Source organism: Lactuca sativa, chromosome 2, assembly GCF_002870075.4.
Source record: "Lactuca sativa cultivar Salinas chromosome 2, Lsat_Salinas_v11, whole genome shotgun sequence".
Taxonomy (NCBI): Eukaryota; Viridiplantae; Streptophyta; class Magnoliopsida; order Asterales; family Asteraceae; genus Lactuca; species Lactuca sativa.
Window position 1 is genome coordinate 10,164,977 of NC_056624.2, and position 72,089 is coordinate 10,237,065.

Sequence of the window (72,089 nt, forward strand, 5' to 3'; positions counted from 1 at the left end):
CGATGAGTATACAACGTTGTTTTATCGGTTTGGTTCGTTACTTACCATAGTTTTAGGTTAATGAAATCTAGATATACGAACTTTTAAATTAATGATTTCTCATTAGAATAGCGAGTTGTATAGTAATTACCTAACGTAAGCCCTAATACACAAGGGTTAATTGAGTCGACCGGTTTGACTTGTTGACTTTTGTTGACTTTGACTTGACTGGAAATTGACGGTTGTCACAATAATCATATGGAGGATGATAATGCTTAACAAAAGTAGAAGAAAAGCTTGGAAGAAGGCCCTTGAATCTCGAATTTTTGTGAGAGAATTGAGAGAGAAAATGTGTTTGATCTTTGGTGGAACAATGAGAAAATGAGAGTGTTGGGAGAGAGGATAGATTTCAGCCTTAGACAAAGAATGGGGGTGGGAAACGATGGGAAAAGGACGATGAATGACCAGGTATGGTAGGTGGTGTGGGCTGGTCATGGAGTGGGTGTGGATGGTTGCTTGTGTCATAAACTAAAGTGAAGTCAACACTCCACCTCAAGTACTTCACCCACTCTTCTTGGATAAGATTTACACCCAAAAACGTGATTAATTATGAAATAAGGGGTTTTATATGTTAAAATATGATTTTGGGTGAAAATCCCGTGTTAAAATAATTAAAAACGGACTTAAAATGCAAAACTAGTCGAAAACTGGGTGAATTTGGCCTACCTGCGAGACCTCTCGGTTCTGGGCCGAGGTTCGGTCCCTAATGTTGCTGGGCCCGAAGGCGAAATGGAGCGAAAAGGGTTAGAAGCGAAGGCGAAGGTAGGGTTCGGTCCGAGAGGACCTTCGGGTTCGGTCTATGCGAGGTTCGGTTCTCCTCCTTAATTCGGTCCTAGTGGTCTCGGCTTCGATCCTCAGCAGAGTTCGGTCCCTATAGGGGACCTTCGGTCCTAAGAGGCTTTGCTTCTAATAAGAGGGTTTCGGTTCCTTAAGGTTATTTTACCCGTTTTTACCCCGTTTCAAGTGGTTTTTGACCCGGTTAAGGGTCAGGATGACCTGAAAGACTATAAAAAGTTAAAGGAACTTTTGAGAGAGATTTGGGAGAGATTTCATATACTTGGAGAGATTTCTCATACTTAGAGAGATTTGGGAGAGATTTCACATACTTGGAGAGATTTGGGAGAGATTTCACATACTTGGAGAGATTTCTCATACTTAGAGAAATTTGGGAGAGATTTTACATACTTGGAGAGATTTGGGAGAGATTAGAGAGAGATTTTAAATAAAGAGAGATATAGTGAAAGAGATTGGGAGAGGCTTCTTTTGTGAACTTTTTGAGTGTTTGGCTTCGCAACGCAAGGTCCGTAAACCCCGTTAAGCTATATTTAAGGATCTTACACACTCCCGATGAGTATGCAACATTGTTTTATCGGTTTAGTTCATTACTTACCATAATTTTAGGTTAAGGAAATCTAGATATACGAACTTTTCAATTGATGATTTCTCATTAGAATAGCGAGTTATATAGTAATTACCTAACGTAATCCCTAGTACACAAGGGTTAATTGAGTCGACCGGTTTGACTTGTTGACTTTAATTGACTTTGGCTTGACCGGAAATTGACGGTTGTCACAATAAGGAAACAAGAACATTGATTATCTTCGACCTTGGTGATGGTGGAAAACAATATACTTCACTAGGGTGAACTAATAAATGATAATGGAAGAAAGAAAACAAGGATGATAAAACACTAATGGAGGGAAGAAATGTTATTAGGGACGATATATTTACTAAGTGAAAACCAAATCGAGTATAATTACTAAGTTAAAATGTTACAATTAGCAATCTAGCTAGGAAATTTTGTACTCTTGTAAACATCATCCGTTTTGATACATGTAATTTTTATTGATATCAAACACTGTGCTCAATCAATGACAACAAATTCAATCAAGGTTCTTCAAGTAAAGTTCAAAACTCTATACTAAACATTTCAGAAAGTCAATTGGGAGTTGAAAATTCTAAGAATCCCGGTTCAAGTTCATATGAACTAGGATTTTCTTATTGGGCCTAATGAACAATAAGCACTCAACTTGACTATTTTGGGCTTAGAACCCTTAAATGGGCTCTAAATGGACCTATATTCATAAAATGGTTTATCTTACCTCTAATGGGCCTTGTTGGACCGTAAATGAATTAATTAGACCTAATGGGCCATAAACCCATTCCTTTATACCATATTGGGCCGTGAACACTTACAAGGGCCCAATGGGCCAAAAATCGTTATTGGGCTCCATAAATTCGAACTAAACCAAGAAAGGGCCCAAATCATTTCATCCCTACTTCTTTAGCTCAAATTCTCGGCCCAAGATAATATATATATATATATATATATATATATATATATATATATATATATATATATAATGAATGGAAGGAGGTTTATTTAAACATTGCTAACACATGATTATCTAGCATGTATCTATATAATCACATACATCTAGACTCTTATTACCCTTCATGCAAAGCTCCTTATCTATTCTCTCTCTTTTCTTCTACCTCTCGGCCGAAACACACCCTCCCACCACCTCTCATTTTCTTTCAAACACTTTCAATATTCTCTCAAGAACTCCTCTCTACTTCTCATAAATTTCGTGACCTTTGGTGGGTGTTTTTATGAAGTTGCATTAAGTCCTCATCCATAATTGGTAATCTACTCTTACTCTAACAAGTTTAACTTCACAATTTTGTTAAAACTTGTTACTAATTTGCTCCAAACCGTGAATCATACTTCACTAGGACCATCTAAATTCAAAAATCATTCCAAGGAGCTTGCTAGGGGCGAAAATCACATCACTTCCTTCCATATCTTCATCAAACCGAGAAACAACAAGCAAGGTGAGTTCATAACCCCTTGTTTTCGGTTTTTACATGTTTTTGGAGGAGAATACAAGTGTTTATGTGTAGATCTATGTATTTATGTATGTTATGTGTGATTTTCTTCGTTTATTGTTGTGAATATGTGGTAAAACTTGATATATCTCGAAATCTCTAACAAAAACGGATGATACTCATAAACTAAAACACACTAGTCACCATACTACAAAGGTAGAAGTGTTTTATAAGTTTAATATGTGCAAAACAAAACAGGAATCTTATATAAGGATAATTTTGACAAACAAAGTAAAGTTTGGGACAAATGTGACATTTTCGGTTTTATAAGGACCAAAACGGTCATATTTGCATAAAACTGAGTTTTTATGATAATCACACTTTTCAAAGGCCCAAAAGTGTAAAATTTAGCATTATGGCCTGAATTTGGGCTTTACGACTTTTTGGGCCCAAATTGCAAAAATATCAATTTTTAGGGATTAAAATGTTATTTAACCAAAACATGAGCCAAAAATGAAAGTAAACAAAAGTAAGGGCTTAAAATGACACTTATTTCAAAATTGGGCCAAAGATGTTAATTTTATAAAAATTTGGGCCGAAATTGTCATTTTATTTAAATAAGGGCTGAAAATGTAAATTTTTATGAAATAAGGACTGGAAATGTCAATAAATGTATTTTGGACCGAAATTGTAAAATAAATTTATAATCAGGCCGAAAATGCTAATTTTAATGATTTAATGGCTAAAAATGTTAGTTTTCACAAAAAAGGACCAAAAATGTCATTTTATTCAAATAGGGGCTGAAAATGATTTTTTCTGTGAAAAAGGAGCTGAAATTATCAAATATATATTTTGGGCCAAATTTATCATTTATTAAACATTTGGACCGAAGATATAAATCTTTATAAGTTAAAGGTTAAAATGGTATTTTTTAAACTGAAATAAACTAAAAATATCGTTATAACCAAACATTGGATTTTTCATAACATTACCGGTAAATGTTTCGACTAAAAGTACCAAGCTATAATAAACATACAAAATACAACAATGTTACGAGTATTAGGCTCAGTACTCCCTATACATGCTTATTGGGCCTTCGTGATCCATTTGCATGTTTATTGGGCCCAATATAATCATTACATGTCTATTGGGCCTTAGTAACCTAATTACATGCCTAATGGGCCTAAATTAGCCTTTACATGCTATTTGGCCTTATTGGCCCATTTGGATTGCTGATTGGCCTAGAACATTCATCAAATGTTTGATGGGCTATAACATATCCGTCGCATATTTAATAAGCCTGGAAATAGCATACATGACTAGTGGGCCACAATTGTCCTTTTTCATGTTTGTTGGGTTTTAACCTTTCACATTCAAGAACCATCTGGTGGACTGTAATCAAAATACATATAACGTTATACATATTCATGGGATAATAATTGGGATCTAGTGAGATATGTCGGTTGACACCACTGAGTGTATGGCCATAGCCTGTAGTTATAATCAGAGTCTCCTGGAGGGAGAGAGAGAGATGGAGAGTTTGTGTATAGATCTATACGGGGGTGACTCCCCCACACATGAGTTGTTCGCTACAGTTAGACTAGGTCAGTCTAGGGTGACAAAATCTTGATCAAACCGGCATTTGAAAAAAAAATGCCAAGACAGGCGAATTAGTCGCTATCATGCATGGTTATAACGACTCACATAGAGATCCATTACCATCTAAACATCACGAAAATCATATTGATACAGAACAATTCATACGATAATGCAAGGATTACAATGTTTTTTTATAAATCAGAAAATATCGGATTTTCTGGGAAAATACTATCATTCAGTACATTCTACTTACATCAGACATAACACAAGGAAATTTTGGATCTTTTACTTATGCATGTTTTTGCAATGGAAATCACACATACATTTATACTTGACCATTACAATCATTTTCAGACAATTTACAGAAAATATCAGATTTTCTAGGTTATACAAACAATACAAAACATTTCAATCAAACATGCTTATGAACTCACCAACATTATATATGTTGACCATTTTCAAAATAACTTGTATTCTCAGGTAACCATTAAGCTGAAGAACCTTCAAGTGTATTTTGGAAATCTCTTTTGTGAAATGTCAACCTTCGTACATTTTATGTTTTTGAATATGTAATATTAAATAATGTACTTGATGCGAACAATGTCAGTTGTAATATGTAATGCATGGTGATTTTTATGTTATGTTTCATGTATAATCATTGTGATGATATTTCAATTTAAAGTCACACGAGCCCTCGAACGTTTCCGCCGTCTGGTTCGGGGGTGTGACAGGTTGGTATCATAGTTTTGTTTATAGTGAACTAGCATATCTAACGATACATGATATGCAACTATAAACACAATGAGGCTAAATAACTCTGAACAAAATAAATAAAATACACACTTATCTATGCATTTTAGAAAATCAGCATAAAAATATCCAACATAAGTCCTTAGGGAAATTCGACGTTGTGATTAAACTCGGACAGCATGTAATCGTATTAAAAATGTACATTCCTTCAAAGTATGACCAACATATGTCCAGGAATGATTGCAATAATCAATGAACCAAAAGTATACCCTTTTTAATACCCAAAAAGGAGAATATCAAACCAAACATAAAATAATTAAAAGTACTATAAACCTACTCTCATTACACATTTCTCACCCCCAGTTTCTCACACAGTCACCATGGATGAGGCACAACAAGGTATCCAATTTCATCAGGCCCTAGTGGCCCACGAGATGATTGAAGAAGACCCCGAGGAAGAACAAGAGGAAGCCCATGGCATTGAGCCCGATGAGTATATGGATACAGACTACAAGTTTGATGAAACCGATGAAGACATGGATAATGGTAGGGACACTAATGAAGCCCCCGGTGAACCACCTACCACTGAGGCGCATCCGGATCATTCCATACCATCAGGGGACCCCGTTGATGGAACTCGCTCCTTGGAAGAAGAAGTTGCCGCTCTTCGGCAGCATCTATTAGCTATGGAGGCACGAGCCGTGCAAGTCGAACAGGAGAGGGATGAGGTCATCTGAGAAATGACCGAGATGGCCAATTTATTGGCACAACATTTTGGGATATGAATTCGCTATCACTGTTAGGCACTTCTCAGTATGATCAGGATCAGTAGTATCCCTTATTAGTGTTAGGTTTCTTACGTGTATATTACTTTATGTACTATCGACCATATGTCTAAGTGATTACATTATTCATGTGGTCGTTATATTGTCCGAATTTACACTCTTTCCCTATGTATTGTATGCCTTCAAGGCAAAATTTTCATGTACGAAAACGGATATTATTAGTAGAAATATTACGTGTTTTATCGTGATGTGGTTATCTGCTATGTGACTTATTTCTTTGTGATATGATAAATTATGAAATCAATTATATGCATAAATCAAATCATTGAGGTAGTAGTACTCTAAATCCAATATACGATATGCGCTCATTATCTATCTACTCTATGACAGAAGATGCCTCGAAGGAACCCGCCAGTGAACAACGATGCAACTCCACCACCACCACTGCCACCACTTACTCCAAAGATGAACTCAGTTAGGGGTGAGTGCGGTGCGGTTCGGTGCAGTTATTGGCCAAAACCTCACCACTAACCGCAAATGCGGTTAATCCATTTTCAAAACCGCTTGGTGCGGTTAGGCGGTTATTTTTGCGGTGCGGTTACACGGTTATTTTTGCGGTGCGGTTTATTTTTTTTGTGTTTCGGTTATTAACCGCATGGATTTGGTGCGATTATTTTTTGTAGTTTTTAACCGTAGTTTAGAGTTTAATCGATTTTAAGAGTTCAAATATATTACTTGTAATAATAAAAAACTATAAGATATAAGACAATTAACAATAAACATCTTAAATTTGTCAAAATTCACCATTTTCCAAAGTTAAACATAACAAAAAAAATCAACACTGTTGTCTCCTAGAATTTTATCTTTCTTTCATCCATGAAACTTATCGTATCTTTAATATTTAATATATTAATACTTAATAAAAAAATGTGTATATAATATATGCGGTGCGCTGCGCTTTTTTTTTTTTTGCAGTTTTTAAAAACCAATAACCGCACCGCACCGCAAATATGTGGTTTTTGAAAAACAGAAAACCTCACCATCGGTTTCTATTGCGGTTGCGGTTTATGCACTTAAATTTAGTTGCGGTGCGATATTCGCTCACCCCTAAACTCAGCTGCTTATCAAGTAACAGTTTCAGCTGCAGTTGCAGCAGCTCTGACTCACATCCACAGCGGAAACAACGGTGAAGGCAACGGGAATGGAGACGGAAGTTCCAATCAAGGAATGAATCAAGGGCCTATCAAGGTCTGTACTTACAAAGATTTCATCAATGCCAAACCGCGAACCTTTAACGGAACGGGAGGCGTAATAACCCTAAAAAGATGGATTGAGAAGGTTGAATCAGTCTTTGAAATATGCAGATGTCCAGAAGAGTGCAAAGTCAAATTTGCAGCATGCACATTTGTTGATCAAGCTCTTTCATGGTGGAATGGGCATGTGGAGGCCATGACACTCCTGATGGCGAACACTATGTCGTGGGAGGAACTGAAGGAAATGCTAAGGGCGGAATATTGCCCAAGAGGCGAAGTTTAGAAAATGGAGCAGGAACTGTGGAACCTCACAGTCCGCAACTCCGATATTGATACCTACATTTCAAGGTTCAGTGAATTATCGCTTTTATGCACGGGAATGATACTTTGAAGGAAAGAAGATTGAACGATTCGTTTGGGGATTAACCTCCCTGATTCAAGGAAATGTGATAGCCGCGAATTTAGAAACTGTTGACAGTGCCAAGAGGTTGGCTAAGAAGTTATACGACTACGACAACAAGAAGGGTGACAAAGCAAGGGAAATCGAAGGCAGCAAGGAAAGTGATAACAAGAAGGGTAAGAACAACAAACGGAAAGGACGACAAAGCTCAGAGTCGTCAAAGAAACAACAAACGGTAGCAGTTCATGCTGCTACTACTCAAATCCCTTCCACACCACATGTTCCAGTCTCATCCACCCCAAGTGCCCCTACGTAGTACTCCGGGAACCTCCCAAAGTGCAACAAATGCAATCTCCATCACCACGGTGAATGCAGGGAGATGCATGGCACCAGTTGCAACCGAAAAGGTCATACAGCAAGATACTATAGGACTTATCCCCTACAGAACCAACAACAACAATAACAACATCTGTAACAACAACAACAACAACAAAAAAAACTATTACAACAACAACAACAACAACAACAACAGCGCTGGGGCCAGCCACACCTGCTATGGGTGTGGGAGAACTGGAAATTTTCGTCGGAACTGCCCCAACGTTAATAACCAAGGAAACAGAGGATTGGGAAGGGTTTTGACTTTGGGAAAAGGAGAAGCAGTCCAGGACCCCACTGTTGTCACCGGTACGTTCCTACTTAACAACACTGTGACATCCCCATTTTTACGGCCAGAAAAGACCGATTTTGTTTATGCTTTATAAAAATCAGAGTACCTCTTTTAATAAAAATGTTGCAGAATTTGTTCCCAGTAAAACATGATAAATACATTATCAAAGCATTTCTCAAGAAATGTAATTTTTATTCATTTTAAAACATTTGGGATGTCATCGTCAATACATAAACATAAGCATAAACAAAACTTACATTTACACTAGTGATCTACATCTTTTTTAAATCTCTCAGTGCAAAGTAGTTTCGTATCGACACCTGTGATACAAATAAGCTGGAGTGGGTCAGGTTGGGAAACCTGGTTAGTACATAGGGTTTTCAACCCCCAATAATATAATTATTATATTTAATCATCAAACAATTAACCCAATTACCCATCCCCATTATCTTCCTTATTCTTAAGGGTCTAGCCTAAGAATAAGCTATTCCTCGTTCATTCATTCTTAAGGATCATCCTAAGGAATCGGCACGAAGTCCATTGTTGCCACGGTTTACACAACTGGCACTAAGTCTGCATAGTCGCCAGGGTTTAGGTACCAAGTTTGCATGATCGCCAGGGTTTAGGCACCAAGTCTGCATGATCGCTAGGGTTTAGGCACTAAGTCTGCATAGTCGCCAAGGTTTAGGCACCAAGTCTACATGATCGCCAAGATTCAAGCACTAAGTCTGCATAGTCGCCCGTGTTTAGAGTACACCGGGTGAACACATCGTTCACAACACCTACAGGTTGCGAGCCTACTAGTGTTCCATTGGACTGTCTGGAGTAGTCCATGGTTGTCATCCATACTCTGCTAGATGACGGGGCCATCATTTGGGAAAAAGGCTTCTCACATCGTTCACCTCTCACCCTTATCTCATGTTGTATATCATCTCTCATCTCATCATCCGACTCACATTTCATCTACCCATGTTTTACCCAACATATTATGTAGATATAAATACATATACATTTTAAATCATTTAAAACTTGTATAAAATCATTCATCCAACATAGATAGAAAGTATACAGATAATATGCACACGTAGCACGTAATTTATATAAAATACTTCATATCTATGTGTAAGATGAAAGTAACTATGCACTCACCTAATAAGGTGGTGACTCAGCACTTGGACAATGCTTCGTTACTCTTAAAACAATTTTCCTCGACAAAACCTAGTATCTATATCACTAGGGTTTAGTCCAACGTTAACTGCGACTAATTAATAGTCTAGCTATTATTAATATTATATAAGCGCGACACAATACTCTTCAACCACTATGTACAGACAGAGGCCAAACATGAAACACCGGAGGGTAGGATCATTTTGGCATATAAGCACTTCTGAATCCAGCAACCCAAGCGACCCTCCAAACCAGATTCCCCATACCGTGAGTGGATAAAAAGATACTATGACGACACTTATATAACCCATAATAATAGCCCAAATTATTATTATAAGGTCCTAATAACGTTACTATAATTAAATAAAATCTATACTAAAAATAGCGTAGGCGTAGCTCACTTACATCGAGTTTTCTAGAAAATCGGGCTTTGCTTAGAGCAGTGTTTCCCAACCAAAAGACCCTTTTTCTCGGGACTCCAGGAGCCTCGGGGCTTCCTTCGGGTGCTAGGGGGTTTACCTAGGCTTAGGGGGGTTAGGGAGGTAGTGAGAGAGTGTAAAGAGAGTTGAAAAGGTGTGAGAAATCGGCAGACCCACGCATCCCTTCTATAGGCACTCAACACCTCGGAACACTGGGCGTTCGGACTTACTATGCTGGGTGTAGATCGGATAAGGACTACACGTGGCGAGGTCTCGGTGGGGCGACATGGGCGAAGCTGGACCGAGTAAGAGCTCTTGTACGCAACGCGTTCTGAGTTCGGACGCTGGGCGTAGCGAGGGTGACGTGTCTTCATCCGAAGCGAGCCTTGTGATCACCATCGAACGGTTGTGGTTCGGCCACGTCATCATCTTCGCACCAGGTCTCGCAATTTCACCTTCCGACTTCTAAAAACCATAACTCTCGCATATGACCTCTTTTTTCGACGTTCTTTATATCCACGCATAGGCGGGAACATACTCTACAACTTTCGTTTAGACTCTGTCAGCTAATTTTGACTTTATTTTAAAAGTTATCTTACTAACAGGCCGGGATAGGGTTGGTCCGTTAAAAATTTGTAACTTCTTCCTCTGACATCCGTTTTCGTCTGTCTTTTTATCGATATGCTACTATTAACGAGATCTTCGCTTCTCGTTTAGGTTGTGGCGGCTAAAAATCGCTCGATCTAATATTCGAACTCCAGGTTGTACACTGCTAAGCCGAAACTTCGAAAAATCATAACATCCTCATAGGAAGTCAGATTTTGGCGTTCTTTTTATGGACGCTCTTGGTTTAACGTATTCTACGACTTTCGTTTAGATCGCTAAGGCTAAAATCCGATTTATCGTAAATTCACTATTTACGCTTCCTGGTGTTGTGCCGGTTCCGTCGCGAAACTTCGATGGGTCATAACTTTTTCGCTATAACTCGGATTTCGGCGTTTTTTATATGTACAGAATCCTTGTAACATATGCTACAACTTTTATTAATACTATTCCTTATAAATAATCTTCTATCAAAAAGTCGTTTTAAACGCTTATTGTCTCTAAATTGACTAGCCCGGATCTACGGGCGTTACAAACACATATGCATGCATCTTGTTTGATAATGGGGTAGAATGAAGTTTTGTGAGTAATAAGTTCAAACATTGGCTAAAACAACAACCCCAGAAGCTTAATGAAGCCTTCACGGTGGAAATGGCTAATGGGAAAACAGAATCAACTAAGGATATCTATGCCCGTAAATATTAGGAGTTTTGATGTGATAATCGGCATGGATTGGTTGAGCCCCATCATGCTGATATTATGTGCCACGAGAAGGCCGTTTTCCTTCACCTCCATAACCACGAAATCCTAATTATTTACGGAGATAAACCCGACGTCAATCTTCGTCTTATATCATGCATCAAGGCACAGAAGTTCCTACACAAGAAGAACTACGCATTACTTGCCCACATTGTAGATAAGTTCAAAGAAGAAATAAACATTTGAGATATCCCAGTGGCATAGGATTTTCCAGACGTATTTCTCGATGATCTTCCGGGAATACCCCTAGAAAGGCAAGTCGAATTTCGAATTGAGCTTGTACCAAGAGTCACTCCAATTGCCAAATCACCCTATAGGTTGGCTCCCGCGGAAATGCAGGAAATATTAAGCCAATTAAGCGAGCTCCTGAATTAAGGATTCATCAGACCCAGCTTCTCGCCATAGGGAGCTTCGATTCTTTTCGTTAAAAAGAAAGACGGATCCTTCAGGATGTGTATCGACTATAGGGAACTAAATAAGCTCACTATCAAGAATCGCTACCCACTTCCACGAATCGATGATCTGTTTGACCAACTACAAGGGGCTAGCTACTTTTCTAAGATAGATCTGAGATCTGGATATCACCAAATCAAGGCCCGAGATGAGGATATCCCAAAGACTGTTTTCTGAACCCACTACGGTCATTACGAATTTGTCGTGATGCCCTTCGGTCTAATGAATGCCCCCGCCACATTTATGGACCTAATGAATCGAGTCTTCCGCCCATTCCTTGATAACTTCGTAATCGTTTTCATCGATGATATTCTTGTATATTCTTGAAGTGAAGAAGAGCATGGTTAACATCTTCGTCAAATCTTGGAAACCCTATGAGCTGAAAAGCTATATGCGAAACTCTCCAAATGTGAGTTTTGGCTCCGCAATGTAAACTTCTTGGGTCATATTGTTAGCAAGGAAGGGATACATGTGGATCCTTCCAAGATCAAAGCCATTGAAGGCTGGGCAACCCCAACAACACCAATAGAAATTCGTCAATTCTTGGGTCTCGCAGGCTATTATCGTAGGTTCATTCATAACTTCTCCAAGATAGCCAAACCTCTCACAGCACTGACACAAAAGGCGTACCTTTCCATTGGACCGGGAAGTAATAGGTTTCCTTCCAAACCTTGAAGCGAGCCCTCTGTAGTGCGCCCGTACTCTCATTACCAGAGGGAACCGAAGACTTTATAGTCTAGTGCGACACCTCAAATCAGGGTTTAGGTTGTGTACTTATGCAGCGCGGGAAGGTGATAGCATATGCATCCAAACAACTAAAGGCACATGAGCTGAATTACACCACACATGATCTCGAGCTGGGAGTTGTGGTCTTCGCTTTGAAGATTTAGAGGTACTACCTTTATGGTACAAAGTGCATCATCTACACCGACCACAAGGTTTGAATGGGAGTGGGTTTGTCACTAAATTCTTTAGATTCTAAGTTTTAACTGTCACTAAATAGGGAGACCTCGAGGGAGAGCATTGATATTGTGTTTTCGGAACCATTTGTGAAAATTGCATATAGTGATTATAATCAATATTATCCTACAAAAGACAAAATTGGTAGTAGGCTTGTTGTACCAGGACATTATTATATTCTTGTTGATAGTTTGGGTATTATGGATATTGTGTGTTTTGGGTTTCCTGAAAAGGAAATGGAAAATATTGATTGGTGTTTTTGTTTTTCCAGATGCATCTTTGGCTAGAACCACCATGTTGGATTTGCCAGGAGAATCCATAGAGTCGAATTGGATTAACTTAAAATGTAATTGGAAAGGTGTGAAATGCAATTAAAGATGTGTGTAATGGAACTGGAGAGGTGTGGAATGGAATTTGAGATAAAATGGAATTATTTGTCGTTTGTTTAAAGATTGATAGGTATTTATATTGGTGGATTTTTTTTTTAAAATAATAATAGTAATGATATTTTTCAACTTTGACATTTTTTTTGAACCAGCAAATACAAATATAATAATCACTCATAAATTAACATCTAATTCCACGTATTGTCCACCACGGGACTTGAACCCTCAAGGAGGGAGTGCACCACCTGATACCGCTGGGCTAGAAGCCCTTTGGTAACTTTGATTGGTTAATGGTGAAAAAGGTAGCATTGGGTACAAAGACAACGTAAAAAATATCACATTTTGAGTAACCTGCGAAAACTCCCCATTCAAGGAACATATCCATCATCTATTTCATTCCCATGGAGGTATTAGGGGTATCGTTAGCCACCTTTCCTAGCCAGAGACCGACTTCGTCTACCCTTATGTTTGGAAAATCAGGGTAGAGTATTGCTATAATTGACGAGAAACATGTGGAAAATGATCAAATCTCAAGTAATGTAGGTTTTAACTATTTTTTGGGCCAAACGTTCAAGTTGAAACCTTCGTCTAGTCATGTATTTACAAAATGTGTATGTTAGGAAATTTTCTTGTGACTAGTAGATATATATGACTCATCAAAAAAGTCCTATAGTGCATAAAGTTATAATAGTTTTATTATTTAAATGTCTATGGATGGTATATAAAATCTATATATAAGTGGAATCACATTATTTGGGCAATCAATACATAAGTTGGTTGGAACAAGTTTGATAGATAGTTAAACATGACTTAAGTGTCAGGGAAAATAGAAAGGATGTGTACCGAACAAGGTCTAAATTAAAAAAATAGTCTCTTAGGTTGTATATTTTCCCGAATTTCCACATAAAAGGAAAAGTTGACTTTATATTGACCGTCAATTCCACGGACAATAAGCATACTTTTAGTTTATACCACCCCATACAAGTGTATGCAATAAGGTATGATTCTAGTGTTTGTATTCTTAAGAAAATTAAGAGGAAGAAATAAAACACAAATTACAAATGGGATATCATAAAACAAGGTAAAAGTCTATAACTCATGTTGTGATTTTAGTGTCATCTATATTTTAGCATAGCCAAGTTTCTATTTGAGACAAACTGCGTACCTTTTTGTTATATTCCGAAGAAAAAGGTACATACGACACACTCGAATAACTTAAGAAGAATCGGAACACAGTGGTCCGGGGGCAACGCCCCTTGTAGGATTCTAAGAGGCATCGTCAATGGTGGGGTCTAAGGGCAATGACCTTCGCATGATCCAAGGGGAAGATATCCTAGCGCGGGTTTAGGGCCCAAAATATAATCTTTATAGGGTGAGCTGAATTTTCTAACCAAAAAACCCAATGTTTGTTTCCATTAAAAAGAAACTTAGTTTCACCCCTAAAACCATCATCTTCTACATATAAAAGAAGAGTTGAACATTGCAGAACATTTCTAACATACAAAAAACTGTTTCTTCTCTCTGCGATCATTGTCTCTACATAACACAACACAAGTATGGTATTCAGTGTTTTCCGATTTGAATTAGGCCTGTAAATTCAAGTTGATTTTCTTGGATTATCCCAAATTAGGATTTTGTGATACTCCAGTTTAATTGGGTTGCAATCACAAATTTTTGAAAGTATTTTGCATACACGATCCTTGAATCATCCAACTTTTTATATTGATATTCAAAACTTAAAATATAACAAATCATCTTCATGTTGATATTCTAAGCAAGGGTTTAATAATGTCGCACCCCCAACCGACGGCGAAAACGTCGGGCTGTGTGACGTTAAGACGTTGGATCACAGATACAAATATGTGTACACGAAAATATCATACCAACATTACTTCTTCTTTATTAAGTAATAAATATTACATAGATGTTCGAGGTACATGTACATCACAAAGGCAAAATACAACAACATAACACATATGTTTCCGGTCGTGCTTCCGTCCTCTTCCGAACTCATTGTCCTAAGAATACATGTGGTTTTGAAAGACCAATATAATGTTGGTGAGTTAATAGGTTTGTATGCTTTAAAACATTTTATAGGGTTTTTTGTTGTGTTAGTATTGTTATAATCCTAAACTCACATCATTGAGTTTATGTAAGCTATTACTACTTTCTTAGGTTTATTCCTAGCAGTAGTTTTTAGATACTTAATGCCAACAATGTTACGATGAGTTCCTGCGATTGAGCTTATAACTGTTTTACTCCTCGAGATGACACTTCATCAGAAGTCGCCAAAGTTTAGAAAGTTATGCCTGCTTCGACTTGACCTTCAGGTTATAGCTAGCAACTATAGGTGGATGTGTCAACCTCGTATAGATCTATAGATATCTTTTCCCGTTCACTCAAGATTTAATGATTATAGGGCGGGGCTAGCTAAAGGTTATTTAGATAAAGATGAAGAGTGTCTCATCTAACCATTATGTTGTCATCATATCGCGTATTGTTGTTTTACTCTTGTTATTTTATAAGTTATACTTATTATATATATATATATATATATATATATATATATATATATATATATATATATATATATATATATATATTTGTAATTCTCTCTCTCTCTCTCTCTCTCTTTATATATATATATATATATATATATATATATATATATATATATATATGATAGTTTTCTATGGAAAACAAATAACTAGGGCAACATCTACCGGAACCAATAATCAAATGACACGTGTCCATTTCTTTCTTCACAAGTAATGTATTGTGGAAGTTATTGTGGAAGTGATGTGTTGTCATGTTTTCATTGGTTCAAATATGTGTTGCCCTATATATATATATATATATATATATATATATATATATATATATATATATATATATATATATATATATATAGGGGCGGAGCTACTATGTAGCCCGGGGTATCACGGGCTACCCCTCTAAATTTCCCGTCAAATGTAAATTTCGTGTTTTTTTTTTTCGAAAATCCATCACAAATGTGTTGGTAATCCGTCACTAATCCATCAGCAATCCATCACAAAGACTGATAATTTTAAAATTATTGTAAATTCATCGGTTTAGCGACGATTTTGTAATGGAAACTTCATTTGGAAACAATTTTTTTTAGTAGTTCAACCCCAATAGAATTTGTGTTACCCTTAATTTTTCTTTCTGGATCCGCCACTATATATAAGTTATAGTAATTTGTTTCAGCTAGATATTTTATGCAGAGTAACCAATAGGTACTATGTTATCTAAAAAGTTTGGTGAGGGTAACAACTAGATTTGATGTTCCTTAATAGTTTGGCTAGCGTAACGACTGGGTATATCAGGAGGGTAATTAAGCATGATAATTGTCAATATATTATCCATAAAAGTTCGACAGGGTAACTATTAGGCATAACATTACCCTAATATCAAGGTTCTAAATGGCGTGAGGCGTGGCGTGGCGGCAAGGCCAAGCCTCAAGCTTAACGAGCCTTGGCGAGCCACGGTGTTTTTCAAGGTGTGATGTAAGGCGGCGATTTTGTATTAATTTAAAATTATATTACCACATAAATATAAATTTATATTAAATATAACTACTTTTTAGAAGTGTTAAATCAATAACTAATAACAAAAAATTAACAAAAACCACAATACTTGTATCTCCGGTTTGAAAAGATATAACAAAGAGAAAAAATTGTGTCTCAAACGAAAAAACACGCGCCATAACACGCCATAACGCGCCATATCACGCCTTACCACGCGTTACGCCTAACAGCAACGTTATGAAGCTTTTCGTAACGGCGAAGCCACGCCTCACGCCATGGCACGCCTTTTAGAACACTGCCTAATATACCATGGATAATTTTATAAATAATGTTATACAATTAGTAATAATTATGAAATCAATAGTTGTATAACATGTATTCCCCGTAAAATGTTTACTAACAATATGAGAACATTATAAAGCCAAACTAAATTGTCGTTCACTACATACTACAATATTTAGACATCATGCTAATAAATTTTGATATATGCGTTTACTAACAATAATTAAACATGACATTTTCTCTTTGTTCTAAAAAATCAATTGTTTTCTTTCGATTAAAAACACCACCACCACCAACAACAACAACATGAATTATGAGTTAAAAGAGAAAAGTTAATTCAAAAGAAAAGTTTGTCATATGTGATAGTGGTGAGGTTTTGGCTAATAACTGCATCAAGTGGTTTTGAAAATGGATTAACTGGTTTTGAAAATTGATTAACTGCATTTGCGGTTAGTGGTGAGGTTTTGGCTAATAACCGCACTGAACCGTACCGCGCTCACTCATAATTATTGGTAAAAATTAACATGTTATAAACCATCGATATCATATAAAAGCATAGAAAATCGGCTATGGATACTTTATGCAACTTATATTCTAATCATATTTGTTATTAACGATAAAATTATGGATCATCACTATGATCTTGAGCACCAAAATTTCTACTAAAAGACAATAATGGAATAATCAGCATCTCTATTTACAGCAACAAACGGAAAATGACATTTTCAAATCAATTGGCCTAAAAATGCAAAAATTAAAATGAATGTTAAACCATCACGCAAACATCGACTGCACACTCTTCTCTTAACCTATTTTAGTCAACTTCTTAGGAGGTTGATACATTATACACGTTAAAAGACAGTGAAAGAATTATTTTTTTCATTTAACACATATTTTCTTACATAAACCACACATCATTTATTTATATAACAACTAGATAATAATATGTTCATAAATACCATCGAAACTCATACTTCCCAAAAATCTACCACCACCCTCGATATATACCAAGATGTAATATTATTATCTTTTAGGCTAATATCATAAAATTCTTCATTAACAAGCATACAATATACATATAATAGAGCATCCAATATACTTATAATATAACATAGTTTTTAACATGATATAGTTGTTCGTAAAATATCTGTTATACGATCTCCTAATTATTTATTTATTATCATAATGACTTCATTAAGTTGTTTATAATAGTAATTGGGTGTGATTTCGGGGAACATGTCTATGAAGACGTGTGCACTAAGTTCATCAAGTTGTTAATCTCAATAAAAAAAATCAGTATATAAAATTGGAAACTAAAAATGCTGAAAGAATCCTCCATATTTAATCTTGGGATTAGGTGTACTAATCCTCTAGATTAGCTACTAATCTCTTTTATATTGATTTTTTATGAGAAAATATATTTTATTCAAATTTAAAATTGAATAGAATTTATTTTAATAGTAGAAAAAAAGTTTATAAATATGTCAAAGTACCACCAAATAGAATATGCTTAGAGTTAAATATTCTAAATATATAAACATTAATATCATATTTGAGTTTGTAAGTATTAAGAATATTATTTAACTAGTAATAGAATAGCTTTCATTATTGAGATCACCATAATCAATTATTAGTTACTATGATAATTATATAAGGAAGATAGATGATTCTTGATTCATAATTTCATATGTTTACGTAATCATATAGAAAATACTTGATTTTACATGAAAATTCTACAAGAACGGCTGTGAATCTATTTTTATGCATTTAATAAACTGGTGAGACTTTCATATGTGAACGATCTAACAACTGAATATTTTTGGTTAACGCACCATTATGTATAAATGACATCATAAATTTTCTATTTAGATTTCTTTCTGAATTGACATCATAATCTTTCTATATTAAATTAAAATTTAGATTTCGGCTCTAGAATATATTGAGGTTACATATGTTAGTCAAGTGGTCGTTAGACGAGGGACATTTTTGTCAATTCATAATCATTATTTATTTTTTCAACTTCTCTTCACCTTGCACCTTCTTCGTAAACTGAGGTTTCATAAACTCAATAATATTGTAAACAAAATTGAGAAATCTAGACAACATATTAAATCAAACCAACAATAAATAGTGTCCACCATATGATGCATATCGAAGACTTTGCAAAGCCTTCTTGAACAAATAGGACAATAACAAATTAATGGAGAAAAAACATAACTTAAAAATGTACAATTTTTTTATACCCGTTAGGGGTTTGGAGGTCCGTTTTATACTATCAGAAACCTCTCAACGGACAGAATCCCTATCAATTAACCGAAAACAGTTTGCCAATCCATCGTCACCGAATTTCAACGTTTAACCCGTCAATTTTCAATTTTCTCCCATTTCAACTTAATTTCTTATTTCATTTTATTCTGTTTTTTTTATATAATATTTAATTTTAATGATTTCCGTTTTTCTCATATTTACTTAGAATGATAATTAGGGGAATTTGCCACCATTTTTTCCCGGAATCTAGCAATATCTGCCAAATTTAACATCCCCAATATATTGGATTATTGTAAGTTCTATTAAACAAATTTATTTATCCGTTTCTTGAACAATTCTTTGTTCTTATATCCTTATGCGTCAATAATATTTGAAACATATATAACAAATCATATTCTGAATTTTACAAACAATAAAGGCAATTAAATTTGCATATTATCATATATTGCCAATAATGTTTTAATAAACATACAGGCGAAATTTACCATTTCATCATAATTAACCAGTTTTTTAATAACCAAAAAAAATCTAGAACGAAGTGGTCCATTGTTAGCTCACTTTTTCTTGGATGTGCACCCAACCACAAAATATGGAAACCAACCATCTATCTATCACGTTCCACTGGAATTTGTGATCTGTTTACACATTTTCGTTTTTTTATGAATAATATAAATATTATTTTAGATATGTTATGACTGTACAGTATCTTCCTTCATAGAAAAAATTATATTAAAGTTATATCTATATGTCAGTAGTTATCGGAACTGATAAATCGGTTGTACCGAATATAATACATAAATTTAATTTAGCTTAGTTTTGTTGAGTTTTTAACCATAATAGGATGGATAGAAATTTTTTTTTACCATTTTACTATTCTTTCAAAACTATTTATCATTTTAGTGTTTTTCTTATTTTTCTTTATTTTTTAGTTTTTTTTCAGTTTTTTTTTTTTTTTTTTTTTTTTTTTTAATTTAAATATCTTATTTTTCTTTTTTATTCCACCTTTTAATTGTTTTTCTTATTTTTCTTTACTTTTTAGTTTCTTTTAAGTTTTTTTTTTTAATTTAAATATCTTATTTTTTTTCTTTTTTATTCCACATTTTTATTGTTTTTTTTTTATCCTTTTTTTACTGTTTTTTAAATATATGTTTTTTTTATTTATTTTTTCAGTTTTATTTAAATATCCAATTTTCTTATATAACCTTTTTACCATCAAATTTTAGCCTCAACATTAAAAAATAATCAAAAACCACCACTATAATCAAGTTTTAAGATGCAAAAATTCCAACATTCACATACAATGTTTTTAAAGTGAAAAAAAAAATAAGACATCTCAACATTGTTTCTTACAAAAAAAAACACCACAAAAAAAAAACTCCAACATTGTTTATTACAAAAAAAAAACATCACAATTAGCTTCATCTTGAACCAGTAAAAAATCATTACCCGTAAAAAAAAATAATAAGAGAATAACTATAACAAATGCCATAAAAATATATATATATTTTTTAAATTGCCTTGAGATAGACGGACATCGTTTTCGATGATGTCCCGGTTGCCTACAAATTCCACAAAGATTGACATTTCTTCCTTCTTTAATATCCATGCCATTTTTTAGTCTTGTTGAACGAGGACGACCTTTTTTATTTCGTAATAGTTCTAAATTTGGAAGTAATTCATTAAATTGTGATTGTGGCCAGTACGCTTCATGAGGAAGCGGGGAGAACTCAGATGCCCAAGTAGCATAATAGTATTCAATCGAGTAACATCTATCAACATATTGCCAACTATTCAAAGAGAGTTTGGCACATACACTCAAGACATGAGAACAAGGATATTTTAATGCCTCCTATTTACCACATGTGCAAGTTTTTTGATCCAAATTAACTACTTGTACGTTTCGACCTCTTTGAGTTATCAACTCAAATATACCTTTTTCTCAGTTAAAAGATCTTAAGGAATGTGCACTTGATTTTGCCATCAAAGCTAGTTGTTTTACAACAACATGTGGAGTATGTGCATCTCCATGAGCTTGAGAGCTAGATCCTAAAGGACGTCTCACCTCAAAATAATGCACCATTCTATAAAATGTAAGTTGTACACAAGCTGTGATTGGTAAGAAACGGGCACCTTTAAGTACACTGTTGAAAATCTCTGACAAATTTGTTGTGAGCAACCCATATCTTCTTCCACCATCATGTGCAAGTGTCCATCTATTAAGTGGATGACTCTCCAACCATTCTCGAGCATGTGGATTTAACTTCCCAATTCCTTCCATAATGGAGTTGAACTTTCGAATTTGATTCTGACTCCCGGCACGATAAGCTAAAGCTTTCAATTCTGAATTACGAAACTTGTCATAAAAGTTGTTGATGAAATGTCGTAAACAATACCTTTAAAATTAAAAAAAAAAAAATAATGTAAGTTAATGAAGCAAGTTATTGAAATGTCCTAAAATAATAGTTAAAGAAATATAACAATACTTATGAAAACCATGTGGCTCTAACCATGGAGATCCATGCTCATTGACAGCCTTAAGAATTCCACCATGACGATCAGATATTAGACATATGCCTTCACGGTCTTTCACCACATGATTCTTAACATGAGAAAGGAACCAATCCCAAGTATCATAAGATTCATTTTCTACAATAGCAAATGCAAGTGGCAAAATTTGATTATTGCCATCAACTCCCATTGCAAATAGCATCTTACCCTTGTATTTACCATACAAGTGTGTACCATCAATGGTAATCACTGGTCGACAATAGTGAAACCCTTTGATAGAGGGAGCAAAGGCCCAAAAAACACGCCTAAATTCAACTTCATCCACATCGTTCGATCTTGAAACACACCATTCAACTATAGTCCTTGGATTGAACTTTTGAAGTGCGCCTAGATATTTTGGTAAAGCGACATAAGACTCTTCCCAGTTTCCAAACACATGTTCAATTGCTTTTTGCTTTCCAACCCAAACCTTCTTATATGAAGGAGTATAGCCCAACTTTTCAACTATTTTAGCTCTCAAAGTCGGAATACTTATAGAAGGTTGCTCTTTTATAAGGTGTCTAGTTTCCATAGCAATTAAGGTTGCATTTAGGTTCGGATAGTCTAGAGAAAGCTTAGAGTGTAAACAAGTGTGCGGACCGGTATACGTTGTGATTTCAAAATAACCACTACGTTTACGTTTACTTGCATGAAGCTTCCATTTGCAACCAGATTGTAAGTACAACTTGCATCTTAGAGTCCAAATAGTTGGGCGTGACTCAATGACCTCAAATTGTCTATGTGTCCTAATGCTATGGATCTTGATTGCTCTAACAAGTTCCTCTTTATCCTTGAAAGAATCTTTTCCCAACTCTCGGGTAAAATCATTCTTACTCATTGATTGTGTCATACTCCAATTTTCATTGATAGTCAAGTTTGTTCCTTCCATATTAGTAAAAGTCGAAGGTAATTCAACATTATTGTCAAAAGATGCTTCATCATCATCTTCATCTCCAATTTCATCTTCCAATATTTCATTTAACTCAACATCATTGTCTATATTCATCACAGTAGTCACAACAACAGCTTGAGAAATTATAGAAAAATTCTCATTGTCAATCATGTCTATAATAGAATTCATCTACAAACAAATAAAAACAAGTAAAAATTGATCAAAAAATGATCATATGAATTTGTGATAACAAGAAAAAAGAAACATAATAATATTATTGCAATCAATTCCATCAAAGATTTTGAAAAAAAAAAAAAACAAATTGTGACGATAGAGGAGGTTTCCAGAAAAACAAGCTATAACATTATTTCAGTCAATTCCATTCACAGAAGGAAAATAACATTATTACAATCAATTCCATTCACAGAAGCAAAATAATCAAAACATAAATTGATCAAAGCAAATAATCAAAACAAAAATTGATCAACAATTCGTCCTAACTAGAAGAAAAATCGAGACAAATAAGAATAGTGAAGCAAAAAGCAACCATAAACTTAACAATTGGAATCCAGAAGCAAATAGAAAACTTAAGAATCGGAAACAAAATCGATAATTTTGCATACCTTGCAGGTTGCCGGCGAAGAGGGAGGATACGCAGGCAGCCGGCGACGATGGAGGAGGTGCAGCAGCCGACGATGGTGGAGGATGCTACGACAGAACTGGAGGTGGAGCCCTAGTTGGGTTTACGATTTTTTTCTGATCTCGTTCCAACGTTCCAGGGACAAAAAAAGAGTTTTTTTTAAAAAAAAAACAATAATATTATTATTAAAATTAAGGTAATACCATTTTGGTAAATATTTTTGAAACAACACTAATATGGTAAATATTTTTTCCATTAATAAAAACTCTAGTTTTGTTAGAAAGCTAGGTAGGCACTCGTAAAGTAATATTAATTTTTTTTATAGAATTGTGTGCCACATCAAATGTTACATACACACCTTATACTAGGGTGAGTATTTTTTTTCAATTCAATTTTGTCTTAAACGAAAACATATACATTTTTCTTTTGGCTTTTGGGTTTAAATGAATCGGTTTGGAGTTGCTAAATGTGTTTAAACCTATGTTTCTCTCAAAATAACAATATAAAAGGTCGTTTGATAGTTGTTGACTAGATTAGAGTTAAATGTATTAACTTCTAACCGAAACTTTTTGTATGATTTTGTATTTGACTGACTATGCAAAATGACTATATTATATCCAAACAACATTTTTTTATAATAATTTTGTTATGATTTACCATTTAATTTATAAAATTATATTTTTTATAAAAACATTCAAAATGATGTAATTTACATCAATTCTTTAAAAAATATGCATACAAGTGTATAAACATATAACACTTGGATAAAACCATAAAAAAACTTTCAATGATGGATAGTTTCATATTAATAGTATGGTTTATTTTTACCTAATAATCAACAGTATATTACATTTATAGATAAAGATCATGCTATTGATTTCCAATTTTTCAAATATGATCAAATTATTATGACATTGATTCATCATCACAATAACAACACATTCAACCACTGCTAAATGGAATTTCTTCCGTGATACACAATGTATGGAAAATATCACCTTAATACTTACACATTCTTTTCCATATCCAATCATTAATCTTATCATTACCCATGACAACTTGTAATGAACAGTGCTAAGAAGTTAAAATTAGTAAAGGGAAAACTGAAAAAATTGCATCATATTGAAACCATTAATCTTATCATTCGATTAAGTAGAACAAACAAAAATCATGGAAAATAAGCAATACTTGAAACATATTGAAACAAAATTTTATTTAGCATTCCTAAATCTTAACAAACTCTTTTAACTTAAAATAACTTATTTCAATTAGGCATTTCATTAAATACTTTATGTGTTGTACAACAATGCAACCCTTCATCACAATCAAACACCCCTTGAATATCGAACCCTTCTAGAACTTATACATCGTCTTCTCCACCAATTAAACCTGCATAAAACATGAAAAATAAGAGGAGTAGACGCAAAAAAAGGAAGAACATCAAAATATGATATAAAAACAATCTTAAGATAGAGAAGTAATATCGGAAAAATGAAGCATGGTTTTTTTCTCCGATTTTGCATATCAAGGAACCGAAATCAGTTACAATCGATCAAGTTGTTTAAAAAAAGACGAAACAGATGCTTACATGTTGACGCAGCTTTGGTCGGAGAAGGACGAGGTTTGACTGAATCGTCGATCTATGTTTTGTTCTCTATCTGAGAAGGGAAGCTGGAGTGAAAGAATTGTGTTTTGCTGTTGCATTTTTTCTTTTAGGTCATGAGGGAAGATAAGGGAAGAAGAGGGTAGCAGGCTTTTTTCCCCAATCAACCACATATTTGGAGTAGACCGAGTAAGCTCTTTGGGCCAGCCATGCTGACTGAGTCAGCAAAATTTCGGATTTACCAAAAAGCCTGATTGCTGACTGAGTCATCAATCAACTCTTACTGTACCTAGTAAGTTTAAATCAAACAACCCCTAATACAATTGAAACATATATAACAAATCCAAGTGGGCAGCTCCACAAGGTCCAATCTGTTTTGGATATATTTTTTTATTATATTATATTATATTATATATATATATATATATATGTATGTATGTATGTATGTATGTATGTATGTATGTATGTGTGTGTGTGTGTGTATATATATATATATATATATAGAGAGAGAGAGAGAGAGAAAGAGAGGTAAAAGATCAAATGAGAACCATACACCTGCTGTAGATCCCTATGATGCAATATTTTTTGTTTTTGATTTTTTTTTAAGGTGTGAATTTAATGTTTTAATCTCTCATTTGTTGTTTAGTATTGATAATCTTAGTTTTAGCTGTTATAAATTGTGAATACAATTTTGTTTTCATATTTGAATAAATTGTTGTCGCAGCTTAGGGTCTTTATATTGTGTGTTAATATTTGTTATATTATTTTCATAGAACGGTTCTGGTTATTTAGAATGTGTGTCATTATGTTAGTGTTTTTTCAAATGATGTCAATTCAGATTTTTTTAAGTTGTGAATTGTGATGTTTTAATGTTTCACTCAAGGTTGTAGCACTCGTTACTCGGTATCTGTTCGGCCGATTACCGAGTAGCGAGTACTCAAGAGTACTCATAGAGTACTCGAATTCGGTAATTCATGTAGAAATAGTTTTAGGGAAATTATATATGTCAAAATCATAAGTTAAAATAATAAGTTGATTAAAATATATAACAAAGTTAGATACATGAGAATACACAAAAGCTAAAAGACACATAATGGTTTCACTTCGTGAATAATTACTGAAAGTTTAAGATATATATATATATATATATATATATATATATATATATATATATATATATAGTAATAATCACATGTGCATGTTAAATAATAAATCATTAAGTAAGTTATACATATTAATCACCGAGTTGACCGAGTTTTACAACACTACTTAGTTCAACGAGAGGTTGATCGGGCTGTACTCGGGATTCTATAACTCGTCTAGGTAAGGGGCCGTGTAGCAAGTACTCGGATAAGTTGTAACATCCCGAGTTCAGGAGTGCAAGTTCAGGGTTCAAAGTGAAAATGTGGATGGTCAAATCGGCGAGTAGGGTCGCGATTCTGGTCGCGTGTTAAGTGGCCAACTCGGCGAGTTGGTGCTGTGTGGAGAAAACCCTAATCCCGGGGGTTGAGCCCTATATAAAGAACATAATACCCTCTCCCCAGCCTCTTTACTCTCCCTTGAAGTCCAGAAACCCTAAAATTCGTTTGTGAGAGAATTAGAGAGCATTTGGATCTTGAAGGAGTGTTTGTTGAAGAGATCCTTGAAGATTAAGAGGCTTGGCGCAAGGGGATTTACAAGGTTTTGGCTTATTCTTCTGTTGGAGTCTTCTCTTGAGGTAATGATTCGTTGCTTGAGCTGTTATCCATCTAGATCTATCATTTGTGGGATTTTTGGGAGTATATCTAGTGCTATCTTGAGTTTGGAGGTTGGATATGAGGTTGCTACCTCGGATCTAGAGTAGTAATGATCCAAAAGAGCATAAAGTCCCTATTCAAGAGTTGTTGATGAAGCCTTGTAGTCCCAAACCCTAGCCCTAGAGTGTATTATGCTTAGATATCCTTGGATTCACATAAAGTTTGCCACTTTACATGATGTATGTCTTGTATAAGAGTAGATCTATGGATTGGAGACCCTACATGGCTTGGAAAGCCTTTGTATGGGTTAAGAGCTAGTGGTACTCGGTGAGTCACATAGGTGTACTTGGCGAGTTGGTTGAAGATAGGCAGCAACTCGACGATTTGGAAGAACAACTCGGCGAGTTGGTTGAAGATAGCCTTGGACTCGGCGAGTCTGGTCGTGAGGTCCTAACCTGTCCTGGTTGAGCTGTGAATCGGTGAGTCAAAGGATGACTTAGTGAGTTGAGTACGAATAGACTTAGAGTTCTGGGACTCGGCGAGTCTTGGGGCGACTCGACGAGTTGAGTCGTGGATTGGGAGTTCTGAGTATAGGGACTCGACGAGTCAGCGGGTTGACTCGGCGAGTAGAGTCATTCAGGAAGTTTGGCTTTGACCAAGAGTTGACCAGTTGACTTACAGGGGTATTTTGGTAATTGTTGGCATTTATTTTGAGTTTAGTGTCTTAGTGTTGGCTAGTGGTGGAGATCATGTCAGTGGTCAGAGCAGCTTGGACTTATCTTTTCAGTCGGCAGTTGCAGGTGAGTTATCGTCACTATATCAACAGGGTCTAAGGCACCAAGGTTGGCCCTTTATCGGATTGTAATCCAGGTATCGTTGTTATGTTATTGCTTTGCTATGTTTGCATCCTGGTAGTTAGGATGGTATATGTTAGAGACCTGGTTAAGGTCGGTATCCTGGTATATAGGATGATGCTATGCTAGTGACCGGTTAGGTCGGTATCCTGGTTAGGATGATGTTATGTTATGTGATCTGCTAGATCGGTTTGATTGGATGCGAATTGTTATATGATTGTATGTTTATGTGCGTATGGTTGTTGGACTGGGGTTGGGTTGAGGCGGGTCCTGCTTTATGCTATAGGCCAACATACCCATGGCGGACCGGTTATCCCGAAGGCCCAGCGAGCGGTCCGGATAGGTTGTAGGCCCCACGAGGGCGGACCAGACGTGCCAAGGCTCGGAGAGTGGATCAGGCCGACTGAAGGCCCGATGTGGGTGGACCAGTCATACTGTAGACTCAGGGAGTGGACTAGGTGGATTGAAGGCCCGATATGGGAGGACCAATCACACTGTAGACTCGATGTATATGGCTAGACTCGGAGGGTGGAGCAGGTGGGCTGAAGGCCCGGTACGACGGACCAGTCACATAGTAGACCCGAAGTGCATGGTTGTTCTGTTTTGTTATGATATGTTATGTGGTTGGTATTTTGGGGGTATCTCACTAAGCTTTCGGGCTTACAGTTGTGGTTTAATGTTTTCAGGTACTTCAGGAGACCGTGGCAAGGCGAAGGCGTGATCGTACCGCTCCTCCTGTTTATGTTTTATGATACGGTTCTGGGAAGACTCTGATAATAATTGTTTTGAAAACCCTTTTGTAATGACTTAACGAACTGGGTTGTTTTTGAAAAGTTTAAATTGGCTTGAATTTTTAGAGTGTTACATAAGTAATCAATCAACTCGGCGAAAGTTTTACAACATTGGTTTCACTAATTGTTTAGTTATGTTAATGTTAGTTTTAACTGTTACTAATGAGAAATTATAAGTTTTCTGTAGTGAATACATGATTTTTTTAAGTTTTAAGTTGTGAATATATATATATATATATATATATATATATATATATATATATATATATATATATATATATACTCCGTCCCAAATTAATTGTCTACTTTTGACTTTTGAAGTCTTTTTTCTTCAACTTTGACCTTAAATATTTTTATTTGTGTTATATATTACATGATAAAACTTATAACAATGAAAAGAGATTTAAAATACAACTTATTCATATATTTTGCATCAAGTATTATCAATCAAAAACAAAAATATTTAAGGTCAAAGTTGAAGAATAAAGACTTTAAAAGTCAAACGTGGACAATTAATTTGGGACAGAGATAGTATATATATATATATATATATATATATATATATATATATATATATATATATATATATATAAGGTTAGGATTAAATGTGAATCACAAATATAGTGTGAATGTATGACCAATTTGTATCCATTAGATTAAAAAAATTAGTGGTTAAGATGATGTTGGCATTATGGTAATTAATGTGAAAAAAAATATTAATTGTTTTAACTTTGAAACAACTAGTAAGGGTTCAATAGTCAAATCTGTTTAACAGCAAAATACGAAGATGCATATTTTAAGGAATACATTTTAATTACTGTGAACGTTTTCATCTCTCTGCATTTTTTTAATTGTTGTTCCTAAATTCTTTAAGAATATAGTTTAAAATTCTTCATATTAGAAATTTCTTACACCTAAAATTCTTTAAGAATACCTTAATCTAACAAAAGAAATATCATATTTTGCAAAAGAAATAATACAATATAATTCTTTACGCATAGAATTCTTTTGAAATACTCATTCTTTAAGAATGTGTATTTTAATATCGAAGTTAGCAAAAAAATTACACTTATTACTAGGTACTATAAAAACAACAATTTGTATATAAACAAAAGGATGTAGAAAATGAGATTGTTGAAAATAATATAATATTATTGAAAAAATAATAAATGTGAATTACATACAACATATGTTCTTAAAGAATAACATTGTTCATTTTATAAGAATAAGAGTATTACATATGGGTATGTGTTCTTGATATTACATTCTATAAGAATGACAAACAATTTTTTGTTAAAATCCAACAATTCACAAAAGTTCAACCCGCATTATTCTTTGGACTTGATGTATTTTGACAGGAATATCTTGTTCCCATTTTGATGGTGTAGAATTTAGTATAAAAGATACAACATGCCTGCAACCAATAGTGGCAAAAAACACATAAACATTATTTGTGAAAATGAAGTAAAATAAGAAAAAATAATATTTGAAAATATGATAAAGTATCATAAAAAGGAACAATTATCATCCATTTATTAGCAAAGACGAACAGAAATAGCAATAACTACCTAAAACTGAAAGTATAAATATGCTAAAAGCCATTTATTGGTTTCAATTCTCCTACCAAAACTTTGAGGGTTGTTGACTTCTTTGGGCCTACGAAGGCTACCTGGAAATTATCGAAAATGTCAACAAATAAATCAAAATTGCATAAATATTAGGAAATAAAAGCAACAAATAGTTAAAATAAATCATGTTTGTTTAACGACAAATCATTATATAAGCAAAAAAAACAAAGAGCGAGTCAGGGGCGTAACAAGGAACATTACAATCATACACTAGAAAGTAACAACAAAATAACTAACCAAACCAACAACATGAGCTAGAGAACCACCAAAAACAAAACCTACCAATGGCAAAACAACAAATCAAATCTGACTAGGGGTAAAACCGTCAAAAACCACCAAACATAATTTAGCATCTTTGTAACTATTATATCATCTAATGGCAACTCAACATTCTTTAAAGAAATTTAGGGCATAATTTGTTGTAAGATAAACGAAACCTACATGAAATGTTTCAAAGAATATCCCATTAGGATAACCACAAGAGAAGCAAATACATTGTGTTGTGTTGTTTTTTGCAGAAGAAAATGAGAACAACGCTCCAGGTCTTGTTTGTGCGTTTTGGTTTTCCTTCTACTGTGTGCTTGTTCAAATCACAATAACTAAAAAGAATAAAAAGTAATAACCATGTAGATGATAACAATTCATCTCATAACATATACCCCTAAATCATAACCTATATAATCACTTTTGATATAGAGGAATGTGAAGCAAAGTTAATGCATATTCAAGAGAAACTATGGATTAATAACTGAAAAAATACCTTAAACTTAAAAATTGATGTGAGAAAACTTACATAGAGAGTCGTAACCCAAAAAATTTAATTTTGACTTTTTCATAGCTTCTATTTTCGATCCCAATCACAACAAGTGTAACCACACCTTTCATTATCTGCTCATTATTTGAAAGCTTAATAGTTGTCTACAATATTCATAGTATTCATTGCACTAATGAACTGGTAGAATCAAGACAAAGGAGAATCGCGACAGGTAATATAGGGAGAAAGAAACATACCTCAATTGATTATATGACTAATTACCACAAAAAACCCTCGTTTCAATAGTGGTCGATTTCCTAAGGTCATGACTGGCGGCGACAACAATGGATTCCAGACGGCGGTGTTCAGTTTTAGTGAAACGATCGACGAAAGAGAAACAGGTCGGTGAGGACAACCGAGAAGAGGGGAGAGATAAAGAGGAAGAATGTTGCTTATTTGGGGTTTCATTCCACAAAATATACGTTTATAATTTTGAGCATTTAATTAATTAATTATTAGATTTCCTATAATACCCCTAGATATTGATTGGTCAAGAATTGGTTATACATTCATACAATATTTAGGGTTCATATATGAACCTAACTCTCTCTCTCCCTCCCTCTCTCTCTCTCTCTCTCTATATATATATATATATATATATATATATATATATATATATATATATATATAAGTTTTAAAGTATGAATATATGATTTTTTCAATTAGATTTGATTTTTCTTTTGTAGAGCACACAATGTGTGTGATGATTTTCTTTAATGAAATATATAAGTTTTAAGTTGTGAATGCATGGTTTTTATAAGTTTTATACTACAAATGCATGATTTTTTTTAAGTTGTGAAATTTGTCTATTAAATTGTGAATTAACTATATTAAGAGTTTTAATTTGATAATATGGTCGTGAATGCATACATTTGTGTACTAAACTGTAAATTTATTGTATTAAGCTTTGAATTTTGTGTAGTAAGCTGTGATTTTTCGTTTTAAATTGTAAATTGATTGCATCAAGCTGTGAGTTTTCTATTTAAACTATAAATTGTGTAACACCCATTTTAGTATGAATCGAATTAGGGTTTCAAGGAGTCAAAAGGTTGGATTTTGGAAGAAAAAAACTGTACGACGTGAGTAGGGGTGTTCACGGGGTGGTTCGGCTCAGATAGTAATAAAATTGTGAACCGTGAACACGGGGCGGGTACCTCACATGCACTAACCAACACTAAACCGAATTGCTTAAAAAACTGAACCGAACTGAACCGTATAAACATGGGTAACCACAGTTCGATTCACGGATAACCGTTAAATGTAAACATTTAGTAAAACTATAAACTAAATATAAACCAATTATATATTCATAAATAATTGTTCAACCAATGAGTAAATTAGATATGACTTGTGATTTGCCAATGTTGAACTTTGTGTGGACACAAACTCTCTAAAATACTTTGGGTTACAATCACCTTCTGATATAAAGAAAATAAAAACAGACATGGGGCTAAGTTTTTGGTGCTCCACATCCCTACTTTTTTTTAGTCCCTACAAATCAGAACAAATGTGAAAACCACAACCTATATCAAGTACCCAAGAATTAGCATGTGATGAGTTATTAGACATAATAGTGTAAATACCTGCATGGGTGGACTTTATTTTCCCATCCTTGACATCTTGCAAGTATTTGGGACAGCTTCGCTTCGAGTGCCCTTTATCATGACAATAGATGCCCTTTATCATGACACACCACATCAACAGTTAACTCAACGCAAACATCTAAAGACCCGAGATATTAATGGACACTAAAAAAACGTGTTAACAAGCATCGGTGACCTGAGACATTAATAGACATAAAACCAACACAAACTTAAGTTTTTTATTATTTTTTTTAATGGTATTTGCCTATGTGAATTTATTCATTAACATGTTATTATAATTTTTTATTTTAAATTGCCAAATATCAACACTCAGCTCAAGATGAGATATCGGTTCCTATCCGTCTGCATACTGATCTCTCTGCTGGAAGCAACACTTGGCTACCATCGCATCTTCTACAATGGCTTCTCCTCTCCCCCTTCCCTCTGTTGCCCCTAATTTCAAGGTATATATATATGCACACTCTTGCTTGCTCTACATATATATGCGTAGTACGCAAATTGTTGATAAACTCCCTTTACCTGTTACCCCTCCTCGTGTGTTTTGGTACCACAATATAAATGAATACGAATTCTAAAGAGCTCCATGCGTTTCTCACTTTCTCTCTCAATTACAACCAGGGTACTTGTGGTTTCGGTTTAAGGGGTCGTAAATCGAGATTCGGTGTCAGCATTCGTAAGGGATTAAGGGTTTCTGCTGGAGGTAATACAAAAGATTCCTCCATATTTTTTTTTGGCGTAATTCGAACTCTCATACTCGTTTTTGTTTATCTTCTATGAATAAAGGTTAATTTTAATCATTATTTATCTTTGGTGGGATTTTAGTTGCAATGTGCTTATGCCCACCATGTGTTTGTGAAAAATCTAGAAAAAGAAGAGATGTATTTTGAAATGTGCTTATACCTTTGGACCCTTTAAGCTCTTCAAAGCCTATCTTGAAGGATCTTAATTCTTAACCATAGGCTATACCTGATCTTTGTATGCAGATTTGATGATTGAACAAGATGATCTTCTTCTTACATTTTTGAAAGACAGAGAGTTGAATGGAGACTTTATAGCAAAAGTAACTGATAAACTTTGGATGAGGAAGTCAATAAAGATTGATAATATTGAAACAGACTTAACAATTGATGCTAATCAACTCAATGAGGTACTACTGATCATCTAAAAAATGCTATCTTTATGCTATCTTATTTGTCATTAGTAGGTTTGAAGAAATTGTAGCACCAAATTGTGAAGTAAAAACTCAATGATTTGTTTAGAATCATGTTTGATTACTGTAGCAATTGGTTGAAGAAAATACGGGTGGATTCCTCAAACTGACAAGAACAAATGAGTGGCTATTAGGGGAAACCACTGCACCAATAAACAAAAAGATGAGAGCTAAGGTATTGAGCTTTTATTTCATATTTCCAGAATTATAAAAAAATGATGGATAAAAATATTTTTCTAACTTGTTTATATTTATAACAGGAACAACGTGATGATAGTGAAAGAAGAACTAGACTTAACCTACTTCAATATGAAGCTGTATGAAATATAGATTTAGCCACTAAAGTATTTATTATAATAATCATAAAAAATAATAGTAATTGAGTGCATATTGTTACTTTTCAGATTAAAAGGGAACTTTTTCTTCTAACAATTGCTATTGGAACTGCATGTAGTGGATATTGTTTAGTAACTTTTTCCATCCAGGTATTCAAGTAGAGGTATAATTTCAGTCATTTCTGATTTTTCATACACATGCTTTTTAGGGCAAGTTATATCACACTTGCATACAATCACAATTATAGAAAAACAAAAGATAAAGCTTAGCTTACATTATTTTCTTCTAATTTTGATATTTCTTTATTTGGTTCATGAAAAAAGAAATTATGATAGCTTATGGATGAAATGAACTTATGAAATCTTCCTCCTTTTTGCTTATAGGCTGCTGTGAGTTATGCAACAGGAGTACTTTTCAGGTTAGTTTAAAGTAATTTAATTGCTTGATTTCTTGTTTTATCTTATTTCTTAGAGAAACACACTTTGTAGAAAAAAAAATATATTTTTGTGATGGATTTTGTAGCCATAAAGTGACCTTTACAAAGTATGTTGCTATTTTTAGCAGGTTTGGCTAAAAATCAAGATTCAAAATCAGCTTAAGATATTAAAAGTCTCTACCTAATGTAGTGCATAATGTGCTGAAATCCTTGATTGAATAGGATTTACATTAAAAAAAAAAAACTAAATAACCAAAAACTAAAAGGATCTTCAAGGTTAAGAAAAAGTCAAAAATGAATCCCAAAATGATCTTCAAAATTCCTTGAAACTAAGGGAAAAATACAGAAAAGAACTTGTACTCTCACATTTTTATTAATTTTAGCCAGTTAAATATTTATGTAATGATCAAACCATTATGCATTTTTTTAGGGTTAATCTCAAAAAAGGCCTTATATTTTGTGTTTTTTCAGTATTAAACCTCAAATTTACTTTTTGCCTGAAAAAGACCTTGTATTTTTTTTTCATTTTTTCCGAAAAAGCCCTCAACTTTGTGTTTTTTTTTTCCGAAAAAACCCCTCAACCTTCTAAATGCTTCCAAATCAACCCTCAAATTTTTTAGTTTTTCTCGAAAAACCCTCACATTTTACATTTTTTTTTTTGGTAAAAAATAAATTTGAGGTTTAATCCGGAAAAAAACAAAATTTATGAAGTTTTTTTTTTGAGATTAATCCTTTTTTTAACCTTTAAAAAAACAATTGTACCGATTATCCTATATTTATACCAGGAAAAAAAAATACGAAAAAATATGTCTTTTCACCGTATTATCAATTAAGCCACTGAACTATTCTTATAATAATTATTAAAAAAAATATAATAGTTCAGCGGCTAAATCAATAAAATGATAAAAGTACATTGTGCTTTTATGTATTTTTAACCCTTAAAATTATTACTTATTTAGATGATTATTGTATGCAGTTGCTTGTATCTTCAACTTTTGTATCGATATGTTGACAACCTTTCAAGGGAATCAATTCCTAAAATTTTCAGAGAAAGAAAGATCAAAAGGTACAACTATTCGACTTTTTGTAGCTAAAGTCTTCATCTATTTACTCTTACAAAATCCTCCTTTTTGGATATGAAATTTAGAATTGGAATAAGAAGTGATGACGTGGCGGATACTTTTGAGAAAGTGGTGAAGGGTTGCAGCATGGTTTTGTCATCACCACGTCTTGTAATCCCAGCTGCCATTTATGGATTGTGGGGCATCTCTCAACATTTTGCAAATGATTTTTTTCAGGTTTTTAATTTTTTATTTTAATATTTTTACACTACAAATCTTTTTTAGGGTGTGCACTTGCTCTTTATTTTTGTAAATGTATGGAAAACTCAAGGACATTTCTGTCATTTTGCACCCAATAGTGCTTTCTAAAATTGATTGTAATCCCTCAATATAACATATGGAAAACCTAATGCCTACTAGATTTTCGAGAGTCAACACGTTATGTAGTCTAATGACCAAATTGCCCTTCTGATGTAGTTGTTGTTATGGATGTTTTTTTATGTATAGCTTACACCAGCAATGGTAGGGGTGTTTGCATATAAAGCTGCTGCATTGGTTCAAGTTTACAGAGACAATGAAGATCTTCAATTAATTTTTCCTGGAAGTGATGAAGACATGTTTGACTAAAGCTTTTTGTCAAACTTTAATATTTTTTTTTGTTGACTTTCAAGTTGGATGCTTCCCAATGGCTCAACATCTTTGAGGTAATTCAAGTTTATAGAGACAATGAAGATTTTCAATCAATATATATATATATATATATATATATATATATATATATATATATATATATATATATATATATATATATATATATATATACTCCTGTTGCATGAAAAAAAAAATTGCAACATTTCTCATTATTGCTTGTTTTTCAATAATATTCTTCTCACAAAAAGACTAAAAAAACTAACTGCTTGTTTTTATATATTTCCCTCTTGCAGATCTTTTACATGGAAGAGTGAGAGGTTGCTTGTGGAAAGCCACCGATTACATGTCAAATAAAGTCTTTTGCAATGAGGTTTAGTTGTATATTACTTGTAATTTACATGTTCTTGTGATAATATCAACATCTTAAAACCTTGTGAAATAGTTAATAGGGTTCAATAAACTGCTTCTGAATTCTGTCATTTATGTAACATTGTAATTCATCCATCAATTGAATTGTTCTTTGCGTTATGTGTTGCTTTTTGGTTTCTGACTTTCTTCTCCATGTGATTCATGATAAGTTTTTTGTGACCTTTGTTTTTGGGAATGTTATGCTCTTTAAGCTTGTTTTGTTTGTTGTATATTTTTGGTTTCTTATATTCTATGGTATGTTAGTTGATGACATTTAGTAATAATCTTGTCTTTTTGTAAAACTGGTCATCTATTACTCCAAAATTTGTGTCAATATATACCAGATTTTGTTGACATCCAGTTTCTGGTTTCTAGTTAAGTTAGCTGCATAATGCTAGCATGAAGTCATGAACCATTTCTTTTTGTTATGTTTCTTTTGTGCTTCATAGGTGTGGACAATATGTTAAAAGATCACCGAAAAGATGTCAATCTCACATGTTATGTCACCATTGGTGTTATAATACCAATGGAGGAAAACAATATGTTATAACAACCATTATTTTTTATTTATTTTATTTTTTTGATTCTTTTTATCGATTTATTTCTTTTCTATTTTCTTTTTGATTTATTTCTTTTTTCTGTTTTTTTAAGAATTATAAAAACAAATATAAATTAATAAAACATGCTATTTAAATAAATCCTAAATTAAACATAACATTTAAATATTAACACCAATATTACACGAAAAAAAATATGATAGTCCTAATTTTAAAAACAAAAATAAAAAATAAAAATAAAAAATAGGTTTTTCCCTAAATTATTCATCTTGGTTACCATCGTAAATTTAATGTCAAGTCTTCTTGAAGTTGCATGTGTTTTCGCGTGTCTTGAATAACGACTCTATGTAAATATTTCATTGTCCTTAGTTTAAATTGCACTTGTTTGGATTCCATAGTCAAATACTCCGCAATATTTCATTATTTATCTTGAATCACCATGTTCAACATTATGATACATGCATGCATACTATCTCATAATATTTCTTACTGATATGGTCGTGCCAAATGTCCAACTATGTGCTATTTTGATTTTAGAACTCTAAAAGCACGTTTCACATCCTTACTTGCTCTTCTTGTCGTCTTTGGAAAAAAATTTCTCTCGGTTCTACTGGGTGTCCGTCTTCACGGATGTGGAATATGGTAGATATATTTCATCCATAAGGTAATACCCTAACTTATATTCATTTTCATTTACTGTGAAAGAAGCATCCAATGCCTTTCCTGACAAAAGATCGTTAAATATGGTAACTGATCAACAACATTGGCGTCGTTGTTAGTACCTGCAGCCTTGAAAAAGGCATGCCAAATCCATAAATCTTGGGAAGCAACAACCTCTAATACAAACGAAGGCGTTCCATGATGACCACTTGCATACTAGCCTTTCCATACCACAGGACAATTTCTCCAATTCCAATGTGCACAATCAATGCTTCCAAGCATATCTGGAAAACCATGTCTTTCTTCACTTGACACATATAATTGTTTTATATCATTCAATGAAGGTTTGCACAAATAAACATCACCGAAGGTTTCAACAACACCTCTCGTCCCTTTATACAAACTTTCCCTCGCAGCTCTCTCAGACATTCTCATATAATTGTCAATAGAATCGGGCAACTCTCTCATAAGCTTAATTGACGCAACACATTTATGCAATATTTTAAAAACCGGTTTTTTAGTTGGACCGGTATGGTGACCGGTTTCCGGTTCAACAGCAAGGTCAACCGGTTTCAATACTTTTCATGTTTTTTCTTATTTTCCTACACATACATACATATATAAATCATGAATTTTATTTTTACAAGTTCAGACATTAAAAATACATATAAAAATAAATTGTAGATGAATCCAAATACATTAAAATAACACATAACCATAAGTTTTAGTGTTTTATATCAATCTATATACGTTAAAAAGAAAATAAAATATAATACCGAAACAAAATATAGTTTTAGATGAATACAAAAACACTAAAAAACTTTATAACATTTATCATATGTTTTTATTTAAAGAAAACTAAATAGATTTGAAAAAAAAATCACCAAAGTTTATTATGTAAATGGTTCTATTTCATGTGTTTTTATTTTGTTTAACCGGTTCAACCGGGTTTTTCTGAAAACCGACCGACTCAATTCGGTTCAGAAATCGACATAAAACCAGTGATAGTTGAACCGCTCCCTCCTCTGGTTCCTGGTCCAACCGGTTCGACCGACTGGTTCAAACCGGTTTTTAAAATATTGCATATATGCAACCCTGTGAATCCTCGCTTACCTCTAGCATAATATCTCAATTGAAAAAATTCATGCCTAAACTTAATAGGTAAAAAAATGTATTTATTTTATCTAAAAGCTACATTCATAAATTACAAAAACAGAAAGAAATGATACTTATTTTCCAAAGTGTTGGCTATTCGTATAAACACTTTTTCGCGAACGAAACCTTTTTTTTTAAATCTCTTGCATCATTTTCCGCAAAATAATCATGAACTAGACATCAGCACCTTCTTCGCAATCTATGTTTAAAATCGCACATTGTGTTAGTGGTGGAACTGAATTTGGTTGTAGCAGCACGTTCGTACAATACTCGTACATCATACTGACGAATATATTATCATCGTCATCATCGTTCGATGGGGCGAACAGATCAAACTGATCCATTTTTTTTAATAGAGAAGTAATGAAATTTTATAAAATGTAGAGAAAAAAAGAATGAGGTGAATGAATATGATATAGATTGTATGTATTTATAGGTAAACAAAAATTAATTATTATTACTTTTTTTTAATCTAATATAACCGTTAATGGTCAAAGTCAAAGTCGTTGGAAAAATGTCAAATTTGCCGCCCAAATACACGTTGCAGCTTGAACAAGCCGTGTCAACGCCAAACACCATAATGCCACCATGGGGCAGTGTTCCTGGCGTTACAACACCGTTGAGGACCCTCCACGTTGACGGCAACAACACGGGTTAACCGTAGTCTTAATTTGTTACATGGGAGAATACATGATTATATCGGATTGAATTGTATAAGAGGGACAATACAAATTTTTTGAAGATATTTTCGATTATGGGAATGCAAAAGGAATTCACATATTTTGTAAATACGACTATCCCATCTTGTAAAGCTATAATTATACTTTGTAATTGTAAGTTATATAAAAAGTTTCATTTTTTTATCAAAAAAATACCATCACTATAAAAAAACAAAACGAAATGAAACTCATCTGTAACTGAAATCGGTCTTTGTCCATTTTTTTGCTTTTTGACCTTTCATCTGCAACCATTTGTATTTTTCTGTCTTATTCACACACTATAATTGAATTTTGTAATACTATTATTCATTTTTACACAACAAAACACTACAATGTGGATCCACCCCTGATCTACAATATCCTCATAAGTCATAACTAATGCATAACTAAGGCATAATTTCACACCTAAAACATAACTATAAACAAGGATTTGATATTTCACCTCACTACGTTCTAGAAAGAAATCTGTCACCTTTATTCATAAGCTGAAAAATCGCACCCGCCTTTTTCTGCCCACGTTTTGTCCCATTCTGCGAAATATCCACCACGTGCTCATAAACCCCATACTGAAGTGCAGCCAACAAAAGGTTAGAATTGTTCAAACAAAGTTTTAGAAGGACTGCACTTGCACATTCTTTATTCTTCGGGGTCCCTTGTCGCATAAACTTCACAAGAGTTTCAATAAACGAAAGTTGCCCCAATTCCTTCCTCCCATCAGGATGCGCTGCAAGTAGTAAAAGCACCGAAAGAGCTTCACCAACCATGTCTAACCTCTCGTTTTCAAGCATTTTCAGTAAAGGTTTAATGGCGCCACCTTCGATTGCTCTGACTTTGTTTGGATGCGAAAGCGTTAAGTTAAACAAAGCGGTAGCGGCGTCTTTTTTGCCGCGGATTGTTCCTTCGGTTAACAAATTGATCAATGGCGGAATTCCGTTTGAAGCTCCAATCAACGTTTTGTTTTCGTCGATCATCGATAAGCTAAACAATGCTGCGGCGGAGTTTTCTTTAGCTCCGATGGTTCCGTTTTGGAGGATTTCGATTATCGCCGGAATCGGATTCTCTTTTGATACTTGTTTCTTGATTTTGTCGTCGATTGAGAGGTTTAGTAAGGCGGTGACGGCGTGTTCTTGGATTTTGGAATCGGGGTAGGAAAGGAGCTGGACGAGCGGCGGAATTCCGCCGTTGTCGGCGATTAAAACTCGGCTTTCCGGGGATTCTCGAGAAATCATACGGATTTTGGTCACGGCTTTTCGTTGGATTTGTAATTGGCTGGAGGAAAGGTTTTGGATTAGGGTTATGACTTTGTCGGCGCGGGTGATTTTGGGCGGCGGCGGCGGGTCTTTTTTGGGGAGTTGGTAGTTGTTGGTTTCGCACCATTGGAGGATTAGGTTGTGGAGGGCGACGTTTGGTGCTAAGGCGGTGTGGGTTAAATGTAGGCCGGTTTTTGGGCAGGTTTGGTGGTCGGAATCCAGCCATTGTTGTATGCTTGCTCTCTCGTATGTCTGCAATGAAAGATCATAATACAATCATCAATCACCGGAAAATACATCAAAAAATGACAAAAAATTCAAGACTTGGATTAAAAACGACAAAAAATTCAAGACTTGGATTAAAAACTTTAGGTCAAAAAAGTAAGAAAAGAAAACACATGCGGGGGTTGGGGAACGGTGGTGATGGGGTGGTTGATGGTGGTGGTTTGATACGGTGGCGGCGAAGGATTGTTTTAAAAACTTATATAGTACAAGTCATCAATGCATTAACTTCGTTAACTTGCATCATTCATACCAAGTATAAATAAAAAATTAAAGTATTGATTTAACTTTGTAAGATTGGCAAAAAGTACCCCTGAACTTTATACCAGATTTGGTTTAATTATTTTGAAATGGCAAATAACGATTATTTTATTATAAAGTTGGATGCCCTTTGTTTTCTTTTGACTTTTTTTTCTAGTTGTGTGACCTACTTGTAACGTTTATGAAAGGTGAGAGCCTCTTGGAGCAACTTTTTTTATATATTTATGCAACCATATTTTAATTTTTTTCTACTAATTTATATGATAAACCGGATTTTTTGTAACTCGTTTGTAACAAATTAAAACATGATTACATAAATTGATAAATAAACTTGTTTCATACTAAGTCATTAACCCTAACAAGTAAACATATATACAAAATACAACGTATTTTTATATTTTTATCAATTTAGCCACAAAAAATTGACCGGTAACCGAATCAATAATAATTTGTGAAAGTACATTGTACTTTTTTAGATTTTGCTTGGTATCAAAACCGGTAACCAAGAAAAGTGTTTTTATAGGTAAAAAAAAATGAACAAAGTTTAATCACAAAAACTATAAAATTATGAAAATACACATATTTTTCCTTGACAAAACATTATGACAAAGTAAACATCATAATGCATGGATCATGTAAACTCACCTGACCCGTTGCAACAATGACAGGATCCCTCATCATTTCCAAAGTGATTGGACACAAAAACTCAAATGGAATCGTGATAGACGCACATTTTTGTAGCGTTCTATTACATGGAGCAGGATCATCAAGAACATTAGCTTGTTCAATTCCCGCAAATCTTTTAAATTTATCAAGAAGGTTTATAATCTTTTCGGTTCCTTCAGCATTTTGTCCTCTTCTTTCTTTCACAAGTTTCCTTATAACAATAGTTTCAACCCTTAATTCCTCAAGAGTGTTTAAGGATAACTTGTTTGCCAATCTTTTAATAGCTTCACATTCAGATATCCGGTCAGTGTCGGTTGACAATACGGTCATCATGTCTGTGGTGAGTTCCATGTCTTGATTGTCCATTCGGGGTTTGGCTCTTTTAAGTTGCATACACATTAACTCCACCTGTAATAATAATATAAGGTTATATTTATTTAATAAATGTTCATTTACTTTTTTTTTATCTTGTGGATCTCATTTGTATATGGTTGTGTGATGAGGAGAATATGTAGGTCTTTTGCACAAACAATAGATCACAAACAAGCCTAATGCATGCCAATTCAATCGTGATGTAAAAAAGATTTTTTTGTTAATTTGGGCAAAATGTTAAATAATCGTGACTTTTCTGTTTAAAAAAAACTTTTTGGACTTTACTCAAACTTTTCCCAAAAATTTGGAATTTTTCCATATTGTACTAGAAAAATCTACCCAATTATAGCAATGAAATTTGTTTTCCTATAATCTGGTAGATTTTTCAAAGTACTATGTTATAACGGGAATAAATGAAAGTATGATGTTATAAATAATCAGTGCATTACATTTAACTACAAAATCTCTACTGTTAAATTGGCAATCAAAGAATAAAATGGTTTAGAAAGTTGTAAGCATTTTGAATACAATTTAGACAATTTTCAAGTCATTTCACCCTATTCATTTAGCCAGATTTATATACCTCTTCTTAACATGTTACATGTCACATGGAAAGAGAGAGATTAATTTAGTATTTAAATATTTTTCCAATGAAAAATGGCAACTTTTGTTTTTGAATATTAGTAATACTGTAATTTTACATCAATGATATAGATTTTCAGTTCAGAATATTACACAAAGCGTTTTCTATAAATTAACATTACTACTTTATGAAAATTATTCTTATGGATATTGCAGTTAATTACAAGTCATAATAGTCAAGAAGTTAGTCTAATTATGTGAGAAATATTAAATCTTGAACTTCAAGATCAACAAGAATGGTTTCAGATTAGAAAAAATGTTTTATGATATAAGACAATTTGAGCTAAAGAACTAAAGAAATCAATACAGGTAAACTTAAATGCAATCACAAAACCCCTATGATATATATTCACATATTAAAACTATATTTGAATCAAAAGAAATCAAAAGTAAGACCAAGACAGCAGATAATCAAAGATTTAACAGAAGAACAAATTACTTGTTCTTTAACTTCTTCTGAAATTCCAATTTCTTTGTATGGAAATCCGTCCATTGCATGATTCAATTTATCATAAACACTATTGAATCTGCTTAGCATTGCATCTGTTTCCAATACCTAAAACAAAATCAAACTGTTGAATTTGAATTTGAATTTCAAAACCTAAAAAGTACATGACATATAAGAAAAGAGGAAAAGAAAGCTAACCAGATAAATTTTGCTTCCAGCATGACAAGTCTTCAACAATTTCTTTGCCAGAACAAACGCTCTTTTCAATCTATGCAAACATGATATACAATCCTCGGGAATCTGTGCATCAAGATCACGAAGCTCTTCCAACAATGGCAGACACTGCCTCAATCGCCTTTGGAGCATTTGGCTCTCTTTCTTCTGCGTTCCTCGAAATTCTCCCATTGATTTAGCAGCTTCGACAATCCCAATCAACTCTTCAACAACATCCCTAACGATTCTGCAATTATTACACTTCGATAACTCCTTTTCTTCTTCCATCGGTAAACCCCCTTTCCCGTTCTGTCACCTTTTGGATTTTCGATTACACCAGAAAAGGTCCCATCTTGTCATCCAAAAACCTAGGGTTTTCATCATGTTTGCAGATTACATCGAGATTATTATGTTTGATTTTGGATTGGAGATTAAGTACGACAGGATTGAGATTGAAGAACAGGGGAAAATCAAACCCTAAGTTGTGTGAATTAATTTCATAATGCAATCATATGAATCAAACGTTATTTTGCGGTCTATATTTTAAAAGTTTGTTAGATACGTGTGTAACCGTCAGTTGTTAATAGACAATTGCATATGCATGCACCGTTTACTATAAAAGATGGCAAAACTACAATGCTCTATGTGTTTCAATGATTCGTAAGACGAGTGTTTAAAGTATCTATGAGGTTGTTTGCAAGTTGTAACCAAACAATTTTTGGAGTCTCGATTAAAAACTAATTGAATAATTATTTAAGCTACCCATGATATTTTTGAAAAAGAAAATGAGAAAATTCTTTTGGTTAGAAGACTAAATCACACAAAGCATGAATGAATGACTGCATTAAATGATAAAAATGATAATTTTATATTTTTGATAGATTGATTGACTGTAAATGAGAGAATTAATTTAATTGAGAGAGAAAGAGAGAGAGAGAGAGAGAGATCATTAATCAAGAGAGTGATCATGATTGAGAGATAGATCGTTGAATAAGAAATATATCATTGGTTAAGAAATATATCATTGGTTTAGATATAGATTATGAATAAGTGATAGATTATTATGGAGAGGTTGGTTATGAGAATTTTATTAATTGGTAGAAGTAATTGCTATATATGTGAGAAAATGATTTATTATGTGATTATATGATTTATCTTATTATGTCTTAGTAACTGTTATTCACCAAAGCCACGAGGCTTATGTTTTTGTGATGATCTGTTTTGCAGGTAGATTATTTATGACGCCCGACTTCATCATGTATTTGTGGCCAATACGACTCTTATGATAACTTCTTATATGCCAATTCGCCAATATACACCAAATTAAATTGTAAATTTTAAATGAGAAATGAAATTTTATGGGGTGTACTTGGTATGAAAACGTGGGCGTTACATGCAAGTTCCTTGATGAAAATTTATGTGTACTGAAAAGATGATGAAACATAAATACCTTAATTTTGACAAAAAAATATGATCATGCACAAAGTAGTTATATCTTAAATATGATCGGTTAACATAAGTGGATCTTAAATATGATTGGTTCACATAGGTAGATGTATATTGTGGAGTAGAGTGGCACCCTCTTAATTAATATCGAAGTATGCAATAAGAGTTATCGTGGATGAGGCATGAAGTTATAAGCCATGGTTTATAGTTCATCAAGAAATAGAATAATATGCTTTATGTTTAAACAAGAAGGGCGAAGGAGATATACCTGATTTCGGGATGTTACAACTGATCTATAATCCAAAATATCTTGATAAGTCATCCAACTTATGCTCTGGTGCCACCACCTCTAATACAAAGAAAACTGAGTGGGTCAGACTTGGGAGCTTGGTGAGCATATAGGGTTTTCAACCCACAAATAATAAATTTATTGTGTTTAAACATTAAACAATCAACCAAATTTCTCATCCCCATTATCATCTTTATTCTTAAAGTTCTTAAGAATCATCTACCCTTTACTCATTCATTCCTAAGAGTTATCCTAAGGAATATGCACAAAGTCCATCTGTTCCTATGGCGCAACTGCTTATGTTATTTATTAGGCGCAGCTGCCAATAACATCATTTATTCTCTAAATGGTATAGTTGCCAATATTATTTATTAGACACAACTGCCAACAACATCATTTATTCTCTAATTGACACAGTTGCCAATATTATTTATTAGGCGCATACTACTAAGTTGAAACTTGGAAAAATCATAACATCCTCATACGAAGTCAGATTTAGACGTTCTTTTTATGCGCACTCTCGGTTTAACATATTCCACGAATTTCGTTTAGATCGCTAAGGCTAAAAATCGCTCTATCATAAATTCACTATTTACGTCGCGCTGTGTAGTACCGGTTCTGTTGCGAAACTTCGACAGGTCATAACTTTTTCGTTATAACTTGGATTTCGACATTCTTTATATATACGGAATCCTTGTAACATATACTACAACTTTTATTAAGACTATTCATTCTAAATAATATTCTATCAAAAATTCATTTTCGACACTTATTGTCTCATAATTGACTAGCCCTGATCTACAGACGTTACATTTTAAAACACATTTTCTCAATTCCAGACATTTAAAAAAGTGTTATAGTATCAAATCATCCAACACATATCCCAAAAACTAAATATATAACAAATCCAGAATCCTCTCATACATAACTCAAATCTCGGACGTGTGTAAAATCAAGCCGACGCCTTCCCGTGATCCTGAGAAGTACCTGAAACACATAACACATAACATGGTAAGCACAAAGCTTAGTGATCTCCCCAAAATACCACACATAACTTATTAGCCTCTTATGGCTATACTCAGATAAGACCCTCCGATCAATGTGTCTCAGTGGGACCCTCTGGTCCTACAACTCAATTAGGCCCTCCGGTCCCTCAACTCGGAAACTCAATATAATACACAACATATAAATCACAAAAGACAACCAGTAGGATATATCAATACATAATATATGTACATACGACCCTTCGGTCACACATAGAATACCAGTCAAGGTAAGTATAATGAGAAGACTCACCTCGTAGAACTCAGATAATCTTGAACTCGAATCACCGGTCTAGCCTCCGCCTAACACAACGATAATAATCCCTAATTAATAAGGCTCTCAATGAAGCTAAACCAACCCTTCTACAAACTCACAGAAGGGAAAAAGACCATTTTACCCCTCTATGGCCTTATAGACCACAAATTAACCAACCCTAAAAGTCAATCGAAAGTCAACGGAAAGGAGGACGATATGCGTACCAACCTTCTACACTGGGCGTACTCGGCTGCCATGCAGACATCGGGGATGCTCGACCCCTATGATGCACGTACTGTGATTACGCCCAACGTACGTCCGAGTTTCACTCTCCTCACCTATTTGGTCTTAATCAGTTAAGACGGTGACTCATATCACAGATCTGGACTCTCTAACATCTCTTAATCCATAAAGTCAGTGACTTTAGGCCTTTTCATGGCTGATTAGGTCACAAACACTCAAAACATCCACCCTCTTTCCTCATGAAGCTCATATCTCATGCATGACTTACTTTTAATGTCCAAGATTGGATTTTTATGACTCTACTCCACGAAATATACTAAAAGGGGACATATCAAGGTCTTTGGAGCTTATTATCTCATAAAGTCTCCATCTTTTAGGACAAAACCGTAAAATACTCCATATGATTGCACAAACCAAAAGAATGAGAAAGCATGAAGCTTTATACCTCTAAGTGAAGCTTTCCACACATCTAAGCTCATATCCAAAAGCCTGGACTCTCCTCCTTCTTCTCCAAAGCTTCTTCTCCACTTCAAGAACACAAGATTCTCCTCACAAGCTCTCCAATCCGCTCACAAGCTATAAGAAAGAAGATTTAGGATTAGGAGGGTTTGGTATCTAGAAATGGTGGCCAGGAATGAGGCCATCATATCCTTTATATAGGGTAACACCCCAAATTAGGGTTTCTACTCTAGGCCTAGTACGCCCAATGTACCCTCTGGTACGCCCAACGTACTAGGTGGCCTCCGCATCAAATGCACACACATGAGTACGCTAAGCGTACACTCTAGTACACCCCGCGTACTCATTTACCACCTTTTCTCTATAAAGGGCCAAAATAGACAAATTCTCAATAGATCAAGGTTTACAAGGTATATCTGGACTTAGGATGTTATAAGAGCTTTCTTCAATAAGTCAGCACCTTAACCAATAGCTCTACTATTTGTTTGTGGTTATAACTGAAGGGATGCGTGTATATATATATATATATATATATTATATTATATCAAAAAAAAATTGAAGGATTCGTAAACAAAAATTACATTACCGAAAAAAAATTTGAGGGGTATCCCGGGCTACCCCCGGATCCCTTTGGATCCGCTTCAAATAAAGAGATAGTATCGTAAATCCAAATGTTGACAATTGAGTAATTTTGTTTTGGAGCATTGGAATAGTTCATAGCATACATCGTAGTTGACACGACCAAGGTCCAAGTGCAACTGTATGAAAGCCTTTATGTTAGTGATACATTACAATTTAGTAGAGAAGTAGAGGAAGAAGACAAGGAAAAGCCATCGATAACCATAAGAACCACCGAGAAGAAGTCGAATAGGAAGAAGAGCTGCACATGTTTCTATGGAAAATATAGTTTTAGAAAATTTGTTCTTATATCATATTGTACTATATTTTTCCCAAAAAATAATACCTTCACCTTAAATGATACATAAATACAAGAATACAAGAAAATGAGTTATTTATAAAAAACACCTAACATTTGCCTAGAGATACGCGATCTATATACATTAATAGACTAAAAAAAAGCATTTGATAAAATAAATGAGTAAATTCTCACAATCATATTATTCATATCATTTTTTATCATAATAATGTAAGATATCATAGTTTATCAGCTAAAATATTGTAAGTTATTAAATTTCATAACAGATTAAAAGTTACTAACTATGTAATTTTAATGTGGAAAATCTCCCGAAAAGTCCTAAAATTTTAGTCTAATTTATGAAAAAAATCCCAAACTAAATTTTATTTACAGAAAAACATAGAATACGGGTTAAAACTTCGAATAAACCCTTTTCGATAGGTTTCACAGATTTTACCGGTATTTTGTTCTTTCTCGTTAATATGCTCAAAAATTTGGGACTTTTCTAAAAATTACATAATAACCAAAATATTGGGACTTTTTTGAAAATTACCATGAAAGTAATGGATATTATTATTAACAAATCATTTATAAACATAAAAAATATTTTTATTAAAAAAAAGGAAATACATTTGTTGCTAATTTCTAGGAATAAATTGGTAGTCTAAGTAGTCTATTGCTTCCTGACCACTCAAACTCTCTACGTTCTTTCTATGCATTGTTGTGGGTATGATGATGAGATGAACTTAGTTAGCATTCCTCTAATGTCGTTGTTCCTCTTATGTTGTTTAACCTAACTACCAACCAACATTCATACCTCACATGTTAACAATCATCGACTAACACACATCTATAAAATGTGAAAAGTGAACTTTGAATGATAATTTATATGGAAACAAGTGAAGGGTGATTATCTATTTAAATTGTCATTCAAAATTTACTTTTCACTCTCGATAGATGTGTGTAATTTTATGGTTGTTATCGGGTAATATTTGGAGGTTAGGTGGTAGTTAGATTAAAGTACATAATGAAAGATCTATATGTTCGTATAATGATATTTTCTAATAACACGTGATCATATAGCATCATGCCTAATAGCAAATAGACATTTATTGATTGTGTATTAATAAATATTATCAACTATTGTATTGGTTACGTCTAACAGAGTATTTCTCACTATGACACACACAATGATACATATGAAGAACGTAGAGACTTTAAAGTGGTCAACAAATAATAGAGAAGTATATAGTCGACCATTTTATTCCTAGAAATTAGCAACAAATATATTTTCTTTGTTTATAATAAAAAAAAAATAATGTTTATAAATAATTTGTTAATAATAATATTCATTAGTTCCATATTAATTTTCAAAAAAGTCCCAATATTTTGATTATCGGGTAATTTTCAGAAAAGTACAAATATTTTGAGTAAACTAACAAAAAAGGACAGAATACTGGCTAAATCTTCAAAACCGGCCATAAAGGGTTTTTTCGAAGTTTTAGCTGGTATTCTGTGCATTTTTGTGAACAAAAATTAGTTCAGAACTTTTTTATAAATTTGACTAAAATTTTAGGATTCTTCTGGAGATTTCCATTTAAATGTATTCATAATAGTTTATATAAAAAGTTAGCTATAAAAACAAGTTAAATGAGTAAAAAATGGTTCAAATTGTGTATTCAAATATAACATTTAAAAATAATTATCCAATCTGGCTATACTTATATACTTTACATATCTAAATAATCTTAATTGAATAGAGGGATTTAATAGTTTAGTTTATTTCTTGCTATTTTTTCATTTTATCAATTATAGAAAAATGTAACCAACTTTATAAGGCGAGTAGGTTAAACACATCCTTTATGAATATATTGATGTAAATAAATATTTCTAAAACTACAAATAAATTAAAAAAGACTGAAAATAAAATAATCATGTGGTGGTGGTGTTCCCTTTCAAATTCAATGAGAGCAAAAAGTTTGTTGGCCGATAGAAAGGTCATTTTGTTTACGTTTTATGCCAAAAGGGTAAAACTCTTGTAACTTCAGGGTCTTTTATGAAACATAACCACACAGATCAAGGCACAATGAACGATCCAACGGTTCTAATTTACTAGCCGTTACTTTCAAAAGAGGATTATGGGAACAGAGCCGGACATAAATCCGCTCTTTACGATTCGATTTCGAACCCAAATATTGAACTTGAAAACCCTTTTCTATTTCATTCATCACACGACGGATCAAAAATCAAATACCATCGATCTTTAGAGATAGAGAGAGAGTGACAGAGAGAGACTTCAAGATTATTTCATCGACCCCTTCGATCGCATATCCATGGAATTGTTCTGTTAATCTCTCTCTTTTTGTGTCGCTGGACTAATTTTGAAGAATTTGAAGTTCTTTATCGTAGGTGAGTCCTTGATTGTCTGGGTTTTGTCCTTATTTTGTTTCTTGATCGTTGTGATATGTTCTTCGTGAGTAATTATATTCACTTTCGTGAGTTTGCGATTTCATAAAAATCTGTAGATTTCTCAAGCAATTCAAATACCCAATTTTTCCAGGGTTTGTTTCTTTTCAATATCATTCGTTGGATTTTGATGGAAACGTTTAATTCTTGCTCATGTAGATCGATAAGAATTTTACAGTATGTTCTTCTAACTTTCTATTAGGACTTTTTCAAAGGGTTTTGAATTCGATTCTTTTGGCATATTGATTCTATGTAGATTGTGAATATGGCTGGTACAAATGAAAATCTTCCAGATGTAATCCGCCCTACAAGACCACAAGGTAATTGAAACAAAGATCCACAAGTAGTAGTTCTTTCTACAGTAAATGTAGACGACCTGTTTGATAAAATGTCTGAATAACGAAAAGATTCTTATAACTCTAAAACTTTGATGCTTTACAGGAGGAGGAGGAGGAGGAGGGGGATTAAAGGCAGGATGTGGGAAACCAGTGGCCCCACTTGGTCAAAACAGGAGGGCATTGAGTGATATCAACAAGAACATCATCAGAGCTCCACCAGCATATCCTTATGCTGCTAACGGATTACCAGGGTAATAAAATCAACTCATGTATCTTTCTTATTCACACATTATTAGCCTTTCTGAACAATCATCTTTTCTTTCTTCAAGTAAACATGTTGATGATATTCTCTATTATTTCTTTCTAGAAAAAAACCAATCGCTACTAAGAAACCTGTTCCAGTTCGTCGACCCATTACTAGGTCAGTAACAGGCCTATTTTTTTTCTTGAATTTGTGGATATATTGTGAACGAAAACACTCATCATTCCCAATTTTATTGTTTCTGCAGGACTATTAGTGCACAAACGACAACCAAACCATCACTTCCCTTGCCCACTGGCAAACCATCATTTCCCTTACCTGAGGTATGCACTTTTTATCTACAAGACTGGGTAAAAATGTCAATAGGGTGCATGTCAAAATAGATCATTCTCAATTAGGATGATAAAAATCATAGTTTACTTCATAAATTTGAACATATGGGTTTAAAAGAGATTGTAGGAGTTTGAGTACAGTTTGAGCGACTTTGAGGCCTATTTGATTTGTATTATGTTATATCTAAGTTTTTATAATGTATACATAAACTTCCTTTTGATGACAGGGTAAGAAGCCAAAAGTCCAAATTATCCCTGATGAGATTGACACTGAAGACTTGAACATCATTGATGTTGAAGATGATTTTAATGCACCGATGTTTGTTCAACATACAGAAGCTATGCTGGATGAAATAGACAAGATGGTAATTTGATTTCTCATCTTTTTTCTAATCCTCTTGTTCTTTGCTTCTTTTAAGTTGAAAATAGCTTAAAAGTATTGGATCTTTATTTCAGGATGAAGATGTATACGAGGAGCCTCTTTTGGACATTGACAATGCTGATAAGGGTAATCCTTTGGCAGTGGTTGAGTACATTGATGAAATTTTCGCACACTACCGAAAACAAGAGGTATATATTTATTAATCTTTTTTTTGTCATGATGATTCTTGTTTTATGTATTCATGTGCATTCATTGATGAAAGATTTGTATTTGAATTCCCATTTCCGATTGACCAAAATTGCAGGTATTGACTTGTGTTTCACCAACATACATGTCACAACAACATGACATAACAGACAGGATGAGAGGCATTCTCATCGATTGGCTAGTTGAGGTAACAACACATTATTACACCAAATGCAAAATTAGAGCAAATACTAATAATAATATGAAAACAGGTTCATTACAAATTTGAACTGATGGAAGAGACGTTATATCTAACGGTCAACCTCATTGACCGATTCCTGGAACGTCAGACCGTGTCAAGGAAGAAGCTCCAGCTTGTTGGGGTGACAGCCATGCTTCTTGCATGCAAATATGAAGAAATCTCAGTCCCTGTTGTTGAGGACTTTATTGTAATTTCAGACAAGGCTTACACTAGATCAGAAGTTCTTGACATGGTAATTAGATTTAGTGATTTACTTTCTGTTACAGGCTATATAAAATATAAAGAAAGTCCTTAATTATGATATTTGTTTTTGTTTGATATTTTGCAGGAGAAGGTAATGGTGAATACCCTTCAGTTCAATCTCTCGGTTCCCACTCCATATGTGTTTACTAAAAGATTTCTCAAAGCTGCACAATCTCAGAAAGAGGTTTGTTTTTCTTCTTTGTGTTCATGAAATGTTAATCTTCCATACATACACTATTCAATTTTCAAGTTTCTTTATGCTTTTGTGAAAGAACTAATGTTTTGGGGAAAAAAAAGGTTCTTTTTCATTGATTTTGGTTTTTGTTTTTCTTTTTGTTTTTAATTATTTTTTTTTTTTTCTGATGTATGTAGTTGGAGGCATTAGCATTCTATTTGATGGATCTGTGTCTTGTGGAGTATGAAATGGTGAAATTCCCACCTTCTTTACTGGCAGCAGCTGCAGTCTTCACTGCAGAATGCACTCTCAATGGCTCAAAGAAATGGACAAAAACAACTCAACTCCATTCACACTATTCTCAGCATCAACTTTTGTATATGATCTTTTCTCCCCTCCTTTTTTCAACTTCTGCTCCTATTTTTATCATTTTTTATAAGGAAAATTCCAGGAAATTAGCATAAGATTCTCCTCCTGTTTTGTTTGAAAGGAAATTAACGAAATGAGTTATATATTAATGTAGGGAATGCTCGAAGATGATGGTTAGTTTACACCAAAAATCAGGCACAGGGAAACTTGTTTCAGTGTTCAAGAAATATGGCACTTCCAAATATGGCCATGTGGCACGAACCCAGTCTCCTGCTCACTTCATGTTGGAGCCAAGATTCTGGGATTGATTATGAAAATTTAGGAGTTTGTTGATGTTAAAGAAAAACTGAGGTTTTTGATGTATTCAGAGCAATGTATAGTTGCTCTTAGGTTTTTTTAGGAGTTCCTGCAACTATTTAGACCCGTTTGTTCTATTTGTGTTCGATGATTTCTTAACTATCTGTGTTTACAATGTTTCTAAGTATTGTTTTAATGCGAGAAGTATATGTTATTATTAATGCTGTTCTTTGTTTGAACTGCATTTTTTATTGTGGCTAGTTGAATGTTTGAGGGAAGGATGGAAGGGAGGCAACAGACACGGGTGTGAGGTCAATATAATCAAAACACTAGATTTATTTTGGGAACTTTTTATTTTCCAACTGAATTGAGTGTGGATTTGTGGGACACGTTTTGACTATGGTTGTAGAGGTTTGTGTTTACCAATTCGACACACACCTTTGATAGTTGGAAGTTTGGTTCCTATTTCAAACTAAATTAGCATCATTTTTATTCCCTCACACATACACCGTTTGACACGCACCGTTAACCTCCCTCATGCATGCATGTAACGTCTTTCCACAACATAACTTGGATACACCTTTTGTTCTTAATTTTCATCAAAACAAAATTACACTCTTATTAGTTGGGTTGATTAGTCTAGCCGAGCTAAACCAACTGAATGTTTGAAATGCTACAACTTCCTGGTATACATATGTTTTAGGTTTTGGTTTGCATTTTTATTTTAGAACTTCCTGGTTCTACGATTTTGGTTTCTAGTATCAATTTTCCAGCAAGGGTTATGATAGGTTGGGTGGTGGTGGTGGAGAAGACGTTGAAGAGAACGTGGAAGGGAAAGGAGAGAGGTGGAAGGATGGTAGGGTGTGGTGGTGTAATGACCCAAAAATCAAGGGTAAAAGTTTTGTTTTTAGTATAGTTAAAACACAGATATCGTTTAATCCAAACATTCCAACAAAATTGGTAATTAAAAACAATTATTAGAGTACTTCCCAAAATCACACATTGTGGAAAACACGGGTGTGTGCGCTACGATCAAGTCGGACTTTTTCTTTCCAAACCAATGATACCTAAAACCACAAATAAAACTGTAAGCACGAAAGTTAGTGAGTTCCCCAGAGAATACTCTACATAATCACATAAATCATATCAATCACATAAGCCATGCATATAAACATATAAGGAAGTCGTGGAAACCCTCCAAGGTCTTAATTCAGGTGCCATAGGAACCCCCACATGGTCTTAACCCAACTACCATATAAACCATACATACAAACATATAAGGATACCCTGGAAACCCTTCGGGGTTTTACTTCGGGTGTCATGGGAACCCCCACATGGTCTTAGCCCAATGCATCGGGAACCCCCTGAGATATTAACTAAGGATGCCATGGAAACCCTCCAAGGTATTACACCCTAGTGCCTCAGGAACCCCCCGAGGTCTTTGCTCACCTTCGGGGTCTTTTTCATAGAAAGAAATTTCCTTGAGTTGAGAGAGGATATGACCCTTTAGCTCGAAAGTAGCGTTAGCGGGAATTGTGGGCTGCACAAGTCCCGGGCCAGTGTCATTGCGCATCCTCTTCTTCGATTCCCCCATGGGGACTTCATCGATATTAGCCATAGTGATAGCTAAATCGTCTTCGAAATCGGATTCGTCCTCGTATGTAGGTTCTTCTTCTTCCTCGGTCTCGTACTCGGTGTCTTCTTTAATTGGGTCTTCGATTGTCAAAGAGGCACTGGATGCTCCTGATTTGCTGCTCCTCTTCTTGCTGAAAACGGATTTGAGGTTCTTTAGTGGCGAATTCTTGGAAGAAGTGGATTCTCCAACGGCTTTTCCTTTGCTCCTCCGTAATACGGATTTCGGGTCTTCGAGAGGAGGACCAGAGGTGTATCAGATCCCCGGTTCATGAAACAATTGTAAACAAAAGAAAAAAAATACGTGTAAAAAGAACAAAAAATAAATAAAAATTAAGACTGTGAACAACGATGAACTCGTCGAGTCGGCACAAGTGCACTCGGCGAGTTGAAGGCAAAAACAAAAAAAAAACCTAATTACTTTTTTAAAAACGGATTGCTATTAAAACTTATACTAATTACTAAATTACCTAAGAATTAACTTTCTATAAGATAAATCCCACACAAAGGATCGATTGAACTAGAATTTAGTGTTAATTTAGGACCGTTCCCCGGCAACGGCGTCAAAGACTTGATGTGTGTAAACTTAACTAGTTTTAAACCTACTTTTAATTATAAAATAAACACACAAAGGCAGTGGACCTATCAATTGTGGTATAGTTAAATAAGTAGGTTATCGAACACAAGGAACGGTAAATTAAAACTAAAAAACAATTTTTATCTAATTTAATTAATAAGTAAGGGTTTTCTCTAGTTTTACAAGAGTAGAAAACTTACTAACTATCACTTAAACTAAAAGCTAAAAAACAAAAACAAGAATTACTAGATTCAATAATGGGAAGGACTTCTGTTTAGTTCAACTCAATTGATCCTATGGTTGATATTATGGTAATAGTGCAATGGACTATCTCTTTTGTTGGTTACTAATTCAAGTGATTAGATTCGCATTCACTACACTAACCCTTAGCGAACAAACTAACTCAAACAGTGATCAGTTGTCTAATTTAATTAAATTCACTAGATTAATTATTCGGGTTAATTTAGACTTGCTATAGTTAACTAATTTGGTCCTTTAGTTAACTACTTGTTAATGGTCATTACACAAGCTCACACATGAATTTACCTAATTTTCTTATTAATTCTAGTTTCCTGTTCATTAATCCTAGACATATGATAAAGTGGTCACATAAACATATGAGGTTGATAATCAAAAGATGTTCATACTATTTAATTACCTTCCTATTAACAGAAAATTAATTATCATTCACACACAAGGTTCTTTAGCAAGCTAAAACTAACAAAAATCACCAACATTGAATTAATCCTACCAATAATCAAACCATAGTCTCAATTTTGTATCCCCAAACAGAAGTTTAAGAGTTTTAGCTCATGATTGAGGTAAATAACAACAAATAAACGAATTCTAATTGTCTAGCCATAATGGAAAACAAAAGATTAAGTAGAATGATGAGAATTTTGCCTCAAATCTCCTTCGGAATTGGATTCTAGTTTGTATCTTCGTTCTCTAGGGTTCTTCTGGCTCTTCAATCGCAGCTAATCTCTCCAGAAGGGTTTTTTGAATTTTTTCTGTCGATTTGAGAAGTTATCTTTATAAATGCGAACCGAATCGTCGAGTCCATTGCCGACTCGCCGAGTCCATCTCTTAATCCCTGTATGCGATAAGTCTCTGAGTCTTTAAGTCTTTATCTTCTCGAATATTCGATCGGACTCGCCGAGTAGTCGACCCTACTCGCTGAGTCGGTGTTGTTTTTGGTGGTTTTCTTCTTTGTTCAATTCCCAAGCTCCCAATTGCTTCTCCTGCTTCCTTTTGCTTCCGAGCTTCACTTTTGGACTGAAAACGTAATTCAAACACTTTTAAGTATCTTTTGTCCATGATATGCGATAATTTAGCTAATAAATGATAAAAAAAAATCTATACTTAATATGAGCTAAATATGCAAATATCACATACCACATACTACATAATCAACTAGCATACCAAATAGCAAATAATGGGCTGACGTTGGTGCCTTTGACCCATTGGTATGGTGAGGAGACTCACCTCAAATGTAGAAGCTCCCCGGATGAAATCCTTAGCTACTACCCCGTCGGCTTTCCGAGCTATCAATACCACTCAATATACCCAATTAGTAATAAGGTCCCATACTATAATCCTTAATCCATACATGGGGTAAAATGATCATTCTACCCCTGGCCTAGTATGATCCAAAACTAAGGCCCAAACCCAAAATAAAGGCCCAACATTATAATGTCCATAAATCTATTAATGGCCCAATTTTCCAAATTGGGCCCACACCTCTACATGGGTCTTGCCATGAGGCCCAATCCTTCTTTTCAGTCCAACACACTTATATTCTGATGTCCCAATAATAGTCTAAACACTTAAGCCCAAAATGCTAAAAACCACTTGTAGCCAATTGGGCTCAAATCCTTCCGGGACCTTTTCAACATCACTAACAACCCAAAACTAGATGGCCCAACAGGGCCTAAGACGTACAAGCCCAAAAGTTGGCCCACACCGAAGCCTAATACTCATAATTCCATCTGACTAAGTAAGCAGGGTGTACTCAGCTATACGCTAAGCGTACAAGCTGTTTGGCTTGCATGCCCAGTGTACTACTCCTTTAAGCCAAAGTCTCATTAAGCTCTTAATGCTCGATCCAACAAGTCCAAATCACAGATCTACGTCTAAATGAACGACTAGAACCATAAAATCACTGACTTGGTGAATTTACATACCGCAAAAAGACCAAATAGCATTCTACTTTCATGGAAATGACTCAAACTCCAACATAGATGGTATTAAACTCTAAAGGTACCAACTTTATGGACCTTGAACCTCAGAAACACTAAGAGGGGCAACTCAAAGCTCCTGGAATGAAATCAAGACCACTAGATCTCATCCTTGGGACCAAAATGAACTAAAACTCACAAATGAGAGATCTAAGATATCAATGATCAAGTTCAGAGCTTTATACCTTCATCGAGCTGACAATGAGTCCCAAAATCCAGATCCATAAGCTTTTCCTCGATCCCTATCTTTGCATCAAACTCCACCTTCTTGAAAATAGATCAAACACTCCAAAAATGGACTTCATAATCTCAAAATGCCACCATGAATGATTAAGGACGAGTTTTAGGGCTTTAGAGGGTAAGGGTTGACTTAGAATGAAGAAAGAGGCTTAACATTATGCTTATATAGGGTATAACCCTTGAATTAGGGTTTTCAACCTGACCCTCGTACACCCAGCGTACCTTCTCGTACCCCCTGCGTACGAGGTTGCGCACCCCCGATCCAATCCTCGCATATACGCTACGTGTTCCTCCAGCTACACCCCGCGTAGTTCCTTCTCTTCGGTACCCCTTACGTACCACTTTGGTACGCCCCGCGTACTAGGGCTTTTCCCAAAACCCTAATTCTTCTGAAGGCTATAACTTACTCGATACAACTCCGATTCCAACCATTCATATATCCATAGAAAGGTATTGAGACGCTCAACACTGTTATCAATTCCTGCCTACCATAAATATTCCGAACTAAGATCCACTTTCCACAAAGGTCGGAGTTGATAAATTACCGAAATACCCTTTGGTCCAAAAACTCCAACTGAGTACCCTTGAACAAATGTTCAAGAACGAGAAGGAGTTCGAGGAGTTGTTGTTGTTTGAGTTTGAGCCAGACATCTGAAAATGAAGAACAAGTTTTGATTAGATAGGAAATCCTTAATATAACACCCAAATGAAATATTAAGGCTAGGACCCGACACAATAATTCACAATTCAGAAAAGGGATGTCGTAATCCAATTGTAAATTATTTGAAGGTAGGTAAATGACGATTTACCAATTCCACCATGAAAACGAATTTTTAAAATGAATTAGGTTTTGAATGAAATTTCTAGATCTTTTGAGATTCTATGAACTATTTAGTGGCATGTTTAATCTTGATTATGCCCTTTAAATTTGTGACTGTGATACCGAAGATCACAAATAAGGTGTGAATAACCATGAAAATTAGCTTGGTACTCTCGTTGTTATTTACCACCTAATCAATGTGTCGGTTAACAATACACGCTCCATTGATCAGTGATAATTTATGAGTTACCCATTGTCACCCTTTGTTAGTCCAAGTTAGTGTACCGGGTAACCACACATGCTCCACTAACAACTTGCCAAAGTGTAATGTGCAATTTCATGGATTAACATCAAATTCACATTTTCCTAAAGTAACTAAGATTGAGAATTTTATAAAAACATTTAGTTACTTTATATTTATCATTATACTTATTAATGAGGATTTAATGTCTTATCCTACCCATTCGGCTAACGACCCTCCACTAGTCAAGAGTGTGGTGGGTAAGAGTGGATACCCAATGGCTATCATTTTATAGGTCACTTCCTTGAACACCCCTTATAGACCAGCTTCGTGAATGAGGTCTACTAATGGTAAGACTAACTTTTCTTATATATATATATATATATATATATATATATATATATATATATTAAACTTCTAATTTTATAATAGTATAAAGGTGTATTTTAAACTTTTAAAATACTAGGGTTCTAGAATTTAAGATTTCAAAATTAAACTTTTAATTAAATTTTAAATTCTTCAACCAAAGGGGTATTATTGAAACTTTTCAAAAAATACAAGATCAAATTTTTAAATAACTAAATTAATCAAATAATTTTTTTCATTATCTTAAAATTTGACCAAATCTCTTAATTTGATAAGGATATACATATATATATATATATATATATATATATATATATATATATATATATATATATATATATATATATATATATATATATATATATATTTCCAGAAATTCAATTTTAGGCATTAAAAACGAATTTTGGTAATAACCCTAATCAAACCATGATATGGAAATCGAAAAATCAGGGATTTGACAGCCCAACTCGACGAGTTATTGCAATGAACTCATTGAGTAGGCTCAACTCGTCGAGTCCCATGAGGAACTCGTCGAGTCTGATGAACAGAGCGACGAATCTGTTCCATCCTCCTTTGGACAATTCACAGAAGCATCAAATACAACTAAAAAACATCCTAGGCTCTAATACCACTGAAGCGTTTTGAGCATAACTATGTGTTAATGCAGCCCTAATTGCTTTAGATCTAAATTTTTCACTAGTTGACCATGTAATTGAATACCAAAGCAATATAAATCTAGATCTAGCATACAATTTCGAAAAATCATATAACAAAAGGGTATTTGATGATTACCTTAACTTGTTATGTAGATCCTTGACTTCTGAAAGCTTAGTACCTCAAATGTTGCACCTCTAATGGCTTACAAACACCATTAGAAAAAGGATGAGATGAGAGAGGAGGGAAGGCTCTTAGATTTTCAGCTAGGGTTTCTTATTAGCAAGCATTGGCCGAAAATCCCAAGCCTAGGGGTTCCTTATATAGCTGAAGGCTGCTAGGGTTTCTGGAGGAAACCCTAATTTCCTGCTTAGGACTTAAGCAACCCATGGACCCTTTCCAATAGGCCTTGAACGAAATCTATAGGGCCTCCCTATACGATTTCGTCTATTCCTAATTAAGGAGTCCATCAACCCAGTTTCACAACTATCAATGATTTCCAAAACAACCCCTATTCCTTTAATCAGTTCTTTTAATCCCGAAATTAATTCCAAATTAATTTCTGATTAAATACTAATTAAATTACATGATTTCTAATTAATATATTATTTTCATAATACATTAATAAATCAATTTATTAATCCAAATAATAAATTTAACCTTTCTCTCCAAAAATCATCATGTCAAGTTGTTAAGGTGAAGGCAACCCAAAAGGACCATGCTACTATCAAATCAAGTACATACCATATATAGTTATAGTCTTAGACACCTAATCCACAACAACAACCTTGGAACCTGCCTCGCAGGACCATATCGAAAGGAATGATCCTCTCGCGACCTGTAACAAAAAAACAAATCATATATAAGGGGATCGGTAAAGCCCTGACTTCACCCTATCGAGATTTATGTACAAAGGGGGGGGGGGGGGGGATATGCAGACTCACAATCCTTCTCTACAAAGAACCGAGGCATCATCTGTAGCACCGTAAATTTTCAACCAAAATTTTCATTTTTAGAATCTCATAAATCCCATCAAACACAAGTTAAGAAAATCCCAAAATGTCAAATTATCAAAACATGGGATCATAATTTATTTAAAGACCCTCCGGGATCCCCAACATAAGTGTGTTGTATGTGTACAATCAATCCGATGCCTTCCTATGATCCCGAGAAGTACGTGAAACACATAACATGGTAAGCACGAAGCTTAGTGAGTTCCCCAAAATACCACACTTTAACTCATTAGCCTCTCATGGCCATGATCGAATAAGAACCTTCGGTCAATGTGTCTTAGTGGGACCCTCCAGTCCTACAACTCGGGTGGACCCTCTGGTCCTAACTCAACAGGCTTAGAATAATAGATAGCATAAATTACAAGACATAAAGCAGGATATCACAATACGCAATATAACACATATGACCCTTAGTTCACACAAGGATTATGTCACACCCCCAAACCTGAACGGCGGAAACGTTCGGGGGCGGATGACTTCATGTGGTAGCGTAACAAATGAATACATAGTAAAGAAAGCAATACAACCATCATATATATATAATTGAAAGTTTACATTTGTCAAAAGTTACATGTTCAAAACCAATTACAATATGATGTCAAAAATATGAGATTAAACTGGCGCCGCAGCATCTCTTCTTCAAAAGCATATTAGTACCTGAAATTACTGAATCCCTGGGACATACAAGTAATTTTGAAAGAGTAGATCAGCATTTAAGCTGGTGAATTTCATAAGTATTTAAATGACAATGTTTAAATGAAATGAAATGTTTTATCTCTGTTTGTATGTGTTTAGAAAATCCTATATTTTCTACTAGCATAAAAGTAGCCTTCATTCAAGACCAATGTTTGTTTCCAAAATGTATGTAAAGGTAAAATAATAAATGAGTTTGAAAACCTTGTAAATCAATGCGTTTTTAAATACCCCTTGTGAGTTTTATAACCATACTATTGACTCGAAATGCCTATACACAACATTCTTCAGGCGTTGGAATGTTATGACGTTTGTCACCCCAAATGGTGGACTGTAGCTAACAGTCAGGGCGCGGGTTGTCAAGCCCGTATAGATCTATACACAAACACCATGCTCCCCCTCCAAGGGATTCTGGTATATAATACAGGACTTGAAATGTGTACTCGAACGTACATGAAGTTAGTGTCTCACAAACCCGTGGTATAAAAACAGATCTACTGGTTAAAATGTTACGTTTGTTCTTGTATACAAAAGTAAACTTCTTGAAATATATGTTTCTAGTACATAAGAGTTAGAAATCTGTTCGTAAAACTATACCTATTATAGTTTTACAAAGTGTGCCTTGTTTGTTTTTTTAGAAATACTTAGGAAAAGAATCATTTGTTTATGAAAGCATAGATTTTTGGTGTAGAGTCTACGATAGAAAAGAATAATTTAAGAACAGTTTAGTTTTATACCTGCATTACAACAACTTTATATTTTAAAAGATCGAATGCTATTGTAACATATGATATATATTTATATAATTAAAAGTTCCTTTAAAGGTTTATAAATCGCATGTGATTTGAATATTTAACAATATGTAAAAGAGTTTCTTTATATAACACACGATAATACTCGTGTGTTTTACTTGTAATCCCCCCCTTTGAAAGCATATAAAAGTATTTAGAATAATTAAAACGGTTGATTAAGGGGTATGAAACTCACTTGAAAGTTTTGGAGATAGCGAGGTGAAAAACCGGGCAAAGTTTCGTCTCGGGAAACGGATTTTCCTCGGGATTCTCGGGAATCTCGGGAGTAAAATCGACCTTCGGGACTTGAGCCAAAAAGACCAGAGCTTCGGGTTTGAACGGACACGGAAAACGAGGCAAGGTTGTGAGAGAGAGGAGAGAAATGAGCCCTTTCTTTGGAAACCCCCGTAGCCTATTTATAGTGAGGCTGGTCTGCCTCCGTACGCGGGGCGTACGCTAGTACGCAGCGCGTACGTGTACGTCACGCATGACCGAGCCTCGACTGCCTCGGCCTCGGATGGGACGGGTCCCTGGGTTCGCGGGTCGGATGGGACGGGTCGCTGGCACGCGGGTCGGATGGGACAGCGGGTCGGGTTCTCCGGATCGTGCGACGTGGACGGTTTGAGGCCGAGCTTCTCGGGTACGCGGGGCGTACAGGAGTACGCAGCGCGTAACTCGGATGCTGACTCCCCTTTGGATAATATCCGAATTTTGAATAAAATAAATAATTAATATATTTAATAAACTTCAAAAATTCATATCTTCTTCATACGAACTCCGTTTTTGATGGTCTTTTTATCCTCGCGTAGGTGAGACTACGCTCTTCAACTTTCGTTTAGACTCCGTCGGCAAATTCCGAAATTATTTTTTTATTAAATATAAAAATCTATCGTGTTTAAGGAATTTCTTTGAAAATTCGTAACTTCTTTATCTGATGTCGGTTTTTGCCAGACTTTTTACCGCTGGAATACCATTGTCGAGACCTTCGATTCTCGTTTAGGTCATTCCGGCCAAAAGTCGCTCGATTTCTGATTCGAGTTTTTAGTTGTCTGTTGCTGAGTCGAACTTGGAAAAATCATAACTTCGCTAAATGAAGTCGGATTTGGGCGTTCTTTTCACGTACGATCATGGTTCAAAGATGTTTAATCATAGAAGGAAATTAAATAGGACTTATTTGTACATTTTATTATGAAAGTAAATTTTATTACTCAGAAGCGGTTACAATACTTGACCCACTTTGGTCGTTACAAACAGTTGAAATATCGGGTTGTCACATCATCCCCCCGTTAGAGAGAATTTCGTCCCGAAATTTAAAGTAGTAAAGATACTAGTGAACATGAAAGAGATGAGGGTAGTTTTGTTTCATCTGATCTTCGCATTCCCACGTGAATTCGGGTCCCCGCTTGGCGTTCCAGCGAACCTTCACGATGGGTATGCGACTTTGTTTTGTTTGTTTGACCTCTCGGTCCATGATTTCTACTGGTTCTTCCACAAAGTTGAGGCTCTCGTTGATCTCGATTTCATCGAGTGGAATAACAAGAGTCTCGTCGGACAGACACTTTTTCAAGTTTGAGACGTGGAAGGTTGGATGGATGTTACTAAGTTCGCGCGGTAGGTTAAGTTTGTAAGCCACAGGGCCGATTCTGGCAAGAATTTCGAAAGGCCCTATGTATCTTGGATTTAGTTTCCCACGCTTTCCAAATCGTATTAAACCCTTCCATGGTGAGACCTTTAATAAGACGTGGTCTCCTACCTGGAATTCCAAAGGTTTCCTCCTTTGGTCAGCGTAGCTTTTCTGTCGGTCTCTTGAGGCTTTCAATCGTTCACGAATCTGAACGATCTTCTCTGTTGTTTCACGTATGATCTCCGGACCGGTGAGAGTGCTTTCAGGAACTCTTCTTCCAGCTAACTGGGTATCGCCAACTTCAGTCCAGCACAGAGGGGATCTGCACTTTCGACCATAGAGGGCTTCAAACGGAGCAGCCTTTATGCTTGTATGATAACTATTGTTGTATGAAAATTCGACAAGGGGTAAATGAATATCCCATGCCTTTCCAAAATCAATCACACAGGCTCTCAGCATGTCTTCTAAAGTTTGTATCGTTCTCTCACTTTGTCCGTCTGTCTGTGGGTGGTAGGCTGTACTCATGTCCAGCCTAGTTCCCAGGGAACTTTGTAGTGACTGCTAGAACCTTGAAGTGAATCTACTATCTCGATCGGAGATAATGGATATCGGAACACCATGCAGTCGCACTACTTCCCTTAAGTAAGTTCTTGTAAGCTTCTCCATTTTGTCAGTCTCCTTGATGGGTAGGAAATGCGCGGATTTGGTCAGTCTGTCGACAATGACCCATATGGTATCGAGTCCACTTGTCGTCTTGGGTAATTTGGTTATGAAGTCCATAGTAATCCGCTCCCATTTCCATTCCGGTATCTCTGGCTGTTGTAGTAGTCCTGACGGTTTCTAATACTCGACCTTAACCTTAGCGCAAGTAAGACATTTACTCACGAAGGTAGCAATTTCTGCTTTCATGTTAGGCCACCAGTACAGTTTCTTAAGATCCAGATACATTTTATCTGAACCCGGGTGAACGGAATATCTTGAGTTGTGAGCTTCAGTCATGACTATGTTTCTGAAACCACCATGTTTTGGGGTCCAGATTCGGTCCATGAGATAGTAGGCTCCGCCACCCTTGACTTCTAAATTCTTCTCCATTCCTCGCAGGGATTCACCCGCCACATTTTCGGGTTGTAAAGCTTCCATTTGTGCTTCCTTAATTTGTGTGGATAAGTGGGAATGGATAGTCATGGTCAGAGATTTGACCCTCCGACCAGTGTATTCCTTTCGACTGAGGGCGTCGGCTACTACGTTGGCTTTTCCAGGATGATATCGAATCTCACATTCGTAGTCATTCAGTAACTCGACCCATCGTCATTGTCGCATGTTGAGTTCCTTCTGATCGAAAATGTGTTGAAGGCTCTTGTGATCGGTGAAGATGGTACTCTTTGTTCCGTATAAGTAGTGCCTCCAGATCTTCAGAGCAAATACCACAGCTCCTAATTCGAGATCGTGTGTCGTATAGTTCACTTCGTGTGTCTTAAGCTGTCGGGAGGCATAAGCGATAACCTTCCCCCTCTGCATAAGAACACAACCTAGTCCTAGATTTGAAGCATCGCAATACACAACGAAGTCTTCTATCCCTTCGGGGAGGGATAGTATCGGTGCGGTGCACAAGGCCTGCTTTAGTGTATGGAATGCCTTCTCTTGTTTCGCTTCCCAGTCAAAGACCACACCTTTCTGGGTTAATGAAGTAAGAGGTTTCGCAATGCTCGAAAAGTTCTTTATGAATCTGCGATAGTAGCCAGCTAGACCTAGAAATTGACGAATTTCAGTAGGTGTCTTTGGTGTCGACCAGTTCTCAATAGCCTTAATTTTGGAGGGGTCAACGCGTATTCCCTTTTCGCTAACAACGTGACCTAAAAATTCGACTCTTCGAATCCAAAATTCGCATTTAGAGAACTTCGCGTAGAGTTTCTCCTTTCGCAGTGTTTCTAGGACTTTTCGTAGGTGTTGACCATGCTCTTTCTCACTTCGAGAGTAGATAAGTATATCATCGATAAAGACGATGACGAACTGATCCAAGTTAGGGCGGCATACCCTATTCATTAGGTCCATAAATACTGCTGGTGCATTGGTTAATCCGAACGGCATCACCACGAATTCATAGTGTCCATAACGAGTTCGGAAAGCTGTCTTTGGAATATCCCCCTCTAGAACTCGTAATTCGTGATATCCCGATCGCAGGTCTATTTTTGAGAAGTAGTTCGCCCCTTGAAGTTGATCAAATAGGTCGTCGATACGAGGTAGAGGATAGCGGTTTTTGACAGTAAGTTTGTTCAGCTCTCTGTAGTCGATGCACATACGGAACGATCCGTCTTTCTTCTTTACAAACAAGACCGGTGCTCCCCAAGGTGAGAAACTTGGTCTTATGAATCCTTTGCGAAGGAGTTCATTAAGTTGACTGGAAAGTTCCTGCATCTCTGCTGGTGCAAGGCGATAAGGCGACTTCGCTACTGGGGTAGCTCCTGGAATTAAGTCGATTCTGAACTCGACTTGGCGTTGCGGTGGTAATCCTGGTAGTTCTTCTGGAAAGATATCGGGAAAGTCGCGTACTACCGAGATGCTCTTGATGTCCTTCAGTTCTTGACTTGTATCGACGATGTGTGCTAGGAATGCCCGACAATCCTTCCGCAAGCACTTTCGAGCTTGGATGCACGAAATGATGCGAAGGTTTGTACTTGATTTGTCGCCGTAGATAACTAATGTTTCGTTGTTCGGGAGGTTAAGACGGACTGCTTTCTCAAAGCACATGATGTCAGCGCGAAGGAGACTCAACCAATCCATGCCGACTATGACGTCGAAACTTTTAATTTGTACCGGCATGAGATTGATTGGGAAAGAATGGCCGTCCAATGTTAACGTACAGTCCATGTATATGCAATTTGTTCTTTCGGTTTTTCCATTGGCCATCTCTACAGTGAATGATTCTTTTAACTTGCTAGGTTCAGGTTTAAGTAAATGGATAAAGTTTTGACTCACGAAGCTTCTCTCCGCTCCACTATCGAATAATATGCATGCGTATGAATTATCGAGAAGAAACGTACCAGCAACTATAGTTGGGTCAGCTACAGCTTCGTCGTGGCCTATTGCCAAAACTCGTCCTACACCTCCGGTGCCTCCTGCCTTAGGACAGTTTCTCTTGTAGTGGCCCACCTCGCCACAACCGTAGCAAGCCTGCCCTACACCCGCACCGGAAATTTGATTGATCGGCTTTGCGGGTTCTTTGCAGAAACGAGCCGTGTGTCCTTTCCTGTTGTAGTTGGCGCACTGCATATCTCGGCAAGGCCCATGGTGGTGGAAATTGCACTTGGTGCATTTTGGGAGGTTGCCTACATAAGGCTTTGTTGGGTAGGTATTCGTAGGGACTGTAGCAGGTACAATAGCAACATTTACTGTCACAAGTTGTTTCTTTGCGGATTCTTGGGAAGATCCACCCTTTCCTTTGATCCACGCTCTCTTCCTGCCATTGTTTTTGTTGTTGTAGTTGTTGTTTCCTTTCTGTGGTGCTGGTGCAGAAGTGGTTGAGTTCTGATGACCTCCATAGTCGATCAGAGATTGTGCCAGTTCCTTAGCACTTTCAAAGGTGTCAGGTTTGGAAGCTAACACGCTTGACCGCATCTGGGGCGTCAGTCCCCAGATGTACCTTTCTATCTTCTTGCTCTCGGGAGCAATCATGTCTGGACAAAGGATTGCCAGTTCGCAGAATCTGTTGGTATAAGCAGCGATGTCGGTACCCACCATTCCGAGAGTCCATAGTTCGTGTTCAAGCTTTTGAATTTCTCCCCGCGGGCAGTATTCTCTCATCATTATGGCCTTCAAGCTCTCCCAGCTTATGGAGTTTGCCACGATTAGGGTAAGTACTTTAACGTGACCATTCCACCAAGTTAAAGCTTTATCAAGAAGGGTGAAGGTTGCAAATTTGACCTTGCTGTGCTCGGGACATGAGCAGATTTCAAAGACTGCCTCCGTCCTTTCAATCCACTGCCTCAGGGCCATCACACCACCAGTACCATAAAACATCCGGGGCTTGGCATTGGTGAAGTCCTTATAGGTGCATTCTCGAGGTGGTCCATGACTCTCGCCATGGTTGGACGTGTGTGCGCCAGATCCCGAGACATTTGCACTTGAGTTATTGATCTGTGACATGGCGGCTGCCACTGCTGCGGTGACTGCTGCTTGAAACATTACAGCATCAAATTGGGGTGGTGGAGGTGGTGGTATAGGTATTTCCTCACTGTTGTTTTGCCTTGGATTCCTACGCGGAGGCATCCTTCAACTATAGATGGAAAGAAAATAATGATAAGAATTTCATGAAATGGAAAATGTATGTGTCTCATGAATTAAATCGCTATAATTCAACAACAAAAGATAGTATGAGTCTTAAAATAGAAGAATGAAAGTTATTTGTAAGACTGAAGGTATGAAACAAGTATTTGGGTTCCCAAGGACCATTCAAGGTTCGAACGAAATACTCAACATAGTAATAATAGTGCCACTTATATTAATATAAAAGTTGTTACAACGATCAAGAAAATTTGTCCCCTATAAGGATCTCCGTTTACCAAGTTCAAGAAATTTAAAGACTTTTAGCCGAGGTCCTAAGCTATAACAAAATTTGAGTTCTTGACAAGCACTACTTGCATCGAAAGTTGCGTTTGGAGCTTGACTCCGTATCTGATTGCTTCGACTCCATTAGACGCCTATCCAAAGCAGCTTGTTGTTCCCTTAGTTCGGCGAGGGCTGCAATAATTTGCGCTTGAAACGCTTCGGTTTGGAACTGAGCGTTGTCTTGCCTCTTGTTCAACTTACGGATGTCAGAAGTGTGAACCTGCACTTCTACGTTGATATCCCGGAGTCGACTAGCTTGTACTCCAGACTGATAGGACTGATTGGCTAACTTACCCACCATTACCGGGAGTGCTCGATCAGCCGAACCTCCGCCGCGGACATCATAGAAGTCCCGACACATGCCGTAGGGAGGGCGTAGGTTTTGTTGTTGGCTCCAATGGTGGAGGTGACTTCCCCAGACGGGAGTCGGTCCCTGAAAGTTCCTTACGAAGATGGGAGGTTGAATGGGTGGTGGATCGATAACTTCCGGCTCTGAGTCGGTACCGGAGTCATCACCCACGTCTATGGGTTCCTCGTCCTCTTTGGGATCATCTTCGATCCATCCTCCGTTGCCTTGGTTGGGAAAGTAGGGGTCGCCAGGGTGGTGAAATCCAGCCATTGGACTATACGAGAATTAAGGTTATAAGAATTTGAATAAAGCCGGAACATGTAAAACATGTAAGTTAAACTAGTTTAGATAGCAAATACTCCTATAGTATTTAAATTCTTGTGTTCGATTTTTGTAATGGTTTGGTACGGTTTGACTTGTTGCTTACTACGATAATTCCTCGATTCGTGCGTGTCAATTTGCCTATATACTTGTAAAATTGTATAATATGACAATAGTTTGTGGTATGCATGTAATTGTACTTAAATGAACTATTAATTTAAGTTGAACGAAATGCTGCTTAAGTGTAAAAAGAAAATTTGTTTTACCAGAGAGTATTAGTCCTTTAAGCATTTATAGTTTGTATATCTTATGTGGTTCGATATACTTAGTTCACTATAAACATTACTCTGATACCAATCTGTCACACCCCCAAACCTGAACGGCGGAAACGTTCGGGGGCGGATGACTTCATGTGGTAGCATAACAAATGAATACATAGTAAAGAAAGCAATACAACCATCATATATATATAATTGAAAGTTTACATTTGTCAAAAGTTACATGTTCAAAACCAATTACAATATGATGTCAAAAATATGAGATTAAACTGGCGCCGCAGCATCTCTTCTTCAAAAGCATATTAGTACCTGAAATTACTGAATCCCTGGGACATACAAGTAATTTTGAAAGAGTAGATCAGCATTTAAGCTGGTGAATTTCATAAGTATTTAAATGACAATGTTTAAATGAAATGAAATGTTTTATCTCTGTTTGTATGTGTTTAGAAAATCCTATATTTTCTACTAGCATAAAAGTAGCCTTCATTCAAGACCAATGTTTGTTTCCAAAATGTATGTAAAGGTAAAATAATAAATGAGTTTGAAAACCTTGTAAATCAATGCGTTTTTAAATACCCATTGTGAGTTTTATAACCATACTATTGACTCGAAATGCCTATACACAACGTTCTTCAGGCGTTGGAATGTTATGACGTTTGTCACCCCAAATGGTGGACTGTAGCTAACAGTCAGGGCGCGGGTTGTCAAGCCCGTATAGATCTATACACAAACACCATGCTCCCCCTCCAAGGGATTCTGGTATATAATACAGGACTTGAAATGTGTACTCGAACGTACATGAAGTTAGTGTCTCACAAACCCGTGGTATAAAAACAGATCTACTGGTTAAAATGTTACGTTTGTTCTTGTATACAAAAGTAAACTTCTTGAAATATATGTTTCTAGTACATAAGAGTTAGAAATCTGTTCGTAAAACTATACCTATTATAGTTTTACAAAGTGTGCCTTGTTTGTTTTTTTAGAAATACTTAGGAAAAGAATCATTTGTTTATGAAAGCATAGATTTTTGGTGTAGAGTCTACGATAGAAAAGAATAATTTAAGAACAGTTTAGTTTTATACCTGCATTACAACAACTTTATATTTTAAAAGATCGAATGCTATTGTAACATATGATATATATTTATATAATTAAAAGTTCCTTTAAAGGTTTATAAATCGCATGTGATTTGAATATTTAACAATATGTAAACGAGTTTCTTTATATAACACACGATAATACTCGTGTGTTTTACTTGTAATCCCCCCCTTTGAAAGCATATAAAAGTATTTAGAATAATTAAAACGGTTGATTAAGGGGTATGAAACTCACTTGAAAGTTTTGGAGATAGCGAGGTGAAAAACCGGGAAAAGTTTCGTCTCGGGAAACGGATTTTCCTCGGGATTCTCGGGAATCTCGGGAGTAAAATCGACCTTCGGGACTTGAGCCAAAAAGACCAGAGCTTCGGGTTTGAACGGACACGGAAAACGAGGCAAGGTTGTGAGAGAGAGGAGAGAAATGAGCCCTTTCTTTGGAAACCCCCGTAGCCTATTTATAGTGAGGCTGGTCTGCCTCCGTACGCGGGGCGTACGCTAGTACGCAGCGCGTACGCGTACGTCACGCATGACCGAGCCTCGACTGCCTCGGCCTCGGATGGGACGGGTCCCTGGGTTCGCGGGTCGGATGGGACGGGTCGCTGGCACGCGGGTCGGATGGGACAGCGGGTCGGGTTCTCCGGATCGTGCAACGTGGACGGTTTGAGGCCGAGCTTCTCGGGTACGCGGGGCGTACAGGAGTACGCAGCGCGTAACTCGGATGCTGACTCCCCTTCGGATAATATCCGAATTTTGAATAAAATAAATAATTAATATATTTAATAAACTTCAAAAATTCATATCTTCTTCATACGAACTCCGTTTTTGATGGTCTTTATATCCTCGCGTAGGTGAGACTACGCTCTTCAGCTTTCGTTTAGACTCCGTCGGCAAATTCCGAAATTATTTTTTTATTAAATATAAAAATCTATCGTGTTTAAGGAATTTCTTTGAAAATTCGTAACTTCTTTATCTGATGTCGGTTTT

At 35.3% G+C, this 72,089-nt stretch overlaps 4 protein-coding genes and 1 long non-coding RNA gene across 5 annotated transcripts; 2 read left to right on the top strand and 3 right to left on the bottom strand.

Moving 5' to 3' along the window:
- Positions 1 to 21,106: 21,106 nt before the first annotated feature.
- LOC111915503 (uncharacterized) lies at positions 21,107 to 24,280 on the bottom strand. Its single transcript, XM_023911155.1, has 3 exons — positions 24,257 to 24,280; positions 21,675 to 22,795; positions 21,107 to 21,560 (listed from the first exon to the last, which is right to left on the bottom strand). Exons 1-3 carry the CDS (start codon positions 24,278 to 24,280, stop codon positions 21,107 to 21,109), a joined length of 1,599 nt encoding a protein of 532 aa, XP_023766923.1.
- Positions 24,281 to 29,473: 5,193 nt separating this feature from the next.
- LOC111915499 (uncharacterized) lies at positions 29,474 to 31,047 on the bottom strand. The gene is made up of 4 exons (XR_002858185.2): positions 30,870 to 31,047; positions 30,652 to 30,746; positions 29,799 to 29,899; positions 29,474 to 29,644 (listed from the first exon to the last, which is right to left on the bottom strand). It is a non-coding gene; the product is annotated as an uncharacterized LOC111915499 (long non-coding RNA).
- Positions 31,048 to 32,560: 1,513 nt separating this feature from the next.
- LOC111915511 (uncharacterized) lies at positions 32,561 to 36,498 on the top strand. The gene is made up of 11 exons (XM_023911168.3): positions 32,561 to 32,719; positions 32,895 to 32,976; positions 33,260 to 33,423; positions 33,557 to 33,661; positions 33,747 to 33,803; positions 33,891 to 33,971; positions 34,206 to 34,240; positions 35,235 to 35,324; positions 35,406 to 35,556; positions 35,827 to 36,023; positions 36,264 to 36,498. Exons 1-10 carry the CDS (start codon positions 32,675 to 32,677, stop codon positions 35,944 to 35,946), a joined length of 930 nt encoding a protein of 309 aa, XP_023766936.1. The 5' UTR covers positions 32,561 to 32,674; the 3' UTR covers positions 35,947 to 36,023; positions 36,264 to 36,498.
- A 3,260-nt stretch (positions 36,499 to 39,758) lies between these two features.
- LOC111915510 (U-box domain-containing protein 15) lies at positions 39,759 to 44,177 on the bottom strand. Its single transcript, XM_023911167.3, has 4 exons — positions 43,589 to 44,177; positions 43,382 to 43,498; positions 41,908 to 42,336; positions 39,759 to 40,971 (listed from the first exon to the last, which is right to left on the bottom strand). The coding sequence occupies exons 1-4, from the start codon at positions 43,889 to 43,891 to the stop codon at positions 39,916 to 39,918; spliced, it is 1,905 nt and encodes a 634-aa protein (XP_023766935.1). The 5' UTR covers positions 43,892 to 44,177; the 3' UTR covers positions 39,759 to 39,915.
- Positions 44,178 to 50,422: 6,245 nt separating this feature from the next.
- LOC111915509 (G2/mitotic-specific cyclin-2) lies at positions 50,423 to 53,797 on the top strand. The gene is made up of 12 exons (XM_023911165.3): positions 50,423 to 50,664; positions 50,978 to 51,041; positions 51,163 to 51,310; positions 51,427 to 51,480; positions 51,569 to 51,644; positions 51,881 to 52,018; positions 52,110 to 52,223; positions 52,340 to 52,429; positions 52,494 to 52,715; positions 52,812 to 52,910; positions 53,099 to 53,277; positions 53,425 to 53,797. Exons 2-12 carry the CDS (start codon positions 50,987 to 50,989, stop codon positions 53,576 to 53,578), a joined length of 1,329 nt encoding a protein of 442 aa, XP_023766933.1. The 5' UTR covers positions 50,423 to 50,664; positions 50,978 to 50,986; the 3' UTR covers positions 53,579 to 53,797.
- Positions 53,798 to 72,089: the final 18,292 nt, after the last annotated feature.

Coding starts and splice junctions, on each gene's coding strand:
- LOC111915509 (XM_023911165.3), top strand. CDS start 50,987: ATGGCTGGTACAAATGAAAATCTTCCAGATGTAATCCGCCCTACAAGA. Junction 51,042..51,162: donor CCGCCCTACAAGACCACAAG/GTAATTGAAACA, acceptor GATGCTTTACAG/GAGGAGGAGGAGGAGGAGGG. Junction 52,911..53,098: donor CTGCACAATCTCAGAAAGAG/GTTTGTTTTTCT, acceptor TGATGTATGTAG/TTGGAGGCATTAGCATTCTA.
- LOC111915503 (XM_023911155.1), bottom strand. CDS start 24,280: ATGATTGGATATGGAAAAGAATGT. Junction 22,796..24,256: donor TTGGATATGGAAAAGAATGT/GTAAGTATTAAG, acceptor ATTTGTTTGTAG/ATGAATTCTATTATAGACAT. Junction 21,561..21,674: donor AATGAGCATGGATCTCCATG/GTTAGAGCCACA, acceptor TTAATTTTAAAG/GTATTGTTTACGACATTTCA.
- LOC111915511 (XM_023911168.3), top strand. CDS start 32,675: ATGGCTTCTCCTCTCCCCCTTCCCTCTGTTGCCCCTAATTTCAAG. Junction 32,977..33,259: donor ATTAAGGGTTTCTGCTGGAG/GTAATACAAAAG, acceptor CTTTGTATGCAG/ATTTGATGATTGAACAAGAT. Junction 35,325..35,405: donor AGAGAAAGAAAGATCAAAAG/GTACAACTATTC, acceptor TATGAAATTTAG/AATTGGAATAAGAAGTGATG.
- LOC111915510 (XM_023911167.3), bottom strand. CDS start 43,891: ATGGAAGAAGAAAAGGAGTTATCGAAGTGTAATAATTGCAGAATCGTT. Junction 43,499..43,588: donor CTGGAAGCAAAATTTATCTG/GTTAGCTTTCTT, acceptor ATTTTGTTTTAG/GTATTGGAAACAGATGCAAT. Junction 42,337..43,381: donor CAGAAGAAGTTAAAGAACAA/GTAATTTGTTCT, acceptor TTATTATTACAG/GTGGAGTTAATGTGTATGCA.